Source organism: Phoca vitulina, unplaced genomic scaffold (genome assembly GCF_004348235.1).
Source record: "Phoca vitulina isolate PV1807 unplaced genomic scaffold, GSC_HSeal_1.0 scaffold32, whole genome shotgun sequence".
Classification (NCBI taxonomy): domain Eukaryota; kingdom Metazoa; phylum Chordata; class Mammalia; order Carnivora; family Phocidae; genus Phoca; species Phoca vitulina.
Genome location: NW_022589735.1, coordinates 4,524,698 through 4,594,200, shown reverse-complemented (window position 1 = coordinate 4,594,200; position 69,503 = coordinate 4,524,698). Strand labels below are relative to the sequence as shown.

At 51.4% G+C, this 69,503-nt stretch overlaps 3 protein-coding genes across 7 annotated transcripts; 2 read left to right on the top strand and 1 right to left on the bottom strand.

The window, feature by feature from the left end:
• Positions 1–557: 557 nt before the first annotated feature.
• LOC116645096 lies at positions 558–3,713 on the top strand. The gene is given in 5 exon segments (XM_032425073.1): positions 558–569; positions 2,791–2,994; positions 3,034–3,216; positions 3,416–3,652; positions 3,654–3,713. Coding segments are annotated over 5 exon segments (696 nt in total).
• Positions 3,714–14,017: 10,304 nt separating this feature from the next.
• Positions 14,018–54,836, top strand: SLC25A48 (solute carrier family 25 member 48). Of its 5 annotated transcripts, none has more exons than XM_032425241.1 (8): positions 14,018–14,213; positions 18,821–18,864; positions 23,522–23,593; positions 25,622–25,880; positions 40,980–41,237; positions 43,632–43,765; positions 50,812–50,941; positions 51,881–54,836. In XM_032425241.1, the coding sequence occupies exons 1-7, from the start codon at positions 14,168–14,170 to the stop codon at positions 50,932–50,934; spliced, it is 936 nt and encodes a 311-aa protein (XP_032281132.1). In that variant the 5' UTR covers positions 14,018–14,167; the 3' UTR covers positions 50,935–50,941; positions 51,881–54,836. The 5 variants fall into 5 exon arrangements, with proteins under 5 accessions (XP_032281132.1, XP_032281130.1, XP_032281134.1 ...); XM_032425239.1 differs by having other exon boundaries at positions 18,821–18,909; XM_032425242.1 differs by having other exon boundaries at positions 14,172–14,251.
• Positions 54,837–64,178: 9,342 nt separating this feature from the next.
• On the bottom strand, positions 64,179–66,984 carry IL9 (interleukin 9). The gene is made up of 5 exons (XM_032425072.1): positions 66,868–66,984; positions 66,731–66,769; positions 66,613–66,645; positions 65,297–65,428; positions 64,179–64,289 (listed from the first exon to the last, which is right to left on the bottom strand). Exons 1-5 carry the CDS (start codon positions 66,982–66,984, stop codon positions 64,179–64,181), a joined length of 432 nt encoding a protein of 143 aa, XP_032280963.1.
• Positions 66,985–69,503: the final 2,519 nt, after the last annotated feature.

Sequence of the window (69,503 nt, the reverse complement as noted above, 5' to 3'; positions counted from 1 at the left end):
ACAAGTCCCCGAGCGAGCTCACTGGCCCTGAGAGCTGATCTGATTCCCGAAGCTGTCTGCCTCCCCTTTGTTTCCCCCGAGTCTCTGGGGAGAGCTGGATTAAGTGGAATTAGAGGCAGGTGAGGATCACAGGTGTTTGGCGCTGGGGCAGGAGTCTCCGTGGTAACGGAGCCATCTGGCTTTCTTGCCTGGCACCAGGCCTTGTGACTTCATGGTAGAATCTTCTCTGACAGGCAGAGGGGAATTTGCCAGGGTGAAGAGCAGGCCAGGAGGAAGGGACCTGCCAAGGGCAGCTTTGTCTTTCTCGCCAGAGTTTGAAGATTAGCCTTGATCATGTCACAACTTGGGGCCACTGCTGGCTCCAGGATGGATGCCACAGGCGGTGGCCGAGGGACAGCATACGTGGCGTTGGGCACGTGCCGCTTTGCCTAGCCCCTCTGGAGAGTAGGTGGGGGCACACCTGGCCTCCTTCAATCCAGAACCCACTGGTGAAGCAGAACCAGGGCCCAGGTGGGGAAGACTCAGGTGTGAGAGAGCCTCTGGGCCAGCACGGCGGGATGGCAGGAAGGGTAAGGCCTCGGGGAACCCAGCCCCTGCAGGGACAGTGCAGCCCTAGTGATGGGCTTCTCCCCATAAGCTGCTCAAGAGGTATTGCCAGGAGAGCCCTGCAAACCTTCATGCTTGTGGCAAATCCCCTCACCCATGCAACGGCCCTGTGACCCACCTGTATGTGGTGGTGTCCTGGGGCTGCCCGAACCAATCATCACCAACTGGGTGGCTTAACACAGCACAAATGCATTCTCGAACAGTTCTGAAGGCAGGTTCCTTCTTGCGGGCTCAAGGAGAATGTGTTCCCTGCCTCTCAGAGTTTCTGGCGGCTCCTTGCTCTCCCGGCTTGTGGCAGCACCACTCCAGTCTCTGCCCCAACGTCATATGATGCTCCCTCTGTGTCTGGGTCCAAATTTCTCCCATAAGGACCGCAGTTGTTGGGTTTAGGGCCACCCTAATCCGGTATGACCTCATCTTAACTTGATTGCATCTGCAAAGACTCTATTTCCAAATAAGGTTGCATTCCCAGGGACCCCGGGTACATATCTTGTGCCCCCACACGGTTCAGACCACAATACCACATAGGTCACAGCTTTGGAATAGGGTGGACTTGGCCTCAAACCCTGGCACCGCCTCTAGCCCGTCTTGTTTCCTAGGCCCAGCAAAGCTGGAACGGGGCTCCTGTGGATTGTCTGAGAGAGAGGACTGCAGAGGGCCCATGGGGTGTCTAGGGAGTGGTGGAAACTTAGCACAGGGGGCCCTGAGCTGGGCACCAGGACTCAGGGGAAGGGGGCCTGGTCCCTGCTCTTCTGGAGCTCTCAGTCTCTCGGGCCCTGGGCTCTCACCCAGGGTTAGGACTCCCAGTGGGGACTACGCTGGTGAAGCTGCACACAAGGAGTTAGAACCAACACGACCACATGACATGGGATCAGGGAGGGAAACTCAAGCCCAGAGGCCCCAGCAAGGATCAAGAAGGCTAGGGCCAGACCATAAGTCCTTCCTGTGGGACTCAGAGTCCACAGGGTACCCCCCAGACCTCACATGTACCCATGGGCTCTGGGTCTGATCCTGATTGGCAAAGGTGGACAGAGGTTACTGACAGGTGCTCTGGGCTTCTCTGTCCCCTCTGGGCCTGGGGAGTAATTCCTCATTCCCCTCCCCAACTTCCCCACAAGACATGTCTTCCCCTTCCTATTGACATGGAGTCTGGCAAGGACTTTGTTCCTGGCCAAACCCAGTGTAATATTCTCTTTCTTCCTCCTTCTCTCCCTCCCTCCCACCTTCCTTTCCTTTATTCCAATATTTGGTATCTGCCATGTGCCAGGGCTGTTCTAGGCCCGGAGGATGCAGAAGACAGATGGGCATTGCCTCAGTGGAATTTGTAACTAGTAAGATGAGAGATATTAATAAGTAACCATGCAGATGAATGTTTCATAGCAGAGGAGTGGGTGCTCTGAGTGAGGGGCATCAGGGTGGTGGGAGTCAACAACAGAGTGATGCGGCTAAGTCAGAGAAGTACAGAGAGTGGCCTGGAGCCAAGGGCTGAAGTTGTTAACCAGGGAAAAGGAGAAGGAAGAGATTCTAGGCAGGAGCATTAGCAAAGGCCCTGTGGCGGGAGGCTGCTTGGCGAGTGAGAAGGACCAAGAGGTCTGTGTGGCTGGACTGGACAGTGAAGGGAATTTGAGATGACCTGAGAGCAGATTAGCCCAGTCATTTGCTGGAAAAGTATCAGTTGCATGCCTGCCATGAGCCAGGAGCATCAGACAGACAGGACCACCACACACCAGAACAGGCAGAGCACAGAGCAAGAACATTCCAGTGTGGGAGATGTGAGGGGTGAAGTGATCAGGACTCAAGGCAGGGGTGGGGAGAGGCAGGGGTAGGGAAGGCTCCTCTGAACTGAGAGGCGAAAGGCCGATCTGGGCATAGGCTCTAAAGCTGGGCCAAGCTGGGTGTGACCGAGGAAGGGCAAGGAGACTGGTGTGTACAGAGTGGAGCGAGCAGGGGAGAGGGACGCAAGGCCGGCTGCAGATGCTGGTGGGGCCAGGTCCTCCAGGGCTCTTGGGCAACCTACTCACGGCTGGCCACCACCGCTGGGCTCTAACAAAGGAGAGCTGCACTCAGGTTTATGCTTTGGAAAGAAAGACCCCTCTGGCCTCCAGTGTCGGCAGGAACGGGGACGAAGCTCGGGGGCAGGGAAGCTGGGCTGCCATAACAGGTGGAAACCCTTTCTCTTCCCAGTCATCCCAGAAGAGCTGTGAGTCTGATCCCAGGGTCTCGGTCTCCCAGAGCCTCCTGGAGGACGGCCCAGAGCCCCTGTCCCAGCACCTCCAGGCCAGCAGCCTCGACCTCTCCCATGGGCCCCTGGTGGCCTCGGAGTACCTGCCCTTCTTCCGCACCTACGGGAAGCTCCTGGCTGTGGAGGAGCCAGCCCCACCGCGCGAGGTTGGCAGGGACCGAGGCAGAGACCAGAACATCAGAGAGGTGCCATTCCCTGAGGACCCAGAACCACCCAGCGGGTTCTTCCCTTACTACCGCTCCAAGGAGGAGAGTTTTCCCAGCCTGGTCCTTCCTGGCAGGTCATGTGGGGGCTCCCGAGACCCACGCACAAGGGAAGAGGCCCTGGCTGGCTGCTTCTGCAGCATGACCGTCAGCTGCGGGTGCTCTGTGAGTGGGGGGGTGGGGGGGCAAGAGGAGCAGCCCCAAGCCCCCTGGCATCCTTCAGACCTCTGTCCAGGGACCCTACCCAGCAAGCCAGGCCAGTACCCGTGCCGAGGTCCTGCAGTTGCCAGCGCCAGGCCAGTCCCGGATTTCCGGCCGAACCTGCGAGCCTGGCTCACCATCATCTTGTCTCCTTCCCATACAGGCAGTCTCGGCAAGCCCGGGCACCATCCCCGGGTCCTTACATTCTCCGCCCTGCTGCCCCATCCTGCTGGTCTCGGCAGGCCACTCCCATGACAGCAGGCTGACTGTCCCTCTCTCCAGGGATGCTGCCTTCAGGGGCCACGGCCTTTGTGCCTCGGGACCCGTGCCGCGCTACAGAACCCCTGGGGAGGAGCTGTACACCAGCCCTGGGCCTCCTTCCTCCCCGTCAGGGGGCCGGGAGCCCACGGGGAGCTGCCCAGGCCTGGTGCAGCCACAGTGTGAGCGAGCGGAGCTGGTAGCAGCAGGAGAATGGGCCCCAGTACCTGCTCATCAGCAAGAGGTGAAGGTGGCTGGGGGTGAGGCTCCCAAACTGGCCTGGGACCCTCTGCCTCAGTGCCTATGACCTGCAGAGTGGGCAGGAGGATCCCGAAGGCTGGCAGGCCCTTCCATCCCCTCTCAGTCTACTTCGGCGGGGGGCAAACACGGGGACCCTGTGCCCTGCTGATGTGCAGCTCCACGCCAGGGTCCCGACTCGGCAGGCCTGGGGGCTGCCTTCTCTTCGGGGAATGGAGGGGAGATGCTCAGCCTTGCCCCACGACCCCACAGCCTCAGGAAGTGACCCCACAGCCCTGGGGGCTCCCTTGGCCCTCCTAGCCAGAAAAACTGCCTGATGACAAATGGAGAGCATCAGCCCCAAAAGGGGCTCCACAGAGGGGATGTCAGCCTGGCCCAGCACTCAGACCTCCCCACGGTCCTGGTTCTGCTCTAGCCTGCCCCAAGCTCAGAGGGAGGGAGCAGGGTCCACGGAACAACCGAGGGATACAGACCAGAGACTAAGTCACTTCCCTACAAGGGTTGCAACTGATGCCCTAACGGGATGCTTTGGAGAAATACGTGCATCTTCCATGTATGGAGCATTTGCTATGGGTTAGGGATAGACGCTGTGTCCACTCCATCCTCCCAATGAAGAAACAGGCTCAGAGAGGTAGGCTGCATGCCTGGGCTCACACAGCTCACAAACAGTGGGCTGGGATTCATACCTGGGTCTGTCTGTCCTCGGGGCCTGAATACTTAAAACCCTTTCCTCTACACCCCTCCTCAGTGAGTCTCCACACAGCAAGGAAAGGGCCAGCGACCCCCCGTCAAGCTTCCTGGAGGCCATCCCACCGGCCTTCCCTCCCTGCCCCCTTTCCTTCCCTGGCTTATGGCGCTTGGGAGTAGCAAGCAGAGGAAAGCAACATAACACACGGCTACCGAAGACCTGCCTCCCTGACCTCTGCGGGTAAGATGTCCTGGTGCCCCAGCCTGGCCCCAAACGCCAGGCTCACCCCATGCCACAGCAGATGGCCCCGAGGCTGAAGCACGTGGTTATGATGACAGGACTCCCCCCCCTCCCCCGGGGCAGTGAGCCGTGGCTCCTATTCGAAGCAGTCTCTTGGTACCCACGTTCACCTTCTCTGTCCCGTGGCACTGGTTTCATGCTCCCACCCCTCCCCTGTGATGGCTGGATCCCTGTCCCTCCACCCAGCAGGACACCCTCCCCTGCTCCCCCATCTGCCCGAGGACGGCAAAGTTGAGAGGACGCGCGCGAGGAATCAGGCGGCCGTACTTCGGTTACCTCCAAGAATTGCTTTTTTTTAAAATGCACTTTTAAAAAAATTTCTGAGCCACTCATGATTTCCCTTCGGGCTGGGCTGACAGTAGGGTGAAGACATTCAGTGCCCTTGCTGGAAGACTCCTTGGCTTTGTTCTTGGAGGGGGTGACTGGTCTTTCCCCCTTTCATGTCCCACAGGGCTGGGTCCAGCCAGCGGGTGTCCCTGGGCTCTTGCTGCCCTCAGAGAAATGGACTGGGCTGGGAAGTGTCTGGCTGCCTCTTAGAAACGGGGGCCACTCTCTCCTGGGCCAGTCCAAGCTGGGGTGGCCGTGTGGCTTCCTGTCCCCACGCGAGCGGCCTCCCAAGCATCAGCAGGGCCCCCCACCAGTGCTCCCGAAGGAGCTGGACGAACCTGATTGGCTCGCGCGCCCAAGAAAACCGCCAGTGTTTCGGGACGAAGAGTTTTCTGGAGTGAGCAGTTTGCAGGAAGGATCTGGGGCAAGAGAGGACCAGGGTGAGGGAATGGACTTATCTGGAAGAGCAGTTTGCTTGCTGCTCGTCGGTCCAGCCAGATCGGCTGGGAGTTCTGTGGTGGCACAGACACATGCACGAACACATGTCAGGACACAGAGGCCGTAACAAGGGTAAGCGCCACCTCACTGCCATTGTTTACCGTGTGCCGGCCCGGGGCTGAGCACTTCACGTGCAATGAGGAGGAGTTAAGAATGATTTCGTTTAGGGGCGCCTGGGTGGCTCAGTCATTGAGCGCCTGCCTTCGGCTCAGGCCATGATCCTGGCGTCCTGGGATCGAGCCCCAAGTCAGGCTTCCTGCTCCGCGGGAAGTCTGCCGCTCCCTCTGCCCCTCCCCTGCTCATGCTTTCTCGCTCTCCCTCTCTCAAATAAATAAATTAAAAAATCTTAAAATACAATATATAAAAAAAGAATGATTCTTTTAGGCATGATTGGCGCTCCCATTTCACAGATGAGAAGGTCTAGGCGCAGGTTGATTAAATGGCCAAGTGAAGAACCCAGAGCCAGAAAATAGTAGAGCCAGGCTGTGAATAGATCTCACCTGGACCCGATGCTTTTGACTGTTATGCTTAGACCATAATGAACATTAACATTACGCTTACGTTACTTCTATTAGATCTCAAATTCTCTGTAATAAGTCATCTCAGTGGCTTCAAATAATGACATACACGTATTTTCTCCCAGTTGTGAGGGTCGGGAACCTGGCAGCAGCTTGGCTGGGCGGCTCTGGCTTGGGGTTTCTCGTGAAGTTGCGGTCAGGGTATCGGCCAGGGCTGTGGTCACCCGAAGGCTTGACGGGGGCTGGAGGCTCTGCTTGCTCGCTCTCACAGCTGGACTCTTCCCACCTAGCCTCACGAGTCCCGGATTGTCACCTTCGGCATACTCTGTGGGTCACGCAGATGAGCTGTCATTCAGTGTGGAAAGAGACCTCACAAGGGCATGAATGTCAGCGCTGGGGGTCCTCCTGGACACTGGCCACCGAAATGCTGTCATACAAGATCCAGAGCCCAATCCTGGTGACTCACGGGGGGAGCGAGCTCGTTCACTGAGGCTGGTGTGCAGGAGGGAGAAGGTGGGGCTGTGGCCGGCTGACGTCACAGGGGAGCTGCCGCAGGACCGTGCGGGTGTGGGCCAGTGGGTGGCTTCCCTGCTGCCCCGGCCCCAGGGGCCTTGTAGTGCCTGAGCCTCCTCCCTGGTCACAGGTTTTGTCACTTAGCAAATCTTTCTTTTAGAGAAAATATAATCCATATGGTTTGGGATTTTGTTCTTTTAAAGTTTTCCTTTGTACTTTGTACAGAATTGAGATGTCTTTGGAGTCTTTAAAATCTCTCCTCTCTTAACAACCAGAAGTCTGCTCTTTGCCACGTTCACAGGGACCCTGGAGCAGAGAACAATGGGATTTGGGTGGGTTCAGAGCTGGAGGTCTGGTCACACCCTGTGTCTTTCCTTAAGGTGATGCGCAGCAAGTAAGAAGGCCCGTGCTGTCCCTGGGCATGGAAGGTACTGATGGTTCGAATCCCTGCCCACCTGTCCCCTGGCCCTGTTCCCCAGTCCTGGCCACCACCCTCATGCAGAGGGCATTCGGTTGTGCGTGTCCTGGGGTGACGGTGAACTGCCCAGGCAGGTGTGGAGAGGGGGACCACAGCCCTTCTGAGACGCTTGGCCAGCACAGGCCTCCGCTTTCCCGGGACAAGATGACCAGGTCCTCGCTGAGAGCAAAAGCTGGTTTGCAAGGAGCCCAAGCCCTCCTCAGCGTGGGTCAGGGAGGTTTGTCTCGGTGAGATGCAGATAGCTGCAAGACGGGTCCTCTGTCCACTCACAGGGAGCAGCACAAAGCCTGAGGACCACCTATAGTCACTCTGCTGGCCAAGGTCCTCCACCATCAGACCCCCAGCCTTCAGCCTCCCCTCCCACAGCAAGGAGCCTCTTCAGGGTCTCCTGCCTTCCCTGACTGGCATTGTTCAGGTTCTTGCCTCCGCCCACCTGCCCTTCTCTACTACCTTCATGGGTCAAAACCCAGGTTGTCTCTTTAGGATCCACTCAGATGTCACCTCCTTCCTGCGGCTTCTGAGTCTGCCCTTGAGACTTTCTTCTGTCCCTCCTGGCCTGAATTCTTTACAGGTCATCCAGAGTATGGAGTTTCCTGGCCTCCCCCCAGGACCCTGTAGCTGATGTTTGAAGAATGCATGATAGGGGAGACCCCCCCACATGGCAGAGCTGGGGCAAACGTCTTCAACACAAACTTCTCTCCTGAGTCAGCAGCTCAAGCCTTCTGCATCCCCGGCAGGTTGGTCCCCAATAGGTGTTTAGCAGGGACTTTGGGATGTGGTCTCAACTGCTGTACTGGATCCTTCCACCCCTCCTCCCATGCCCCTTTCCTCTTGCAGAAACCAGTCCATTCTAGATCTACCTGGTCCCCTGACCTGCCTAGCCTCCACCTGTCCTGGGCACTAGCCCACTGATGTCCATCAGTTGAGAAGGAAAGCCCAAGGTGGGCCAGGCTTTCCTTGCTCTCAGATGTGCACAGAACCAGCTCGGCCCATGGGAGTCTGTCAGGGAGGACAGGACAGAGGGTATCCCAGGGCATTCCCCATGATTACTGGGGCATCTGCTCCAGAAGCCCTAAGAATATGAGTGTGGTTGGCAAATGTTCATACCATCTTATTGATGGTGGAGAAACTAAAGCACAGAAGTTAGGACATTTGTGCAGATGGGCCAGGGCAGGGATGGGGGCAAGCAAGGGCTTTGGAGAAAGTCACCTCAACTTTCTGAGTCTTAGCCAAGAGGCAGCACCTTGGTTAAGAGCTGGGCCCTGGAGTCATACAGCAGGTGTGTAATCAATCCTCCATTCACTGGCTGTGTGGCTTTGGGGAAATTGCTTAACATCCCTGAACCTTACTCCTTTCACCTATAAAATGGGGAATTTCCTCACAGAATAAAATGAGATGTTATAGGTGGAGCATATAGCACTGGGCCAGCTTGGAGCCCTGGTTTAAAAAAAAAAAAAAGACCCTGGTATATTCAAGGTCTTGATACCGGGGCATTCTCCCTCCAAGTACAGTCAGCTCGGAAAAGCCTCAGATGGATCCTCCTCAGTCCTCTCAGAAGTCCTCTCTGGCACGTTCAGATTCCTCTGAGCCTCCCAGGTCAGCTCCTCTTTCACTGCCCAAGTGTATGCTCTGCCAGCCCGGGGCCAAGGAATCTGGGCCCAGAAACTCCCCCGGGAGCCGCCAAGCTGGTTTTTTCCTCCCGGGATCCCAAGTGCTGGACGGCAGCGCCCTCTGCTGGCACATCTTGACAAGACACCCAGAGCTGGTGTGGCTGCGGCCCAGAATTTCATACTTTTTGGATACTGCCTAAGACGGAAGTCATCTGTACTCTCCAAAAGACAGAAGGGGAAACTGAGGCCTGGACTTGCCCACGGGGCCCAGGGAGGCAGCAGCAGCACGAGAAGCAGAGCCCAGGCCACCCAGTCTTCCAGTGGCTGCTTTGCCCCCCTGCACAGCCCTGCAACTCTGTTTCTTAACTTGGAGTCAAATTGAATTGCTGCTGGACCAAATACAGTCTGAACATGCTCTGAATAGACTTTCTCAAAGAACTGTCAATAAAGGAGGGAACGTTGCCCCAAATGAGAAGCTCGAACAGCACCTTAAAAGTCACCGTAGGGGCTCTTTTCTCTTTCCATTAGAGTCAGGGAAGGAACCAGAGAGCTCCCACTGTCTGAGGCCAGTACAGGATGGATGCAACAGGTGCAAATGCCCAAAGAAAAAGACAACATACACATGTGTTTCCACTCCATTCATTTGCATTCAGCAGTCAGGAAGTCCTGTTCATCTGCTCCGTGGCTGAGGCTTAGGATGCCGTGGCCGTGGATGAGTCAGAAGAGTCCTACGCTCCCAGGCATCCCAGGCATTGCTCGAGGACTGACCAACATGGTAAGGGGTGGAATGAGAAACAGGGATGCCTCAAGAGGGACAAGGGCTTGACTTTGGCCCAGGGATCTGGGGAGGCCTCTAGGAAGATGACGTTTCACCTTAGGCCTGAAGGAAGTAGAAGCTCTCCTCCAGAAATGCAAGAGGAGGGAGCCACAAGCAGGAGTGGTTAGTGCAAAGGTCCTGAGGTGGAAAAACATCTGGTAGCTTTGAGGGCCTGAAAGGAGCCAGGCTTCTGTGACATGCCAAGAAAGGCCCAGGGCCTCATCTGCTCTGCCTTGTATCTGGACCCCGTCTTAAGCTGTCGGCAGTCAGCAGGCCTTTCTGACTTCTGCTCCACAGCCTTCCCCATTTAAGGCCCACTGAGTGGTGGCTGTCCACCGGGCCTGTGCCAGGTGCTGCAGGTTTACAGGAGAATAAGGCAGCACCCTGTTCTCAGGAAGACAGACTAACCTTTAGAGGGTGGTAGCCGTGATATGGATATGCCCGAGATATTCTGGAAACACACCGGGGAGAGAGCAGATCCAGTGTGGAGTGGGGTGGTGAGTGCTTCATGGAAGGCATGTCAGGAGAAGGTGGGGGCTGAGCTGAGTCTCAAAGGAGTCAGGTACAGGGGTTAGCCAGGGAAGCAGAGGAGAGGGCGTTTGTAATAGGAGAACATGTGTGCACGGTTGCACGCAGAAAGCAGGTGGGGTTTGGAGGGCACACTGCCCAGCTGGGGCTCCAGCCTGAGGGGAGGTGGTAGGTAGTAAGAAGTGGAAAGGCCGCCAGACCCAGGCCCGCAGACCCTTGCATGCCAAGCTGGGGTGTTGGAATTATGCTCGAGGCCATGGGGAGTCATGGGAGGTCCCTCAGCAGAGGAGGGCTGGAGCAGATGGAAGGTTTCAGAATTTCACCGCGGTAGGGTGACGGGGCAGAGCATCTCTGTCACCCTGATGCAGGCAGAGAGTGGTACAGGCCTGAGCTCGGCCACATAGGGAGAGGGCAGAAGGGGCTGGGCGGCAGGGCCATGGAGGAGATGGCTGATGGCATGAGGCCTGGGGCAGACAGAGGAATCAGACCACATCCAGGGTCTGGCTTGGGTGACTGGCTGGGTAGGGAAAGAGGAATACTTTGGGAGTTACAGAGTTCAAGGTACGTGTCACATTAGAGATGATGTGGGGCCTCCCAGGTGGCGGTGTTGAGTAAAGAAAGGTGTGTGAAGTCTGAGTGGGAGATGGGATGTGGCGCTTGTGAGCAGAGAGGCGCGGGCGTGGTTGGGACAGGGGGGCCATGAGGGGCCCAAGAAACCCCGCACGGAGGGCCACACGGGGAAGAAGCACCAAGGAGGGAGAGCGGAACAGCAGAGAAGGGGAGAAGAGCTGAGCGGGGGTGGGCTTCCAGAAGGCAGGGCCACAGCCGCAGGCCATGGGGCAGGAGTCCGCTGATCCAGGACTGCGCTGCTCAGGCAAGGCCCGTGGGGAGGGAGGGCTTGGCTGGGAGAGCCTTGAGGAGATGGAGCGTGAGGCTGGAGAGACGCAGTGCAGGCGCCCAGAGCCTGAGGCCTGGAGGCCGTCCCTGACAGCCACCTGGCACACAGCTCCCTCCCAGGGCTCTCACCGTCACCTCCCTGTGGGCAACCCAAACTGCCTCCTCTCTGTCAACTCCCAAGAGCAGAGACTGGCCCATAGCTGGGGCACAGGGAAGTCGTCCCCTGAAAAGGCGAAGGAGAGGTGGGAAGTGGGCCGCAGGTGGTCAGAGGTTAGCAGCCCATCCCACGTGTGTACCCCACAGCAGCGGGAAATGCTCCCGCGGAGGGTACCTCTCAGGAAGAGTTGAGGGAGAAAGGAAATGGGGATTTTTCTGGCCCTAGCAACCCAGGGAGCTGACCTCTCTGTGCCTCAGTTTCCCTACCCGCTCCCTCCCAAGGGTAGAATATAAATGTGCATGGCAGCATTCCAAATGCTCCCAAGCAGGGAAGCCAAGAGTCAGCCACAGACCAGACCCCCTCCCCAGAGTGAGCATTCGGCCAGGTCCCCCAGCCTAGTGGTCTGGGATGCTCCAGGCCTGCCCCTTGACTGCCACTAGACCTGGGTCCTCCCCCTGCCTGTCGGGTGAGGTGCCTCATGCGCAGATTGGTGGCACACATTTGGGAATGGAGCACAGTGGTGTATTCTGGAAAGGAGCCCACACCTTCCATTCTGTTGCACTCATTAGCAGTTTAAGCAGTAGCTTTCGGGGCCACCCTGCCAACTCAGGACCTTCCAGTTACTGCTGACATGGGACTGAGGAATGACAGTCGGCCTGGGGGTCCTCCAAGAGAGTGGGCCTTCCCACCTGTTGACTTGCTCAGTGGTGAACTCACAGAAAGGCCACTCTTGGGAGACCTTTCATTTCTTAGAACTGTCCCAGCACATACCCCAGACCTGGTAGGCGGGGCATAGCTTGGGGGTCAGTGCTGATGGTGAGCCCTGACTCCTCAGCAGGCTTCTAGGCCCTTCTCAGCAAGCCTCAGTGGTCAGACTTCATCTTGCTTTGGAAGGAGGCGGCCTGGCTGGTGGCAGCATGATGGCCTGGGTGAGGTGATATGGACGTGTCAGCAGGAGAAGAGCAGGCCCAGCAGAGGCCCCTTCTTCTAGACCATACCCTCACAATGTGGGGGTGCCAAGGCTGGTGTCCTGCTGGAAGTTAGCATCAAATCACCTTCCTTCTTGGAAGGAGGTCAGGGAACTCCCATTGCGCCAAAAGCACCTGCATACAGCCAGGCCATGTGCCCCAGTGAGTGTGGACCTCCGGCTGGGTCCTGGCTGGGTGCAGAGCTTCCCTACAGAGAGGATATCTGAGGGACAGAGGACTACCCCTCGGCCTCCCTGGGTGGCCCAGGGCGGACAGTGTAGGCTGAGCCTGGATCTGAGGGGAGCTAGGCCCCTGGAGAGCTGTACCTGAAAATTAGACACGACCCTGAATGTCCAGGTGCTTGCTTGCTTGGGTGCTGAGTGGGACATGACAGGGATGCCAGTTAACATCAGTTCCCGGGGCTGGGAGACGGAAGAGAAAGCCCACAGCTGATTGGAATCAGTGCTGTCAGAGCGGTGTCAGGTGAACGCAGGGTCCCACCGGGGAAACAATCGGTAGGGGACATACATATGTTATGTAAGTGTGGGGTCTAGCTGGGCAAGTCTGAAACCTGGAGTGCAGGCTGCAAGGCTGGAGATATCCAGGCAGGAGTTGGCACTGCATTCCACAGGCAAAATTTCTTTTCCCTGGGGGAAGCCTCCATTTTGCTCTTTTAAAAAGTTTTTTTAATTCTTAAAAAATTTTTTTAATTTTATTTTTTGAGAGAGAGCGCGCATGAGCGAGAGAGAACAAGCAAGGGGGAGCAGCAGAGGGAGAGGGAGAAGCAGACTCCCCACTGAGCAGGGAGCCTGATGTGGGGCTCCATCTCAGGCCCCTGAAATCATGGCCTGAGCCAAAGGCAGCGGCTTAACCGACTGAGCCACCCAGGCACTCCTAATTTTTTTTTTTTTTTTTTAAATTATTTTTAAGGAACCTCTCCACCCAACAGGGGGCTCAAACTCAAGACCCGAGATCAAGAGTCGCATGCTCTTCCCACTGAGCCAGGCAGGTGCCCCTCCGTTTTGCTCTTAAGGCCTTTCAACGGATTGGGTGGGACCCACCCAGGCGATCAAGGATAAGCTCCCATACTTAAAGTCACCTGGTTTGGGCTGCGAACCGTATCTATAGAGATAGCTTCCCAGCAACACCTAGGTTAGTGTTTGATGGAATCACTGGGTACTGTCGCCGCCGAGCGGACACATAGACCTGGCCCGCGGCAGGGCTGATACGAACGCCTGCTCACAGCCGCTGCGAGGAGGAAGTGGAACCCTGCACAGCGCCCCGGGCACAGACTCTGGCCTGAAGACCTCCAGAGAGCGAGTATTTATTTAGAGCTGACTTGGAGCCTACCTTTGGGCTAGGGACTTTCCGCACACTCTTTGAGTTATTCTTGAATAGATAGGGTTCTGCAGCCAGAGAGGCGTGCAGGCTGTGGCCGAGAAAGAGTCCCTAACCTTCAAGAAGGACCTGAAAAACTGTGTGTCCTGTGTCTTCCATGGTGAAACTGTCTCCTAGCTTTCAATCAGCCCCTCGGGAAACGAAGGCCTTGTGGCCACGCTGCTCGCTGCGCCTTCAGTTAGCGTTCCTTCAGCGCTGTTTTACGATCCTATCACAGCGAGCTCTTGGTGCTTGGGATCCCGTTCTTGCCGACTCGGGATAAAGCCGCCCTTTCTACCTCTTGTGATGAACTTTGCAAAACTCTCCCTGACATCCCTTGCCGTGTCCCGGAGGAAGTGTGAACAAGGCAGGGCCGGCATCTTCGCCTCAAGGCCTGGAGAGAGGGTGTGAGGTGGCCAGGCGTGGGCGCCGGGGGGGTGGGGGGGGAATGCAGCGCCCCGGGCCCCAGTGTCCCCGAGCGGCGCGGTGCGGCGCCTTTAAGGTCCGCTGGGGGCGTGCTAGCCGCGGCCGCGGGCGCTCGGAGAGGTGAGAGCGCGGCGACTCGCGGGCCGGGCGGCGCGGAAACCGGGCTCGCGGTAGGAGCTGCGGGGCGCTCGAGGCTCCCAACTCCTCCCCCGACACGCGGGCCGGCGGGCCACGCGCCGCGGACTCGGACGGGGCACCGACCCGGCTCCAGGAGCGCGGGGCGCCGCGGCTCCGACCATGGGCAGCTTCCAGCTGGAAGACTTCGCGGCGGGCTGGATCGGAGGTGAGCCCAGCCCTGGATGGGAGGGAGCCTCCCGGGAGGTGAGTGTACTCGCGGGAGGCGCCCGGGCCCGGGAGAAAAAGAGAGACCGGCCGAGTTTACAGACCGTGCCGTGGTGGGTCTGGGAGCCCCGCACCCGTGCGCCTCCACCACGCGCGCAGCGTGCGCGCCGCCTGCTGCCGGAGTGCCCCGCCGCCCCGCGGCTGCTGGCCTCGCTGCCCCGCGCCCGCTGCCCCACCCGCGTCGCGGGTTCCCCGGGAGCTGCGGCTTTGCCTCCGAGTGAGGACCGGGCCAACTGGCCCCGGTAACTATTAAACCGGCCGTCGAAGCCGACAGCCAATGGAGCGCCCAGGCGCGCACACACCCACCGGAGCCCGGCTGTGCGCCTGAGTGGGGGGACGCGGCTGCAAGAACTTGTGGGTGAGGGTGGCGATTGTCCCGGGCGCGGGATGGGGAGCCCGGCTTCGCGGTCAGGCCAGCCCTAGGGGGCGCCCCGGCTGGAGGGTGCGGGGCGCGCCGAGCTGGGAGCCCAGCGCCTGGCTGCAGGTGCCCATTGCCAGATAGGAGGAACCTCTCCTGTTTTCAGCCTTTATCGACTGTCACTCCTCGCAGCACTCTTGGACCCGCTCCTGGAGCGGCTGTCTGCTGGGCCCGGGATGGGTCGGCTTGGGCAACAGTTGCATCCATTTCCTTGCTTCTCTGATCTTCTCTTTACAGTAGGTTTATTTCTCTACTTTTGTCAGCTACTGACGGGGTGTGGGGAGGGTTTGAGAAGCACTAGCACGTATTGTAAAATATTATCTTTCTTTTGGCCCCATCTAAGAGAATCATCAGAAAAGGGATGTTGGCAAATGCAACCCCTGCCCGAAGTCAAAAGCAAAAACAAAACCAAAAACCTGAGGTGCTGAGACAGAGGCTATAATTAATATGTTTGTGCCCCACCGAGTATTCTGAGAATGAAGACCAGATGATTTATAGGAAAATGAAAATGAAACAAATAAAAAGAGCAACAGACCAGATAGCATTCCAGGATCCCTTTCTGAGGGCTGCTCCCGCCTCTGTCCCCCAGCAGGTGGCTGCAGGGCCCCTGCTTCTTGCTGTCATGAGCAGAGGAGGTCCCTTTCACCATAAGCAGTTATTTTGCACAGGCTTTCTAGACCTTCCTCTCCTAACTTTACCATGGTGGGGGGGGGGGGCTGCTGTACCCAGAGACCCACTAGCTGTGTTCAGGCCCTCTTTGGACAACTATCAGCCATTCTGGGGGAGAGCCTTCCCTACTTAAGGCTATCCCCTTACGTAGCCAGACCAACTTCAGTAGGGCTGTCCTTGGCTGGGTTTGAGGGTAAGGCTGTCCGAGTAGCTGCAGGTTTCTGATGACTCCGGGGCCCTCCCCAAGTCACACAGTAAGTAGTGGATTGTCCTTTATTCTGCGATCGTCCTCACTTTGTTCATGTTAACATTTTGTTGTTGTCTTTTGGTTTGGGGGTTTTCTTGCTTCCATGAAGTGAGGATGAGCATCGTAACTGAATACTCAGTCAGTAGCAGGTGCTGTTGAAGTGCCACAGGTGTTTTTAAAACAACTTCACTGAGGCTATTTTATGCATCATAAGATATACCCATTTCAAGTATACAATTCGGTGATTTTTAGCAACCATACCAGTGTTTCAGCCATTTCCGTAAATTCGTTCTAGCACATTTTCTTCCCCGGTAAGATCCTTCATGCCCATTCACAGTTAAATTCCATCCCCTCCTCCTCCCTCTGGGCAACCATGAATCTACTTTCTGGCTCTATAAATTAGCCTTGGTCTCATGTCTATTGATGTATATTTCTTTGTAGCCCCAGTGAGGTAGCTACAATTATTATATCCTCATGTTACAGACGAGGAAATGGGTACACAGAGACATTCAGTGACTTGCTCAAGGCCATGCATCTAGCTTGAGCCCTGGGATTCCAACCCAGACAGCCTGGTTCCAGGGCCATCTTAACCCCTGTACTCATCTCTAGGTGTTTTCTTTCTTAATAAACTTGCAGAATAAAATTTCACCATGACATCCTTTACATTTTGTTTGAAGTTTTACTGGTCTGTGAGGTCCTCAGGTCTGGAAACCACTGACCTGACTGTCCCATTTCTGATCTTTGCATTCCCTGCTTTCAGATGTGTGGGCTAATGAGTGACCAGGGAGATAAACATCCAAGGTGAGCTCTGAGGCTGCTTCCCTGGACTAAGGGATGCCCACAGTGAAGGAGGCACTCACTAGTGAGCAAGCAACTAGAGTCTGGGGACCAGAAATCCTTTCTTCCCCTGCTGGGAGGGGCTCCTACAGAGTGAATACTCCAGCTTCCCTCTGCTTGTCACCTTTCTGCCTCTGCCCACTTCCATGGGAAGGAGGGGCTGAGAGAGGTCTGGTGGTTCTAGATGGAACACATGTCTGTTCTGGGGTTAGCTGGTTCCTCTGCCCCTCTCTCTACCTGTCTCATATTCCAGGACTGCCTTACCAGGTTAAATCACCCCTGCTAGCAGAGACGCTTCATTCCTCATCATCGTGGCAGGGAATTTATTATAGAGGATTGGTTCCTGTTTCAACCTCACAGTCATCAACTTCGACAACAAGGGCTTCTTCATCTACATGACCTCAGGGCAGTCTTGCTTCCCACCGAAGCTGTTTGGGCCTTATGACTCTGTGTGGATGGGCATTTTTCTGTGAGAAAAAAAAATTCAGAGTATCATCACCATGTCAGAGAGGGCTTCTTTAAAAAAACAAAAACAAAAACAAAAAACAAACAAACAATAAAAAAAACTGGATAGTGACAGCATCTCTTTTTGAACAGCCTATAGGAGCCAGGACTTTGCTGGTACTTGACTTTCATTAGCTCATTTCATTCTTACAATGGAACTGTGAGGTAGGTGCTAATATGACTCCCACCTACACCTGCTAAAAGTGAGGTCTAGAAAAAGTGAAGGTAACCGAAAAGTTTCTGGGTTTTCTCTTCACACCTTCCCCCCTTTTCTTTGAGGTGAAAATCACATAACCTAGAAATAACCATTTTCAAGCATCCAATTCAGTGGCATTCAGTGCATTCACGGTGTTGTTCATCTGTCAGCTCTGTCTAGTTCCAAATTTTCCTCATGCCCAAAGAAGTCCCTGGATCCATCAAGCAGTCACTCCCGTTTCTCCTCCCCCCAAGCCCTGACAACCCTTAACCAGGTTTCTGTCTCCGTGGATTTGCCTCTTCTGGATAATTTGAGTAGATGGAATCAGACACAATGGGACCCTTCTGTGTCTAGCCTCTTGCACCTAGTGTACCATTCTCAACCTTCATCCACACTGCGGTATGCTTCGTTCATCCCCACTGATGTCCAACAAGATTCATCAGAGGGATTTACCACATGGCATTTACCCTCTCACGCACTGATGGACGTTTGGGCTGTTTCCACCTTTTGGCCGTTGCGAATAGTCCTGCCGTGAACATACGTGTTCATGTACTTGTTCCAATGCCTGTGGTCTGTTCTTTTAGGTCTCTAGCTAGGAGTGGAATTGCTGGGTTGTATGGTGATTCTTTGTTTCACTTCTTGAGGAAATGACAAGCCGTTGCCACAGTGGTTGCAACATTATACATTCCCACCAGCAACATGCAAGAGTTCCAGTCTCTCCATATCGTTGCCAACACTTACTGTTTTCCTTTAAAACAGAACAACAACAACAAACAAACAATGATAGTCATCCTAGTGGGTATGAAGGGAATCTCCCTGTGATGTTGATTTGCCTTTCCCTCATGACTAATGGCGTTAGGCATGTTTTCATGTACACATTGGCCATGGGTATATTTTCTTTGGAGAAATGTCTCTTCATGTCCTTTTCTCATTAAAAAAAAATTTGGGGGGGGTCACCTGCGTGGCTCAGTCGGTGGAATGTGTGACTCTTGATCTCAGGGTTGTGAGTTCAAGCCTCCTGTTGGGTGTGGAGCCTACTTTAAAAAAAAAACTTTTTTAGTTTTAAGTATTTCTTATAAATTCTGGATACTAGACCCTTATCACCTATATGATTTGTAGATATTTCTCCCCCATTCCATAGGTTGTCTTCACCTTCTTGATAGTGTCCTTTGCTGCACACAGGTTTTTAATTGGTATGACACACAGTTTATTTTTTCTTTTGTGACTTGTGCTTTTGGTTTCATATCTAAGGATCTCTTGCCATTCTAGGATCAAGAAGTTTTCCCCTGTGTTTTAGTAAATGATTTTTATAGTTTCAGTGTTTCCATTAAGGTCTTTGGTCAATTTTGAGTTCATTTTTGTATATGATATGAGGTAGGGGATCTAACTTCATTCTTAGGCATGCGGATACCCAGTTATCCCAGCACCTTCACTGTCCTTTTTTGGGGGTGCTTGTTTCTAGAGGCAGAGCCCAGGTTTTACTTCATTTTCTATGCCTTCCCCAGTGCCTGGGCTGGTGCCTAGCACATTGCCGGGGGGTGGGAGGGCTCTGGGAACTGGGCATTGACTGAACGAGGGGATATGAGTGCCCGAGCCGTCTGTCTGATCCCAGGACCCAGCTGGTGCACGTGAGGAGTCCAGGGGCTCAGTGACCAGGTCTTCTTCTTTGATCAACAGGTGCAGCGAGCGTCATCGTCGGCCACCCTCTAGACACGGTCAAGGTACTGCGGCCATGTTTGCCAGTATTTCTTGGAAAGCGGCCTGGAGTGAGTCTGCCTCCAGCAATATGTCTGCTGTTTCTGATCCCAAGACAGTCTCCAGCCCAGGGCCGAGGCTCTGTGCCAACCCCGGAGGGTGCGGGGCCCGGAGGACTGGTTTGGAATCATCCCTCTCCTCTCGTTACTTGGCAGCGATTTTGTTTTTGTGAATGCTGCATTTCTGCCTCCAGGTTCTCAGGGGCTGTGGGGGAGGGCCAGGCAATGGAACGGATCCCCTGCCAGTCTCGGCAACTGAGGAACCGGGAAAGGCTTCCGGCGTGAGGTGGCATCTGAGTCCAGAATTTAAGGTTGGGTTTCAGGTGATGAGAAAAGATGTTCCAGGCTCAGAGAGCAGCAAGAGCTAAGGCACCAAGGTGGGGACGCTGTGTGGGGGTCATGCTTGGGAAAAGCCAGCATGGCCGGTTTGGCTGATGCATCAGGTTTCTGAAAGCAGCTATAGAGCAGAATCCAGGAAAGGTGGGTCAGCACTCAACCCTGGGAGGCCTTCACTATCAGATTAGGACTGCGGACTTGGGTTGGGAATGGGAAGCCATTACAATTCTGGGAAGCGCAGGAGGTATGAGGACTCAACAGGGCCATCTGGCGGGGGGATCATCCACGCCCCTTGTTCTACAGATGGAGAAACTGGCCCAGGAAGGGGAAAGGGCTTGCCTGAGGTCATGCCAGGTGTTAAAGCATTGAGGAGTGAGGGAGTGAGGAGCTCTACAAAAGGACATTCTTTGACCCCACGCCCATCCCCGCCCCCTGTCCCCAGGAGTGAGCAGGACTACAGAGCCATACCCTGGGAGCACAGCTGGTCCCAAATAGTGCCTTCTCACCCCTGACTTGCACATTTCTATCTAAAGCTTTGCCTGGATCGTGCACTAAGAGGAACCGCTCGGGCTTTTCCCAAGTGGCTGCCCCAGTCACTTTTCCCCCGTCTTCTTCCCTGTATGACAGTGGGCCCCTCCTAGGGCAGAGCCGAGGCCTGCTTTCTTCTTGATGGGGGATCAGCCTATTTGTCTTAAATAGCTTAAGATCTTTCCTGGCTCTTTGTGTCCCCCATATGGGCCCTGCCTTTTGCTCATACATCAAATGCATACCGGACACTTTCTGTGTGTAGACGGTACGGGGATAGCAAGGCATCAGTAGTAGACAAAGCAAATCCAATCCCTGCCCCTGTGGGCCTTCCAGCTATATTCCTGGCACAGGCAACCTCTGTGTATCCCTGGTTAGAACATCCTTCCCTTACCCCCAGCTTGGCCAGGGGCTGGTGGGGCTTGTTGGACGTGCCCCCTCCCTGCACAGGCAAGTCTGGCCGCCTGAAAAGGCTGGAGTGCTCCTCCTTCTGTCCACTCTGCCCCTTGAGCCTCTGAGAGAGCCCTTCCTGATGCATCAAATCCAGTGTCTGCCCAGCCTGAGAAACTCCTCGCACAGGGTACCAGCCTGGTGATGCCAGCCTTCATGGCTGGCCTGGGCGCAGCCCAGGGATGTGGCTCAGGGCCCTTGTTACTCCCCAAAACATGCTCCTTCCTTCCTTTCTTCTGGCTGACATTTTGTCTGGAGTCCCTACCTGAGAAAGGTCCGGGCAAGAGCTTTAGAGTCGGAATAATCTGGAGTGCGGTCTCAGCCTGCCTACCTACTCTCCTGTGACCAGGGTGCAGCACTTTACCTCCCCAAGCCTTGCTCTCCTCATCTGAAAAATGGGTAAAGAGCACCTCCCGGCAGGGCTGCTGTGAAGATCGTCCCTGTGGCACTGAGCATAGAGTCATGAGTGAGCCATTCCTACCCTGATGAACACACATGCTTGTGTGTTGTGAGTGACTTGTGACTTGTCCAAGGTCCCAGGCCTTGCCTTGGGAAGAGCCGAGCTAAAAGCACCTGGGCTGCTAACCCAGGTCAGAGGCTCCTTCCCTGCTCGTGGATGTCCCATCACTGGTGGGAGAGCCAGCCCCTGGCTGCTTGGTGGCCGTGAAGCTGGGATCTGGATTCTCACCTGACTCTCTGCCCAGATGGTGCATTTCAGGTGTATGCCTGATGCAGTATGACGAGGGTTTCCTGATCAGGGCTCAGCCGCCTTTAGACCAGCTAGCGAACTGTAAGAGAACAGATACGCGTTGTGGTAAGCCGCTAAATTTGTCGTAATTTGTTACAGCAGCTATAGGACAACTAATACAAGAAGTCAGCTTTCTCCATCTGTAAAACGGGGACAGTACCCAGGCCGAGCGGTATTTGTGGGATTCTGTGAGATAAGTTCTGGAAGAGGCCCAGTACTTCCCCAAGAATGCAATTGTCGCACACTGAATTCCAGCCCCTATTGTAAGGAGGCCCTGGAGGCGTGTGCTATGTGGCTGGCCTCCGTGGCAGCCTCCTCAAGTGTTCGGCATGGCTGGGGGGCTGTTGCTCCATGGTTTTGAAACTCTTCTGTGATCTGGGATTGACTCCTGGGTTGAGTTTCCTCATGTACGGTTTGCTTGAGTGACTCAGGCATTGGAGTTTTTCAGTGGAACTTGATCCTTCTTGGGGCCTCAACCTGTGGATTCAGTCCCCAGAGGCAGCCCTGTCAGCACTGGGGCCAGTGGAGAGAGCATTCACCCCCACGCCAGCCTTAAATGGGGGAAGAGAGGGAGGGCTGTGCCCATATCCCCTCGCCTATAATCTTGTCCAGGTTGGGGATACCCCACCCCAAGGTAGAGCTCCGTGGGTCTGCTCCACCGTGAAAGCCTGCTTCTCATCTCGCTGCGCCTTCCCCCGTGTCTTCACCTCCAGACAATTAAATACTGCATTTTCCCTCAAGCAGCCCACACTTCTGACCCCCGGGTCTGTTTTTCCCCATGGTACTTGTCATCATCAGACATAAATATTTGCTTGGGAATTGCCTTTTATTGACTCTTTTTTTTCCCCATCCCCACTTGGTTCTAAGTTCCACGAGGCCAGGAAGTTGATTTCCTCTACTGCTGAATCTCCTGAGTGGAACAGTGGCTGTTGGAAAACAGGCCTTCAATCATACAGGTTGAATGAGTCAACCGCTACATTTCTTTGATTATGAAAGTAACACTTACAAAAACATACGATACCATTTACCTATCGTGCCTGTGAGAGTGCTGCAGATTTCCCATGGCTATCTGGGTCTCTAACCCTGTTGAGATGAATGCCAATGAAGCCCTCAGCCATGCTATTAGCCAAGGTGGTTAGCTTGGGGTCGGGGGTCAGGGAGGGAGAATGTGGAATTTTTTTATTCAGAAAATTTATTCTCATATTAGTTGTGTACTTAAAATTATTTTTAAATTACGTAAATTGAAAATAATGAAAGTAACCCCTGTCATAGGAAAGTTGGAAATGAAACACCATTCAGTGTAGAAAAACATCGCCCGTGATTTTCACCTCAGAGACCAACACTTTTATGATGTGTGTTCTGCCAGAGTCTTCGCTCCTTGTCTACACACTGAGCTCAGGCTGTTGGCGTGACGTGTTAGTCTGCACCCTGGGTCTTAGTCCTCACGGGACCCTGGGTTCGGGGGGGTAGGGTCCGGTCACCCCTTCTGTGGTTCTCAGAGTTCCTTCTTACCAGTTCAGGAGGGGTGCCCTGGCACTTTTGTGAGGCTCCTCAGACCCTCTGTGGCTGTCTGCCGTCTGTTACCAGAGCCAGCCTCCATTAGGGGACACATGTCTTCCCCTCCAGCCCCTCATTTAGCCAGTGCAAAGGGGACATATGCCAGGGCCATGCTCAGCGTGGGGACAAGAAGGAAATATGAGACAGCCCTGCCATAGAGAGGGGGCCCAAATAAACCCAAAGTAAACAGACAGAGAGATAATGCCATTGCAACATTGAAGCTCAGCCCCCAGAGATAAGCAGGACCTGGAGGAAGAGCCTTCTGGGGGAAGGAAGAAGCGGTGGAGAGCTCAGGCAGGGAGGGGGAGGGGGAAGGCGAGGCCAGGGACTGGGGGATGTGCCACATGGTAGGCACAGAGGGCAGGGCCATGGAGGAAGGGGCACGCAGGGGTGAGAGGCAGGCTCGGTGTCTACCCAGGCCTCTTTGACACTGGTAGAGAGTGAGGGGTTTACTCTGAGTCTGATGGGAAGCCGCCAGTGAGCTGTAAATAGCGATTCGCTGTTGTCAGAAATGATCAGTGTGACTGTTGTGTAGACGCAGGCCAGGGACTGAGAGGGAAGCAGGAGGCCAGTGGCGAAACCAGCCCACCATCCAGGTGAGAGATGAAGGGGCTCTGGAGCCACGAAGGGAATTCTTAGGATGGCAGAGTGATGGGCAGCAGATGGGGCAGAGCCCCGGAGTAGTGCTTGTACTCAAGAGGCAGGGATCACATGTCCCCCAACAAGCATCATTTTTGAACAACAAATGGACTTTTGTTCTTCTCTCAGACCAAGAAGACTTCTGCTGCACTCAGCAAGGCCGGAATGGGACATTGAAGGAGGCAGTGTGGGCAGAGGACAGAGCACCAGCCTGGAGGGGACAGAAACCCAGCCCTCCTTACTGGCTGGGTCCCTTTGGGCAGGGCCTTCCCCTCTCTGGGCCTCAGTGCCACAAGCCGAGCATCTCTGGGGCAGTGAGGGTGTGAATCATCTCGGCCTGGGCCCTCACCTCCTTGCATCTCTCCGCAGACTCGCCTGCAGGCCGGCGCCAACTATGGGAACACCCTCAGCTGCATACGCACGGTGTATAGGAGGGAGAGTGTAAGTGCCTCTGGGGTGGGGGCTGGAGCAGTACCCCCCGGGGCTCCTGCAGACGGCTCGAAGCCTGCCCGGGGCCTGGGCGCCGTGGCCGTAGCCCCAACCCCAGCGCGTCAGGCCGGAGGCCTGTTCATTCCTGCTCATCACATTGGGCTCCGTTTTGCCTCCTGTCTCCTCATCTCACACCACACCTCAAATACTGTGTCACCTAAACTTAACCCTGCCATCTTGTGCACTGTTATTGGGGGGAAAAACTGATTTTGTGGAACCTCTCTGGAGAAATTCTGAGGAATTTAGAATCACAGAGTGGAAAATTCCTGCAGAAACAAGGGGACCTGTCAGTTTTCACAGCCAGAGTCGAGGCCGGTAAACCGTGTGCTCACAGGCTTCCCTTCATCCGGGGCGGCTTTGAGCCAGGCACTTGGGATTCCAGATGCCCAGAGCTGGCTTGTCCCTCAGGTTGCTGAAAACCAGGGGACCCGAGGTTTTCCTTTCCAAAGAGGAAAATCTGAATAATATTTTGTGGAAGATGTATCAGGTGCCCTTCTTAAGAATGAGGATGTGCTTTCGGAAGCCTTTCTAAGGCCCTGCCTTGGGGAATTTAAAATACATTTTCTAATTAATGATGAAATGACTTGACAATTTAAAGAAATGGTCAATAGCAGCCCTGGGCTTTCCCTTGAGTCCCTGGAAATGTGGCCCCGTTGTCGACCACCGTCTCCACAGCCTCCATCCTAGCGACTGCCCTGGGGTTCAGGAGCCTCCTGCCTGCTCCTGGACTTTTTCCTCAGAGGTGTGTTTTGTGTCAGGGCGTTGCTCGAACTCTCTTGCTGGGCTGCTTTACAATGGACTGCAAACTTGGTTCAAGCTGTTCAGGGTGATGTGTGATTCCCCAGTTCTCTGAGAGGTGGCCATTGATTCTCCTTTTTGGCACGCACTGTCCACAGTGCCTGCCAGCCACAGTTCCAACCCCGGGGCGTTTTGTGGGGACTGTGGACATTCCTTGGAGCCACGGCCCCTCAGGGCTAAGTGATGTCCCCACGTTATCTGAGGGAGCTTGTTTTGGAAGAAGAACCTGAGGTGGGGTGTGTGTGTGTGTGCATGTGTGGTATGCATGCACGTGTGTGTGTGTGTGTTTGCGAGGTGTCCTAGCTCTGGCAAATAGGGTGCACACACCCAGGTTTGTGTGCAGCCTGGAGTTGGGACCACAGCTTCCTGGTACTTTTTCATTTTTGGCACAGGGCTGAAAGTGAATGCTGCCCTGACTCCTCCAAGGGCCTGTGGAATATTCCAGATCTCAGAGGAGTGTCTGTGATGTTCCCCCGAGAGTGCAGTGTGGAAAGGACCCTCTCCTCTCAGCCTCCAGCACCCTCTGCTGTGGTCTCTGCTTATGTGTAGAAGAAGCCTCTTGGTGCTGTCCTTCTGGGAGCTCCCCTTCCCTTAGACCCTCACCACACACTTAGCACGTTGAATTTTAATCACCTGTCAGTTTATCTGCCCCCTCTCCCCCGAGTGTGGGTTCAGTGAGGGCAGCGAGTATTTCGTTCTTACAGTTGTCCCCCAGGGCCTGGCACTGGCAAGTGCCTTAGAGAATGCTTTTGGCTGAGTGGCAAATGAGGAGGGTATGGGGTGCCCAGCAAGTCCACTACCCACGAGGCCTCCATGCAGCCTGATATCTTTCCAGCCCAACAACACTGCCACTCTGCTGGCAAAAATGGGTTCCAGGCCCAGGGCACCCTGACTCAGGAAACAAAACTGCCTACAGAAGCGGGTTCTGCCCCGGGCCAGAATATGCCCTGCCCGGGAGTGGAGAGCGACTCCTCACCCACCTGGTCCCTGCCGTCAATCACCTCAGCATCCTTTTTTTATTCTTGTCGCCGACATAATGATTTATTTTTCCTGTGGTGTCACCTCACCAGCCTGCAGGCTCCAAGAGGGCAGGGTCTGTGCCCAGGACCATGCGGGGAGCCTGGCGCCTGGCCTGCAGACAGCCCTGGGCCCTCATGCTCCTGCCCCCTGGTTTTCCCACAGGTGTTTGGCTTCTTCAAGGGCATGTCTTTTCCCCTTGCCAGCATCGCTGTCTACAACTCGGTGGTGTTTGGGGTCTTCAGTAACACGCAGAGGTTCCTCAGCGAGCACCACGCCAGGGAGTCCGAGGCCAGCCGGTCCCGCACCCTGTCGGACCTTCTCCTGGCCAGCATGGTGGCCGGTGTGGTCTCTGTCAGCCTGGGGACGCCCGTGGACCTCATCAAGATCCGGCTGCAGATGCAAACACAGCCATTTCAGGAAGGTAAGAGTAGGGGAGGGGGCCTGGCGTCTGGGCACCTGTGGCCCTTTCCTGGTCCGCCAGATCTGGGATGTGGTTGCTAATCTCCTTTTCATTGAGCAGAGCATCTGCATTGTCATGTAAGAGTCTGCAGTTAGTAGACACTGTCATTAATTATCAGTTCCGTGCCAGGCACCTGCTTAGAGCTCTGGGCACGTTCTCTTAATTTGTCTTCCTAACAGTTCTGTCAGGTAGGTGCTGTTACAGTTTCCGTCTTACAGAGGAGACAGCTGAGGCTCCCAGAGGTGAAGACACTTAGACAGGGCCACACAGGCACTGAATGACTGGTGGGTGAGGACCAGCGACATCATTAGCAGTGCCCAGCACAGAAGGAAAACGGGGGATTCCTTGTTCAAAATTTAAGAATTTTAGAAGAGCAACCCAGAACATTAAATCAGGCCCGGGGCCCTGAGGGACTCAGAGGTCTCAAAGCCACACCTGTCCCCATCCCCAACACCAGGGAGTGCCGCCACGAGGCCTCACCCCTGCACCACCCGCGGCAGGGGGAAGGGGTCGCTCCTCTTCCCCTCCTCGACGTTCTGGTTTGAGCTTCATTTCTCGCTGTGCTAGACAGCCCTCCTGCCCCATTGCTGAGTCTGTTACTTCCTCCCGCCCGAGAAAGGAGTGTGTGTATCTTTGCTGTGCTTTGGATAAAGGAGGATGGAAAGAATGGGAAGGCACTTGCTGTGCGGAGTAGAAAGTACCAGCTCTCGAGGAAAGATGAGCTCGGGTCTTAGACAGATTTCAGTATCTCCAGGTTTGGTTCTTGGCTCTGATGCCACTCTGTCTCCTCAGGCAAGATTCTGCTCCTGCCCGGGCCACTGTCTCCTTCCTGCATAATGGAAGGGCTGGATTTGTGGTCCTTCCTGACACCCCAGATATCTGATCTGGGCTGACAGCTCTCCTGGATAAGACCCCTCTCCCTGGCAGCCTTCTGAATGGCCTGCATGTGAGCCCTCTGCCACAGAGGCTGGGCTCAGCCGGGCTCCACAGCCAAAGCCCCGATAGTGCGCTTGGGAGCGTTCCAGCCCAGCCGCTGTCCTGCACCCAGTCCCGGCGCCTTGGTTCAGTCTGCACATCTTGCCCAGCCCAGGAGGTACCCAGGACAAGACTGCACATCCCCTGAGCATGATGCTGGTATCCTCACTGGGGCCCATGGAGAGCCTGGGACCGGCTGTCCTAAGAAGTTGGGTCATGCCTGGGGGAGGCTCAGTGCCCGCAGGCCCCTGGTCACTGTCGGCATGTGGGGTAATACAGGACCACAGCAGCCTGCCTCATCCTGAGGGTTGCAGCCTACCCTCCTTGGGGCCATTCAGAGAGATACAGGGCAAGGGGAGCCCACCTCCATCTACTTGACATACTGAGCCATGCCTTGGTACAGTTTAATTTCAGCAAAGGGTGGCGCCTCACAGAAGCGTTTGAAGCTCGCTGATCTGGTCCTGTCCCAGAGACAAAAGCAAACGTGTTGAGGAATGAAGGGCATCGTGAGCAGATTGAGAACCAGGAGGCCTGGCCCCCAGGTTGGCGTTGGGCTCTCTCAGAACAGCTTGTGTCAGTCACAGGGGCAGAGGAAACCTCTCTCCCTAAGTCTTCAAACTCGTTGGGTCCAGATGTTGGCAGAATTACCAGTGATGGGTCTCCTCTGCTCCTGGGGGCAGACCTGCCTCCTTCACAACTTGGGCACTTTGACCCGGGAAGGGGAGGAGGAAGGGAAGGAGGAGGGGTGAAGCGTGCATTTCTCTATTGGGCGAGGGAAGGCACAGCCAGCCTGGACACCAGGGAGCTGTTTCTGGAAAAATGCCTTCCTTAGAAACACCTGGGACACTTGGAAGCAAATGAATTGATTCCATCCTCTGTCCTGTCCTCCTCCACCCCTCCCTTCCCTGCAGAGGGTGCTAGAATGGTAACTAACTCGGCAAGCCAAGGCCTGAACTACAAGGGATCCTGAGGCTAGGCGAGAAGCGTCTAGAGCTTGGAGGAAGGACGGGAGGCAGTCAAGGAATGGGCAGACCCAAGAAGGTTCCCAAAGCTGGGTGTGCAGGGGCAGCCAGTTTTAGGGACGGGAGCAGCCCCCATCAGCAGCTGCTAAAGCTGCCAAGACACTCACCGAATGCGTGATACCATGTGTGCCTCATTCACTTAACACCCACCGTAGTACTGTGAGGGCCACATGGCTGCTAGCCCTGTTCATTTACCCAACATGCTATGTATGCACCTGCTATGTTCCAGACGCAGAGCTAGGAGCTAGGGACGTAGCACTGAACAAGAGTCTACATCCTACTCCTCCTGTCATGTTCTTTCCAGCAGACAGGAATTGGGCCACTCCAAATGTGGTGGGGAGGGAGCAGGACAGGCTGGGGGTCGGGAAGGGCTTTGAGGCAGGTAGTAGGAGGGTAGAGGGATCGGTGCAGATCAGGGCTGTGCACCTGGTCAGGGACGCATTGAGGGTTATCCCCGCCTGCTCGCCAGGGCCGCGAGAGCCCGAGGTGTAGCTCTCCGCGGCTTGACGTTGTCAGCTCATTGTTGCACCAGAAGGAAACCTGTTCTCTTTAGTCGATCCCTTGAGGCAGCGACAGAAAGTGAGCATGTGTTTACTCTGTCCTTTTCAGTGTGCCAGGAAACTGGCCTTGTGTGAACCCCAAGAAGGCTCTCAATGAGAAGCCAGGGGAGGTTCCTGCAGGCCAATGTTTCTGAGCCCTGCAGAGTTCCAGGTCATTAGCACCTGGGCCTGGGGGCTTAGCAGGCAGCGCAGAGACGAAGGAGACAGGCAGCTTACCTGAGCAAGTGCAGGCAGGGTAGAAACCGAGATTGGAGGGTCTGTCTGAGCCGTGCTCCTCAAGCCTCTGATCTGGGCGAAGCCAGGTCCCAGCAGGGGGGGGCGGGGGCAGAGTAACCAGTATTTACTGAGCCCTTCTCCTGCGCCGGGCCCTAGGCTAAGAGCTCTGCAAGTGTTTTATCTTTCCATCAACCCAATTCCTAGAGGTTAACAAAGGAGCCTGAGGCCTCAGCAGCTTCTGTAGCTGGCCTTGGGTCACTCTCCTAGTAGGAGGTGGAGCTAGGATGCAGCCCCAGGCATTCTGACTCAGGGCCCACTGATGCTCTGTTGCTGTTTCTGCCCTGGGATTTTGTGGAAGCTGAGAAGACAGCAGCTTTGATAACACCTGGGCCTTTGCACAGACTCATCACAAATCCAGTTTCAAACTTGAAGGAGGAAGCGGGCTGGGAGCATGTCTCCAAAATAACATTGCTCAAGTAATGGGCACAGCTCATGGATTCCCAGGGATGGGTCTGAATTCCGTGGCTTTGGGCAGCCCCTCTCTGCCTGGCCCGCCGTTCCTCACCTCCCACCCCAGCTGCTTGCAGGAAGGTCTTTGGTGGCTGGGCAGGATCACTACTGGGGCTGGAGCAGGGCAGGCAGGCAGTGCTTTCTGCCAGGAATCTCCCCAGGAAGGGAGGAGGATGCGGTTTCCTTCTACTTGTCCCTCAGAGACCCTCTAGGCCAGAGACGGAATCTCAAAGATTCACTGGGACCAGGGAGGTAACATAAGCGAGCAGAGGTGCCTGGAAAAGGTACCCTCTTCCATTTATCTTGACACCCACAGCCTTGCTAACCCACATTTCATTTTTCCTCTTTTGATCGAAACGTGGACACAGAACGTATTTCACTTTCCCTATCACTCTGCTGTTACAAAAGCAGCGGCTCCGGCCCGTGTCCACTCTGGTGCTGGGGAGTAGTAGGGAGTGGTGGGGACTGTGGCAAGCCCACATCCTGTCCGAGGGGTGCCTTCGACTCCGTTCCAGCTCACGTTTGCCACGTGGCCGGGATTGGAAATTGTCAGATAATTTAATTAAGAACAAAAGCAGATGCAAACACCACACCGTGAAGCCCAAAGCAGTGCGTGGGCGGGTAGTGTGGGGCTGGTCCTGGCTGCGAGCTTGTGGTCTCGGTCCTGGGTCAGGCCTGCTCTGCAGGGTGACTGTGCTGAGATGGGCATTTCCAGGCAGCCTCGGGCCAGGCATGTGGGATTGTCCATGGTTTGTGGCCTTACCCCAGAACGACCCGACCACTTCCTGGGTGGAGGTGATGGGCTGTGAGGGACTGCCCCCATATACTGTGCTGGGGGCTGGAGGCCTCTGGCATCTTCCTTTGGGACGTGTGACAGGGAGAATGGAGGCCGCATTGAGGTAAGAGGTGCGCTTACCTGAAGGCTCGCAAATATAAAGCCACTGAGCTCATCCTGACGATCTATTAGTGGTGACCAGTCGTTGAAAATGTACACAAGCTAGAACATTCAATGTGGAGGGAGAAAATGTCCATCCACCCAAATCCAGTCACTGTTAATACATTAATGTGTTTCCTTTTCCTTTTCTAAATACATAGATTAAATATGTTAAGAAGTTGTACTCAGACAGTTTCATATCCTCTTTTTAACTCAGTTTTATAACACACATCTTCCATGATGTTATGGCATTATGAAAATGGCATTTAAAATTATTAGCAATAGACGACTAATATTTAAAATAGACGTGCAGTATTCCATCACCATGCCTGTGTGCGCACACACGTATTGAGAGGGATGATACAGTGTGGCAAAAATTCAGTTTCTGGAGTTAGGCTACCTGCTTCTAGTCCTCCCTCCACCACAACCCGGGAACTCTAGATAATTCCCGTCACGTCACCAAGCCTCCGTTGACTCATCTGCAAACCTGCCGTCGTCACAGTAGCTCCCTGTAACTGGGAGAGAACAGGATGACAGACTGCACGTGACGATCCGAGCATCGTGCCTGGCACCCCGAACACCTAAAATAAATGTTCGCTGTACTACTACACTTAGGTCGCCACCTTCCTAGTGAGGGACATTGACGTTATTGCTGGTTCGTCCTCTTTTAAACATAGTGATGTGATCGGGAAATCTGTCCATACGGAGTTGCCTTCCTTGTAGGATTATTTCCCTAAATGTGTGGGCTCTTTGCTTCATGAATGAGTCAAAGGGTCTGATCATTTTTAAGATTCTTGGCACATACTGTGAAATTGTTATACAGAAGGGTTTTTTTTTTTTTTTACCACATTCCATCAGCAGTTGCTGAAGTTGGGAGGGAAGTTCCATGTGGCCCCCACTGGGGTTGCATACTAAACAGCAGTTAGCCCTCATGAAAACTGTTGCAACTTCACGGAGGTTGCTCCTGGCGCCCCTGCTTGGCAGCAAAGAGAGGCTGGCCTGGGTTCAGTTGGCTGTGGCCTGCACTATAAGGCACCGGTGGAAAAACCCTCCCTCTGGAAGTCATCCTCGCCCTTTGTGTGGGCATGAGCCTCCCTGGGTGCCCCGCTGGGCCCGAACTGGAATTCAGGGCTGTGGTCCCAGAGGCGGGCAGTCCCTCCACTGCCCGGGCCAAGTCACATCCCGGAGGCCGATGGCCAGTGACACTCACTTCTCCCCAGTCTGGGAGCTTTCTGGTCTGTGTTTTCATGGAGAGCCTCATTAATGTGCAAATCACAAAGGCCTCAACGCCCTGGGAGGGCAGAGTTTGGGAACTGGAGGAGAACTCAGCATTAACTCTGTGCCGACCGACCGTCCTATGACTGCACCAGGCCCCGTTGGAGACAGAGCGCTGAGTGTGACACCTGGTGGGACTCACTCTCTGGCTCCTTCATTCACAAGCCTTTCCCGAGCTCTTGCTCGGAGCCAAGCACAGTAGATAAATCAGAGGTATCAGGCACACAGCCCCTGCCTTCAGGGAGCGCACAGTCTGGTGGGGAATCAAATGTGTAGCAGAATGAGAAGGGCCTGTGGAAGGCTCTGGAACCTCCGAGTCTGGCTCTGCAGGTCAGGAAGGCTCCAGAGAGGAAGCGGCCATTGGTGGGGTGTCGGAATACTGGCTGGGCTTTGGAGATGGGCACATGGGAATGGAGCGATGTTTCGGACTGAGGAGCACTGTAGGCACAGGGTCGGAGTTCTGACTACAGTGCGGGGAGGGGAAGGTGAAGGGGGAGTTGTGAAGAGCTTGGATTTCTTAGCTGAGGGTGGGCTTAGGTGGCCCTTCAGCAGACAGTGAAGCATCTTGGGCAGCAGAATGACCCGAGCAGAGCTATGTGGGAGGAAGGTGGTTCCTTCAGGAGAGGTAGAAGGGGTGGGGAAAGTAGAGGTGGCGGGTTGATTTTGGGGGTGCTGCCGCAGACCAGGTGAGAAACGGGAGCAGGGGCCCCAGGGCCTTGGGCTTTGGGAATGGAGGGGGGGTGGCTGATTGGAGGTATCGGTGGTGGAGAATCAGTGGGGCCAAGCAGGAGAGAGGGCAGTGTCTGAAATGGCCCAGGACTGCACAGTTGGGTGACTGTGAGGGAGGAGCCCCTCCCCCCCCCCCCCCCCCCAGGGAATGAAATGACAGGCGAAGTGTGTGAGGCAACACTTGGTGTGGGGCACGTGATCCATACACACTTGTTGTCAGTGCGGCTGTTTTGGAGCCTGGCAGGAGGGCAGGCTTGAGTGAGAACATGCCGAGTCTGGCTTGGTTCGTGTGCCAGGTGTCGCCGCTGGAATGTCAGGGCTGGAAGAGGAGTGTGGGCTGTGACAGAGAAGGGACAGCTGAGGCCATGAATGAGGTGCACATGCAGGTGAGCTGCAGAAAGGAAGAGGTGGAGATGAAGGGGAAGACTCAGGAAGGACTCAGGGAGGAGCTCCCGCAGCACCAGCGGCCGTGGTCCTGGCTGAGCCCGTGCCATGTGCGCTGTGCTAACGCACGCCTGCCATTGCTGGGTAAAAGAGGTGCTGTCATTCTCTTTCTCTTCCAGATGGGGAACCTGAAGCTCAGGTTGGGTGACGGGTCCGTGCTCCCTCAGGTGTGACTCACTGCAACCGGCCATGGCCCCGGGCCGTCCACCTCCACCTGCCTGCCCCCGCAGGCAGAGTCCTGGGAAACTCTTGTCACCAAAGTAGGCTAAAGGGAATCAAGAGGGGAGAATGAATGGCTGAATTGGGAGGTGACACTAGGGACAGAGAGCAAGGGCTGGGGCAGGAAAAACCTTTCGTTTCTGGGCTGGGAGAGGAGAACAAAACAGACAATTCAGAGAGAATGTTGAGGGCAAGAGGAAGGAGGTTGGGAGAGCCCTTATCACAAGGCCTGGCACTACCGTGTTCAAGATGACCTGAACAGAATGAAGGGGACAGAGTGTGGCCAGGATTTGAGGAGAAGGTCCTAATTTCTGAGCATGCCTAGGCGAGATAAATAGGGCTGGAATGGTAACATCAGAGAGGGCCACATGAGGTGTGGACCTGGCTGGACGAGATCATCAGCCACACACCAGAACACAAAGGCCGTCTGAGCCCAAGGATCTACATGATGACAAAATGGGGTGAAACCATTTCTCTGATTTTTCTGAATCTTCAGCAGTGTCTGGCTGGGAAGGTCGCCAACTGTGCCTCAGAGGCCCTGACCACATCAGTTTGTCTCTTTGGCAACATAGTTTTATTGCTACCATAAAGATATGTGGCTGCCAAGAAAAACACTCTTCTTCAGGCAGGTTGGCCTTGGGGAGGAGCAGACTTCTGATACAGCAGATTTTTCAAGACTTTCCCATTGCAGGACAAAAATAACTGATGCTAAGCTCCCTGAATATTGCTCCATTTAACTCCTGAAGAAGAGAGTCTGTGTGGGAGGACAGGAGGAATCCTTGGAGCATGACAAGGGACTGGAGACAAGCCAGGACCATACAGCCTGAACCTTCTTGTCAAGTAGGCTGTGGGCTGCCAATAGGAAGTGAGGGCTGGAGCCATAGCAGCCCAAAAGTGAAGGGAGGAAATTTGTGAAGAGGCCAGGCATTGAGCCATGTAGTTCAAGAGGAGTCCCTGAATTCTGGATGGTTTGGCTGAAACTTTCCCTAACTGTGGTCCCACACAGCTAGCAGAAATGAATGACGGTGCATACAGTGTAACACACCATTGTGAGGTTATGTACGTGGGTGACACATCCATTTGGTCTTTCCATCAACTGATGAGGGCAGGTATTGTCCTGATTTGGGGACTCAGCACTAGTGTTGGTAATTGTTGGCCCTGTGTGGGCATCCACAGCCTTCCACAGTAGGCTTGGCTGCAGGTAGTTCCAGCACTTCCGGAATCTGGAGTCATATCAGGATAGGGGTAATAAAAATAGGAATGACTGTTTGCCTCAAGTAAAGTACATTTGCCAACATTGTCACTCAATTTTCACAAAAGCCAAAAGAGGTGGCAGGCTATTTATTCTTCCCCTTTTGTAAGTGGTGGAGGAAACCGAGGGCCAGCGTGGTGGAGTCTCTTGTACCAGGTTGAACAGTAAATAGCAAATGAGCAGCAAAGTGAACCCCAGCTGCTTCTAATCCAGGGCTCTTTCTGCTAAACCATTTGCCTATGATGATTCCTTCAGATCATAAGGAAACTGCTGGATTCTTTGGAAATAGGAACTGGGCAAGAGCTTCCTGGTTGGTAATTTTCTGAGGAAGCTCCACTTAGAGGGAACTGAGAGCAGTTTGACCAGCCTGCTCAAACCCAAATCGCAGAGCTTCCATGGCATTTTGGAATAGCGCGGTAGCTGGGACCATGATTTAGGAGTTGCTTTTAGTATCTGCAGCCTCTGGCACAGATAGGACCAAGCCTGGAAGAATGCCAGGCATGGGAGGGAAGCTTTGGGAGGCCCAAGTCCTGAGAGCTGCCCAGTCAGATGCTCCAGTATTTATTGGATGGATGTTGAGGCACATACGGGACATGGTGTGAGGCACAGGGTCCCAGTACTCTGGGAAAAGCCACAGTGTGTTACTCATGTCATCAGGAAACTCCCTGCATGGGTTAGGGTAAAACAGCATGCTCAGAAAACAATAGCATCCAGAACAGACCTTATAAAAGGGGTAGACCCTCTGGCATGGGCTGGTGGGGGGGGGGTCCCAGCTTTTCCTAAGAAAACCTTTTAAATACATTAAATGGGGTCCAACCCATATAATAGCAGCTGTACATTAAGTGTCTATGGATTAAGAAACCTCATACGGTAAGAAGTTACTATGGATAATTAGTATATTTAAGTAAATTTTTGTTGTGTTCCCCACAATAGCACCTACACATAGGAGAAAAATGGTCACATGTGTATGTGAGTTACTTTAGGAGTCCTGTGAATCTGTAATGCCTACCAGTTTGTGGGTCCCTTGAAATAAGTCCATGCTCCCAACTTCGATTTGAGAGTCCACTGGCCTAGAAGTATTTGAGCACAGAAAACATGGTAACCCTGCACATCACTGACTGGGGACCTGCAGGACCTCATCTGTGGATGGCTTAGTTATTAAGGATTTTCTGTAGAAAGTGACCTGTTGAGAAGTAATGCTGTGTTTTCATTCCACGTCTGACTATACATACACAGGAGAAGTCTCGTGACACTTTCCCTTCTAAAAAGTGGCCAGGCCTTTGTGTTTCTGAGGGCCGGCCCCCTCTCAGTGCAGTGGATCAGTGACCAGCCATTGTGTTTCGGCTGACTTTCCTGTTTCCACAGTTATGGCCCATTGAAGAAATTGAACAGCAATATCTGAGAAAGGAAAGAGATGAGACTTCTCCATGCTTGTATCTGGGAAGGGCCCAGCAGTATGCTGTGGTTATACCCCTGGCTTCTGAGAGGCAAATCTGTGGGGACCCAGCCTGCATCTAGGCTGGTTCAGCCCCTCTGAAGTGGAAGAACTCCCAAGACGTGGCTGTGTGGGTACCTATTAGGATTGGCCAAACCTGGAAACTCCTATGCCCTGCAGAGGCACCTGCCTCCAGAGGGACCTCCTGGTCCAGGCAGGGGCCAGTGAGCAAGATACCTTCCCCTGGTGCAGAGCAGTGAAGTCAAACAGCCACACCATGTAGTCTAAGGAATGATGGTCCCCAGCTCCTGTGCCTCCTGCCTCCCAGCAGCATGGACCAGGTAGGCCAGCTGGTCGAGGTAAGGGAGCTTGGAGGAGAGGGGTTTTTTAGAACTGTATAGGCTCTCTTCTGCTCCTGGATGAAGATTAGGAGCTGGGTAGGGGCCAATTTCATTGACTCTGAGCATCCTGCCTGTCTTGATATAGGGGGCTTGAATTGGTCCTAGCTGAATTTGGGAAAACAAACAAAACCACATGCATCTTGAGTGTTTCAGGTTTTTAATCCATACGTATCATAGGAAAAGGTATAGGGTCTTCATTTAGAGTACAGAAAAAAGTGGTGTCAATAGCAAAGCCTCATGATGAAAAATGATCAAAATTTGATTCATAATTTAATCCTCATTTTAGAACAAAAAATTCTAATTAGAGAAACTAAATTCATTTTGTGCCAGAAGAAAATATGCCCTATATGAATCCCTTTACATGCACGTGTATACTTCCAAGCCAAGCCCTGAAGGTTCAGGAACAACAGGCTGAGAGCTGGTGGTTCAGTATGAGCAGAGTACTCACCCAGCACCTCACCACCTTACTTGGGTTCCTTGCACAAACAACATGCAGATCCATGGATTTCAGTTGGATGGGAGCTGTGCCTATTTCAAAAGGTGCTTGCCGGCAACCTCCCAAGTCCATTTTTAAAGGTCACCAAAGTTTGTTTTAAACAGAGTTACCAAGAACTCTGATTCAGCCCTTCTCTAAGTGGAGCTGCCAAGCCACGCCTCCCCAGGCTCTGTCTCCCATATCCCGCCTCTTCCCACCCCACGTTTCCCAAGCCGTATCTCCCTGGGCCACGCCTCCTAAGCCGTGCCTCCCCCGGGCCACGCCTCTCAAGCCACGCCTCCCCAGGCCCTGTTTCCCAAGCCATGTTCCCCGGGCCACGCCTCCCCCCCCTCCAGCCCAGCTCTCTGGGCCACGCCTCCTGGGCTACGCCTCCCAAACCGCACCTCCCGCCTCCGGGGCCCAGCCTCGGAGCATCTCTTGGTTGGAGCAACTGATAAGAGTTGCCGCTGTTGTCTGCTTTGTGGTCCCATTTGAATCGCCCGGGGCCACTGTTGCTAATGCAGATGGGCCCGTAACAACCATCGACCAGTTGAAAGATTTGCTTCTCATTGAGTGACACATCATTGATGTCACAGAGTTCTTATACCTTGAAAGGCAAGCAGGAGAGGGTAGGTAGGCTTGGAATCTTCACTGTGTCTTAGTGGGCTGTGACCAAAACAGGTTGCTTCAAGAATAAGACGTCATTTTCTCAGTAGGGTGTGGTGACCCAGGTGCGTGCAGTTGTCAGAATTCATCAACTGTACACCTACAAGCTACACCTCTTATTGAACGTAAATTATATCTAAATTAAAAAGAAAACTAATAAAAACTAGGATAGGAGGCCAGAGAAGACCAGGGGCTCCTGAGAGTCATTAGTCCTCATGGGAGGAGAGGTGAGAACAGGGAGGAAGTCCGGCCAAGAATGCATCATCTCAATGTGATAACAAGGAAACATCAAACAAACCCCAAATGAGAAAGGTTTTATTCATAAGAAGGGAGGCAGCATACTCATAAAAAATGTTGGTGTCATTAAAAACAAACAAAAAAGCTGTAGAAATGCTCTAGATTAAAGGAAGCTAGGGGCACCTGGCTGGTTCAGTCGTTGGAGTGTGTGACTCTTGATCTTGGGGTCGTGAGTTCTAGCCCCACATCGGGTATAGAGCTTACTAAAAACAAAAATAAATAAAGGAAGCTGAAGAATTGTGACAACTAAATGCAGAAACTGGCTAGACTAGATCCTGCACTCCTGAGGGAAGGAATGCCATACAGGTCAGTATGAGATCAAGTGATAATTTGAGTATAGAGAGTACATTAGGTAAAGTTATTGTTAATGTAGATTATGAAACTGGTAACTACTCTGACAGGTAAGGCAATATCCCTATTCTTAGGCAACATTTACTGAAGCATTTAGGAGTAAAGGACCATTTGGTATCTAACCCTGAAATGGTTCAGAGAATAATAATATGTATGTACATGTGAAAAAAAATATGCATGTGTGTACAGAAGAATTTTCTTATTGCTTACCTTGGGAAAAAAGGTAAAAAAAAAAAAAACAAAAGCACAAGTTTGGGTCTTGTTGACATGGCCGGTTCAAAGTTTGTCCAATATTTTTCCAACATTGGCACCTCCAAACAAGGAAGATTTTTATCAGATACTTTCCTATCAGTAACTCCTGAAAGCTACATCATACCCATAGCTGATTCATGAAACCCTTGATTCCGGGTCAGGTCACTGTAACCTGGAGATGAACATAGCCCAGGCAAAGTTTATGCATTCAGACAGGGGCATCTGTTCAGTGAGAAGGGAGGGGGGAGAGAGAGAGAGTGCACACAAACCATAAAGCAAATGAGGTAAAATGTTAACAATAGGTGAATCTGGGGAAAGGTATATAAAGGTGTTGTTTGTATAATTTTTCTTTCTTGCCCTTTTTTTGCAAATCGGAAATTATTTCCAAATAAGTGTGTATGTGTCTGCGTGCTTTAACACTGGGGATGAGGGAGCTAGAAGGAGTTCCAGGGGCTTTGTGTCCAGAAGGAACTGGCTGCCAGTTAGATTCATGTCAGTATTCCGGAGGATGCCAGTCCCCATGACAATTATATTGCTCTAACAGCCATAAATGGATAATTCTCAAGCAATAAAAACTAGATTGCTTATGTAACAAACCTGGTAGAATATGAGAGAAGTTCCTTATTGCTTATCCTGGGAAGAAAAGGAAAAAAAAAAAAAAGTACAGGTTTTTTGTTGACAGGGCATCTTGAAGATTGGGCAAGTATTTTTTTCAACATCTATACCTCTACCCAAGCAGAATATTATCAGGACACTCTCCTTCAATCAGTAACTTCTGAGCTATATCATACCCGTAGTTGATTCATGAAAACCTTGACTCCTGGGTCAGGTCACTGTTATTTGGACATGAGCATGACCCAGGTAAAGTTCAGATGCTGACACAATTATATCTATTCTGTCTCATCCCAGAATTTCCCAGGGTGACCCTGGCAGCATCATAGTGGATTTGGGAAAGGAAGGGGTGTGCAGTGCTATCTCAGTGGGCTTTCAAAGACCATAGGGTCTGATCTTACTCCGAGCTCAGAGGGCCCTTTGCCCACAGAAGTGGCCACCGCCCTTACTCCCTTCCTGGGGGATCTGCTGTGGAAGTGAATGGGACTCAGCCTCCCCACACTGTAGTTGGCTGAATGCACATGGCCGTGATTAGTCTCTTCCCCCTACACAAAAAGAAAATACAGGATTCATTTGTTCAAGCACACTTCCCCAGGCAAATAGAAAGCTCCCCTTCTATCTCACCTCCTTCTGGGATAAGCGAAAGGACAGGTTGCACTTGGCTCTCAAACCTTCAGTTTGGACTATGGAATCATGAAGCTGAATCTTTGCTCCTAACCTTTCATCTTAAGGATGTTACTATTTGGGGAACTTGGAAATTCAGCTGTTCGGTAATGAAAGTTACTGCCTCTTTGTCAGCAAAGTGCAAAACCAAAGTGAGATGCCACATACAGGGAACGAAACCCAGGTGGTAAAATAGGTGTGTGTCACAGGCAAGCTTCGTTCTATTTCTTTCCTAGTCATATGACGTTAGTTCTTCAAGAACGGAATGTTGAGAATAAGAGCCCACTATATCCGCACTGGGACTGGGAGGCCTCTCTGGTCATGAGTCAGAGCTGAGCTAAAGGGTCTGTAGCAGGGGAGATGAGCATCAGAGAAGCAGACAGGGGAGCCTGGAGGAAGGATTAAAAGGAAGAGACAGGGCCATTGCTTGCTGGCCAAGGCTGGAGGGACAGAACAGATGGCTCTCCAGCCCATGTATCCTCCTGATTCATGCTGGTCACCTCAGTCTCAGTAATAACCTGTGGATAACTTATTCTCCCCCTACAGCATTTCCAGTACCGTGCGGAGTAATTTATAGGTATTACTTTATGTATACTCACCTGTTCTCTTCTTTTTCCTTTAAAATTTTTTCAGCTTTATTAAGATATGATTGACATAAGTTTAAGGTATACAACTTGATTATTTAATATGCATGTGTATTGTGAAGTGGTTACCAAGGTAAGGTTAGTTAACACATTTGTCATAGCCTATAGTTACTGTGTGTGTGTGTGTGTGTAGAGAACTTTTGAGATCTACTTTCTTTTTTTTTTTTTTAAGATTTTGTTTATTTATTTGACAGATAGAGACACAGCGAGAGAAGGAACACAAGCAGGGGGAGTGGGAGAGGGAGAAGCAGGCTTCCCGCCAAGCAGAGAGCCCGATGCGGGGCTTGATCCCAGGACCTTGGGATCATGACCTGAGCCGAAGGCAGACGCTGAACGACTGAGCCACCCAGGCGCCCCTAAGATCTACTTTCTTAGCAACTTTGTATACAATAAATTGTTGGCCTATTCTCTTATTTTTTTTTAATAATTTTTTTAAGGATTTTTATTTATTTATTGAGAGAGAGAATGATAGAAAGCATGAGAGGGAGGAGGGTCAGAGGGAGAAGCAGGCGGGAACCCGATGCAGGACTCGATCCCAGGACTCCAGGATCATGACCCGAGCCGAAGGCAGTCGCTTAACCAACTGAGCCACCCAGGTGCCCAAGTTAAGGGACCAAAGGCCGAAAAAGGTGGCCTACCAAGGTCGAAGAGTTTTTAAGTAGAGGATTCTAGATTTGGAACCAGAGCAGTCCAGGTCCAAACCTCATAGGCTTTTTTACCACACTGTGCACAAGTACCCACACATACACACGCACACGGAGTACATTGAATTTGCAACCTCTGCTTCAGGAAAGAGTTGAGTACAGCTTGCTCATCTTTGATCTTGGACATCAGCAGTCGGCGCTGCTCACAAAGACATAGTGCTGGTTGACCAGAAACCATCAGGCACCTGGTGCTTTCTCCCGGCAGACATTGTCTCCAGCCTGGCTGCACAGCTGGCTGCATGTGTTGGCCTTCCTCTTGGGACTCGAGAATCTTGGTTTGAGCTGCTAAGGTCAGCAGTTCTGGTAAAAACCAGCAGGCCATGTGAGTGGAAGTTGTCAATGGGCCGGGCTGGCTCCAGTGCTGGAGATTGGCCTGTCTTTTGTCCCCTGTGTCACTTGCCATTTCTCCTCCCTGTCTTTGCAGGCAACCTTGGTTTGAAACCCAGGGCAGTGGCTCTTGGGGTGCAGCCAGTCTACCAGGGACCTGTGCATTGCATCGCAACCATCGTGCGGACTGAGGGCCTGGCAGGGATGTACCGGGGTGTTGGCGCCATGCTGCTGAGGGATGTCCCGGGCTACTGTCTCTACTTCATCCCCTATGTGTTCCTGAACGACTGGATCACACCCCAGGCCTGCGCAGGCCCCAGCCCCTGGGCCGTGTGGCTGGCCGGCGGCCTGGCAGGTAAGGACAGCCATACTGACCCCTGTCCCTGGGCTGACGCCTGTAGTGGGATGCCTGGGGAGCCTATCATGCCCTTCTCAGCCCAGGCAAGGGCACGATTCATCCAGTCACTCATCCAGCAGTTCTGTGTTCAGCACCCACTATATGCCAGACCTGGCCAGACACAGGAAAGCCTGGGTGTGGGGAATGGTCTCCCTCTTTTTTGCCTCTCCTTCCCTCTGGACCTGTGGGAATGGCAAGTCCCTCTTCAGGGTTGTTGGACTTTCAGTCAGAAGATGTATTCTGACCATTTCTTGTGTGTCAGGTATTACTGAGCTTTGAAGAGGAAATCTGTTATTGGGGTTCACCTTTTTTTGAATGTTGACACAGCAAGCCTTTCTAATGTGAGAATTTCATTAACTCTGTAAGGGAGGAGTCAGTCTCCCCATTTTTCAGATGAGAAAACCGAGGTTCAGAGGGATTAAGTGACCGACCCAAGGACACACAGCTAATGAAGACAGTATAGCAGGGACTCGCCAGTCAGCAAGATCCCAATTCAAATCCTCATCTACTCATTCGGTGACCATGGACTGGTTACCTACTCTCCCTACTCAGAAATCGCACAGCATCCCCACTTCATGTAGGGTAAAAATCAGTGTTCTCACAGTAGATTTCAGTCCCTTTATGAACCAGCTGCCTGTTACCCTTCTGCACTCCTTTTCTGCTCCCCTCCCTTTGCTTGTTCTGCTCCAGCCACACAGGTCTCCTTGCTGCACCCTGATCATGCCTGGCTTCTCCCCACCACGGGGCCTTTGTACTCGCTATGCCTGCTGCCTGGATTTAGCAATATGTAGGTCACCAGGGACTGTGACAGGACCCATTTTGGCAAAGAGAAGGGTGTGAACACCCAACTGAAGTGGGATCAGGAGAGAATGGGATGGAAGAAATTGGACAGTCCAAGGACACACGGCATGTCTGGGGTTTGGCTGGGCTGTGATGGGGAAGAGAGGTATGCAGCTGTAGCTAGAGCGGGGTAGGGAAGTCAAGAGAGCGTTGCTTTTTAAGAAGGCTGATAACACGGTGTGTGTGATGTTGATGGGAAGGATCTTCTGGAGAGAAGAAAATGATCATTCCTCCTCCACTTCCTCCCCCCCGCCCCCATCATCATTAGCTAGGCTCGAAACTCCACAAGCATATAACGAAGCCCTTGTCTTAGCCACCAAACACCACTGTCCGCCGTCTGCCCCCATGCATCTGAGGCCTGGCCTGTGCCAGATCCTAGTAAGTGATTAGTAAGCACTTGCTGGCTGAGAAGACACACGAGGCCCCATTCGTTCTTGATTCTGCTGAGAGCAGGTTTGAGTGGCCTGGTAGGCGGACCACATTGTATAAAACCCTGGCCCGTGGGCTGAGGAACAGGGGAGTATGCCAGGGCAGCACCTGGACAGTCTCCAGGGGAAGCAGCCCCATTATCCCGGCAGGGGGCAAGAGGGAAGGGAGGTGCAGAGGGTTCCCAGAGGATCATGGGCAGGAGGCCACGGGGGCTGGAGGCTGGGATGGGCAGAGGGTCCAGGACAGACTAAGGCCTCATTTGGGAGTCTCTGGGCAGCAATCAGTAAACCTTGCAAACCAGCTGCCTTGGACTTTGGCCTCAGTTTGTTTTTCTCTTCCTGTCTAAGGATGTGCCAATTTTAGTGTTTCTACAGTAACCTGGCATTGTTTTCTGAGAGTCCTTTAAAGTCAGCAAAGTGCTCAAACTAGGGCACCTGAGCTTCTCCAATGAAGATGACCTAGTGTTACATCGTCCCAAGGCTTCAATTTCAGATGTCCGGAAAAGGGGCAAGATTTGTAAAGACCTTCCTGCTCTTTTCAGGCCTTAGTTGGCCCTCCGTTGGCGAGTAGCCTGTCTGCAAGTCTTTGCTTAGCTTCTCTGTATTCAGAGTCCCTTCTGTCTCTGGGGAGCTGCAAGCCTTCTGCCCCAGCCTTCATTCTGGGCTCTCGCCCCTGGTGCCCCGGAAAGGCACTGTGAAGTATTGGTGGGGCCTGTTCCTGTGTCTCCAGTAAAAGCTGCTAATAAAGGTGTCCACTGACAAAGCCCTGGCTGTGGGCCTGTCACTGTGCTAAATGCTTCACGTGCATCCATTTATTTGGCCTAACAGGAACCCCATGAAGGTAGGTACTGTTGCCCCATTTTACAGATGGCAGACCCAAGGCCTAGAGGAGGAGACTTCTACAAAGTTCCACAGTGAGTGGTGAGGGAAGTTCAGGGATGGCCTTCACAGGTCCTGCCTGAGCTCTGCCCGCTTCCCCCAGCAGCTTGTTAAGCCTGTCAGTGGTAGAGAGGGGCAGGGAGCCACGTCCCCTCCAGACCCCAACCAGCCAGTCCCTGACACCTGTTTGTCTCTCTCTTTACAGGAGCAATTTCTTGGGGGACAGCGACTCCTATGGATGTCGTGAAAAGTCGACTCCAAGCTGACGGGGTTTATTTAAACAAATACAAAGGCGTCCTGGATTGTATCTCCCAGAGTTACCAGAAGGAAGGTCTTAAAGTAAGCCCCACAGCAGTGATGTGGGGTCGGTGTCAGTCCCTGGAAGGTGGGCCAGACATTTGGGGGATGTGAGATTACAGAGGGGAATCAGGAAACCGAAGTACTGGAGGTTACCATATCAAGCCCTACTTTGGTCCTTGTCTCGTCTGGTCCATGCCCCAGGCTGGTGGAGGAGACAGGCTCAGAGAGGACTGGTAACCTACCTGAGGTCACACAGCTGGTGCATGGCAGAGCTAGGACCTGGGCCCGCATCTGTGTGTCACCAAAGCTTACCTTCTCATCAGGAAAGGCTGGGGGCACAGCTTCCTCACTCACTGCTCAGTGCCTCGCCCTCCTCCAAGTAGGGGGTCCCAGAGCCACGTCAGTCATCGCATCTCACAACATCCAGTCCCCCGGTCTGTCTTCCGTTCCCTCACCCCACTTGAGTCCACACCCTGTCACCTCTGGTTTTGGCTATGAGGCAGCCTGCAACCTGGCCTTGTCTACCTTCTCTCTCCTCCTCCCTGCACCCAAAGGGCTCATCTAAATCCAAGCCCCTTCCTGTCTCTGAACTGTCCTAGGATGACGAACAGCATTCCAAGTTTGGCATCCAAGGCTATAAACAAAATCATCCCTGTCTGGGTTGCCTCCTGTGACACCCTCTAGTGCCCTTCAGAGAAACCATCATGCATGTTCTGCCTCCTGTGGGCCCCCAGCTTTCGTGGCTTGCCCCTTCAAGTCAGCAGACTTGAGTTGAAGCCAGCCTGGCTACTCATGAGCTGGGTGGGGGAAATCCAGGCAAGTTGTTTCCCCTCTGGGCCTCAATTTCTCCAAGGATAATCATCCTCACCAGGAACAACAGGGATATTTGTTAGTGGGATTAAATTAGGCATATACAAAGTGCTTAGCTTCATGCATAACACACAGTATATTTACAAAGAGCTGCTTGTCATTGGCTTTAGTATTAGTATTAGTAGTTTTACTAGTATTAATCTTATTACTGAACACTGGACCTTTCCTCACATGGCTGCCTCATCCCCCGCTCTCCCTGCTCCAGTGCATCCAAACTCACACACAAACTCTCTCTCTCTCTCTCTCTCTCTCTCACACACACACACACACACACACATACACACATATGTATATACTGGCCAAGTCCTTGTTCTCCAAGTGCTCCCAGACTGCAGCTGAGAGGGGCTGGAGCCAGTTCATAGGCTCTCTGCCTAGTACCTGATACACAGGTGGGCAGGACTTTTGGGTCCCTTAGCATGTGGTGCTGGATCCCACAACTCCCACAGAGGCACCTGTATGGGTGGATGGATGCCCAACTTTTGTTGTTGAGGTGGGGACAAGATAGGGACATTTTGTACTTCCACGATGCTGATGTCACTCTCTTCGTGTATTAACCTTTATTGAGATTTTTATTTCTTCATACAGATTCAAGTGCTGTTTCATTTCACCCTCCAGAGCTCCTTTGAACATTTCTTGCAGGGTAGATCAAGTGGCAGTGAACTCCCTCAGCTTTTGTTTATCTGGGAATGTCTTCATTCCTCCCTCAGTCTTGAAGGATAGTTTTCCTGGATACGGGATTCTTGACTGACAATTTTTTCTTTAACACTTTGAATATGTTGGCCTATTGACTTCTGGTCTCTAAAGTGTCTGATAAGTAATTTGCTGTTAGACTTACTGAGGATCCTTTGTATGTAATGTGTTCCTTCTATCTTGCTGCTTTCAAAAGTTTGATTGTAATGTGTCTTGGTGTGGGTCTTTTTGAGTTTATTTTACTTAGAGTCATTAAGCTTCTTTGATGTTTATAGTCAGGTCTTTCACCGAATTTAGGAAGTTTTTGACCATTATTACTACAAATATTCTCTGCCCCATCTCTCTTCTCCTTTGGGACTCCCACAATGCATATATTGATTTGCTTGATAGTTTCCCACAGATCCCTTAGGCTTGTTTCTTTTTCTCAACTGCAATAATTTCCATTGTCTTATTCTTTTTTTTTTTTTTAAGATTTTATTTATTTATTTGACAGAGAGAGCGAGAGCAGGAACACAAGCAGGGGGAGTGGGAGAGGGAGAAGCAGGCTTCCTGCCGAGCAGGGAGCCCGATGTGGGACTCGATCCCAGGACCCTGGGATCATGACCTGAGCTGAAGGCAGACGCTTAACGACTGAGTCACCCAGGTGCCCTCCATTGTCTTATTCTTAAGTTTGCTCTTCTTTTTTTTTTCTTTCTGCCTGTTCAAATATACCTTTGAATTCTTGTAGTGAATATTTCACTCGAGTTATTGTACCTTTCAGTGGCAGAATTTTTGTTTGGTTTCTTTTTGGATTTTCTATTTCATATTCATGTTTTCATTTTGTTCATGTATCATTTTCTTGACTTTCTCCATATCTTCCTTTAGTTCTTCAAGCATCTTTAAGGCAGTTCTAATGTCTTTGTTAGGTAGATCTGCTATCAGGTCTTTTTCAGGGATAGTTTCTCTTGATTTATTTTTTCTTTGAATGGACCATACTTTCTTGTTTCTTTTCATGCCTTGTTATTTTTTATTGAAAATTAGACTTTTAAATTGAATTATGTGGTAACTCTGGAAATCAGATTTCTCCCCTCCTTCCCCAGTGTCTAGTGTCTTTTGTTACTGTTTATTGCTTCACTTTTTTGATTGTTGTAGGCTGTCTCTATGCCAAAGATCAGCCTGAAGTGTAAACTTAAGGTCTTCTCAGGTCTTTTCTGAGCCTTTCTCTGCGCATGCACGGTTACTTTCCAACTTTCCCCATACACGCAGTTGCTTTTGAATGTCCTAGTCTTTAACATCTAGCTCCCAAGACGGGAAAAAGAGAAAAAGAGAAAAATGAAGGGGGAAAGGGGCATTGGCCAGAGGAGGGACTTGCATCAGTGGGGTAGAGGAAGAAGCAGAGCCTAACTTCCTCTTTGCACCTCTGTGATCAGAAACAGCAATCAGTGATCAAAACACAGATCTCCAATATTTGCAAGACAGGGTCCTCATTGCCAACTCTGGCTTCCACAAGCTGTGTGTGCAGGTTGCTCCCAGAGCGTCTCTGCACCTACCTGCCTGCCACAGGTCTGGGGATGGAGGATGGGTAGCTGCTACCTTGCTAAGAGCTAAAATGGATTGAAATTAACCAGATTTACTGTCCAAACCTTCTCCTTGAAGTTGTAAGCATTCAATAAACCCCAGAATTCCAAAATAGTTACATCAGACAGATTCCGTCAGCGCAGTTTTTATCTAGGTAAGGAAACAGATTGCTGGCATTTCCCATTCTGTCACATTTCTAGAATCCTCACCTCACTTGTCTTTTTTATTGTTTTAGCAGAAGCACTGTGATTCAACCAACAAGCACAGAGGGACACGTAAGAAAGATTCAAAAAAGATGCTGTTTTATTTGAGATATTCTTGTCTACTATTAATTAAAATACTAATGTGTCAAGTTATTCAAATTAATGTCAAAATATTAATGTGTCCTAATTCTATAAAGTCTATAGGGGCTAAATATTTTGCTGATATTATTTCCTCCAAAAATTACTGTGCTCTGTTAAAAACAAAGTCCTGTAAGGCAACTGAGGTCAGAGGATTGATTTTTTAATCTCAGTAGCGTTGGTCCATAGTTTATATTCAGAGACAGGTTTTAAATAGCGGCAGCAGTATTCAGCTTGGATTAACCACTCACTGACTGAAAGTCATTTTTAATTTTTTTATTAGTTGGTTTTAAAAATAGATAATACATGAACATAGGAAGTTTCAAAAGATATAAGAGGATATACTGTCTAATTGTCCCTCCTTGGTCTTCAGTCTTCTCTCAAAGGCAATCACTGTTATGAGTTTCTTATAACGTATTCCAAAAATATTCACGGACTGTGCTGTATGTTTGTATATGTGTTTGCATGTAAACATAAACGGTAGCATGAAGAAAACATCCCACATAGCCCTGAACAACTGGCTTGTCTCACAGCCCTTCCCAGCGGCAGGAGGAATGGGTTTTCCGGGGGCCCAGTGGATGGCTCCCGTCCCAGCTGACTGTGCGGCCGGCTCTGTGGAGCATCATTCCCAAACAGTTTGTACTGTGGCTCATTGAGGCAGGGTAAGCCCACCTGTCCCCGCTGCACTATGGACGGAGAACTCAGTGGGAATGAAGACTTGGGAAAGAGTAGAATAATGGTGCTGGTACCCAAGTTTGGCAGTTCCTTGTAACCCGCTTAATGATTACTGGGAAAGCAGCCTTTTTGATAAAGGGAATTAGAAGTCTAGGACTTTGGGGGCATCCCCGAATCCAAAAAGAAGTCCATTCTCTCCCTGCTGTGAGTCCGTTCTCTGCCTGCTGTGACATTCGTCATGGGCCACTTGGGCGATTGCGCACACTGGGAGGGTTACTGTCTGAGATGAGGAGGCCAGAGGAGGGACTTGGTATCCTTCAGCTGCATGGAGGTGGCTGTTGGGAGGGGGTTTGTGACAGTGGCTTGAGATTGAATGACTGTAAGGAGAGGTGGAGAGGCAGCAGAGTTGGTTGCCCTTTGGTTCTGCCATCTGGGGACTGGAGCCATCCCTCCACTCCCGGAATCCCCCACTACCACTAACACCAGCAGGACTCTTTCAGCTCAGAGACTGTTCCCTTTTCACAACAAGGAATTTGTTCATTCCATCCATCCATTCATCCATCCACTGATTCATTTAGTAAGACTTACAAAGGGCCCCCTGGGCCAAGAAAAGCATTAGATGCTGGGGGTTCTGAGGTGTAAATGTTGGGGATTCAGAGGTGTAGATGCTGGGGGTTCCAAGGTAAACCACACACAGCCCTGCTCTCACTGCCCTGAGATTATTAATGGGGGTACAGACAAATGATGGGAGGGTAGAGACAGTGTGAGAAGTGCTGTGATGGCAGAGATCCTGAGTGCACAGAAGACAGCGGGTCACAGTCCAGCTTGGGGTGGCCCTGGGAAGACTGCTGGAGAGTGCAGCCAGGCCGGGGAACATTCCAGCCAATGGAATAGAAGAGACCCAGTGGTGGAAGAGAGCTGTCTCCCTGGAGGAACGACAGGTTGTTAACATGCCCAGAATGTCAGGTGTAAGAGGCTGCCCAGAGAAAGTGCAGGGCCCGAGCAAAAGTGTCTTGGCAGGCCAGGGAAGGGTGTAGACTTCCCTGGGCAGTGGGGAGCCATCGAGGCTTCATGAGGAGAGACTAGGTCTGGTGGTTTTGTGTTCCAAAAGCTCAGGGTAAGGGCCAGCAGGTCTGCACTTTGCCATCTTTGGACCTCACAGCAGATCAGGCCAGGGCTGCTGGAGGGAGGTCATGTCTGTATGTCTGGAGTGTTCCATGGTTCCCGCAGGGCCCAGCACTGTGGGAGAGGCGGCCCACACTCCAAGCTGGGCCCTGCCTGGCGTGACCTCATAGAGCAGAGCCAAGCCCAGGCCCACAGGGGAGTGTTTATGGGCACCCAGTGTGGAATTTTCCTTTTGGAGCTTGGGCCAGTTCCTTGCTGTTATTCAGTCACTCTGGGTGAGCCTGGGGAATTCCAGAAAGGTTAGACATTAGATGTTACAAATGTCCTGCTTGCCCCTTGCCTGAGTCACTCCAGCGTTTGGCTGAACCTCTTGCTCCCCTCTGGGGTCCTTGTCCATCAGCTCCCTTCCCTGTAAGGGGTAGGGCTTCCCCCAAACCCACAGAGGCCATTCTCCCCCCACCACAACCAGGCTGTGTCTTGCAGGCTGCCATGGAGTGCTAAGGTGCAGGTGCCCCTCCTGAAGACCCCGTGACATCCTGGCCGACGACAGTGGCCTCTTCCTGCCCTGACACCACAGTGCCTCACAAACAAGGAAACTGGGGAAATGTAAAAGGGCTGGATTTCTACTTCCTCAAAATTACACTACCAGTTCTATTTATTACACTTAGTAAACCTACAGGAGTCAGCTAACAGGTGTACGTCGAATTCCTGGCAGTTGTTGGGTCGTTTATGCTTGGGTAGGGTTTCCTTTAGATGTGTTGTCTCTTCCCAGGGAAGACATGTAAGGACAGGTCCCCGCTCCCCCAAAGCCCTGATCTGTTCTCATCACATTCTAGATTGTATTGTAATTATTCCCACATGGGGCTTATCTCCTCCAAGGAGGTTTTAAACTGGGCAAGGGCTGGAACCACATTACACTGACCAGCTTCTACCCAGCACTAGGCAGGACGACTCAGAGAGGAAGTGAAGCATCTTGTCATATGCCCTAGTGATGGGAGGGATGGAAGACAAATACAGGGTTCTCGTATGAATGGCTGAGTTAAGCAGCTCATTGATATAGGCCAGTCCCCTCGGCACTCATACTAATGACCGAAGGTTGAGTGTCACTCGGCGTAAGGATGGCTTCTGCTAACAATGAGGGTGATGGGACCGTCAGCAGTTCATGAACGCTGGCTGCATGGCAGGCCCGGTGTAAGAGCTTTGAAAGCATCATCTCGTTTCCTTCAGCAGTCATATCAGCTCAATAGTATCGTTACCCCATTTTGCAGTTGGGAAGTTGAGTTTCAGAGACTTTGCCACTTGCCCAAGTAACACAGCTATCAAATGCCAAAGCTGTGTCTTCACTTCATGCCTAAAAGTATGGCCTGAGTTCTTCCCCGCTCTGCCCCTTGGGGGACATCCTATGAAGCAGCTGGTTGCTCTGTCCACCATTGCAGAGTGAGTGCAGTGGAGAGCTCGGATGTCCAGGTTCCAGAGAATCTTGTGCGTGCGTGCGTGTGCATGTGCGTGCATGTACGTGTGGGTACGTACATGAGAAAGAGCAGCAATTAAGCAAGTGTATGTGGGTGTTCATGGTCAACAGTTTGCCCCCAGTATTTAGTGCATGTGCACCAGGCCTGGGAGGAAAAGCCCAGTCCCAGGGGATGTGGGTCGAGGCAGGGGCATGACTGGGCCATCGGGGTGGTTTAGGCTCGCAAGGGTCCTTTGAGCTCTATAGAGTCCAGCCTGGGACAAGTGGCCAACATCCCCAGTCCGTCCTCTGCGCCTCAGTGGTGGCACTGCAAAGGGTCTGGGTCAGTCCTCTGATAACGCTGCCTCCTGCCACAGGTGTTTTTCAGAGGCATCATGGTGAACACTGTACGCGGCTTCCCCATGAGCGCCGCCATGTTCCTTGGGTATGAGCTCTCGCTGCAGGCGCTCCGCAGGGACCACACCGTGACCAGCCCCTGAGCGTCAGGTCAGTGTGCTTCCTTCCCAGCCCGCTGCACCTCCCTGGGGCTTGACACCCTCTTCTTTGCCATGGACACGTCGTGACTTTCTGAAACGTCCCTGTCATTCATTTCCTATCTAATCTGTGTCACTTCTGGGGCTACAGCGGCCACCCTTCTTGTCATCAGAAGGCCCTTCTGAAATGCCCACCTGTGACTGGTGGTGAGCCGGGTACTCAGTAACTGAGATCGGCACAGAATATGCGTGTAGATAGTGAGCTCACCGATCTGTTTTCCCATCCAGCAGCTTCAACAGCCCTTGGAGAGAAGTGTATTTCACTTTACTCTACAAATTCAGTGGCTGAGGCCCAGAAATGAGGACTTAAAGCACACTGCCCACCCTCTGTTACAGGGCACCATCTCCCCACCTCCCTAGTGGACTCAGAGCATGAGTCTTAGGGCCATCAATGGGCTCTCAAAGCCCTGAAGGGACAGCCTTTGCCCTCGTTCCCTGCCTCCCATACCCTTTCTCTCTCCCTCTCTCATTGCAAAAGATCACTGCGGCCCCAGCGTTCTAAGAAAAGCAATCTGAGCAAGTGACTCCCTTAGTTAAATGCCCTCAGTGATTCCCCATTGCCCTTTAGGTAAAGCTTTAGTCATCAACCCCAACATCACCAGCATCCTGAAAATAACATTCTTGCTCTTGCCTCTGGATCTTCGCACATGCTGTCCCTGCCTGACACCATCTTTTAACTGCCCCCCCTCCTCCCCCCGCTTGTCCTTGGCTTCACCAACTCCTCTTTGTCATCCAGGCTTTAGTCTAGAAGTCTCTTCCTCCAGGAAGCCTGCCCTTCTGCCTCAGCCAAGATGAGCTGTGCCTGCTGGAGGCTCTCCCCCACGGCCCCTGCTCAGCCCCTACCACATCCCCTTTGCGTCATAACTGCCTGGTGACTTTCCTCACTCCCCAGCCGGCGTGAAGGTCCCGGGAGAGCTACGACTGTTTCTTCACTTCTTTATCACTGGTGCCTCACACGGAGATGGCCACTCAGAAACATTGTTGAGAAGATGGACGATCAACTTCCAGTATCCTCTCAGCTCCTTCTCTTCTTTCCCCCACTGTTTCTCCTTCTCTGGCTCCACACTGGTAACCTGCAGAGCTGAGAAGATCAAGGGGGATGAGTCACTGAATTTTCTAGGTAAAAAGAAACCATTTCGCTTCAGTCTTGGTGACCTCAAATTCTCTCAAGAAGGATGGTCTTCGTCAGAAAGGTCTAGCAAACCACCCTGCTGCCTCCCCTGGGGCAGCAGGGGCCTGCTGGCATGTGTGGATGGGGCCAGACCCTAGACCCCAGGAAGGGCGTGATGGATCAGGCCGACAAGACTGAGCCCAGGGCAAGCCCTGGAACGCTGGCTTTTACGTCAAATGCTGCAGCTCTTCACTAAAGCACCCACCTTCACGGCTCGCCTGGCTCTTGGCCCTCTCTTACAAAAGGGAAACAGGAGTAACACATTTTGCATACTTAAACATCTTGAGTGAAGCACGACTGTCCTTGGGTTTTGTCCGGGGCAAGGCAGAGGAATGGTCTGGTTCTCAAAGCTGTGCTCAGATACCAACCACTCCCCCCTGTGACCAGATGAAAGTGGCTTTCCAGAAAATCCTGTAATAAAATCAGTGCCTCTTTACTGTGGGGGAAAAAAACCGAACATAAACAGAGAGAACAGGATATAATACCTGTTTTATGCAGTATCTTATTACTCATTCTTCCCATTTAAGAGTTCAGGAGCATCTGTCTATGTGATTAAATACTCAGCAGCAAGGTGGCTGGAGGGCCAAGCAAGACCTGGCGGCACCCGGAGTGGCTGGATGCTTGCCTGAGATGTCGCACCAGGCACTTGTCACCAGCCTGCTGATTGGCTACTTCGGGAGGAAGGAAGAAGTTTCTAGCAAGCCAAATTCTGATGGTCCTGGATTGGGCCATTCAGAGCAGTGAGCACCCCAGTCGGAAGCTCCTCTTTCTGAAAGTCCTGTCACGGGCCATGAGGCACAGATGGGTGCTGGCCTTGGCTCTGCAGGCGTGGGCCTGGAGGCTGTGGCTCTCTGGTGGAAGAGGAGGGTCCCCGATGACTTTTCTGGAGCCTCATCCTGCACAAGTCTCATGCAAGGAGTTACAACTTCTGAGGCCCTTTATCAAGTCCTGGATTTGGATTTACCAAGTAGCTCTGAGTTCATGGGCAGGTCATGCTCTAGGCAGCAGGAGCACCCAGTCTCTGAAGACGTGGACACCTGTGCCTCCCTTGGGAGTCCAGACTGGGCGCGGGGTGAGACATGATGTATGTCAGAGAGCCACAGAGCCCCGCGGTCCCCGCGAGGGGGTGGGAGGGTGACTCTCTCTCGTCCCTGGGCGTAGGTGGTGGGAAGGCACGGGATTGTTCCCGGTGTCTGCAGCGAGCAGAGTCCAACCCCCGGCTCCTCCAGCCTCCTTCCAGCAAGCAGGGGCAGAGTCCTCCCTCACCCCCACCAGCTCCGTGGAGGAAGAACGCTGACTTTTCATTCATCCTCTCAGTTATTTCTCCCCCAGGATCACACATATGAGTGACCCAAGGGCTGTGTGAAACCCAGTGAATGCCACATGAGGCGGTAGTTTGGGATGTGGTTAGTTTTATCTGTTCACAGGGAGGTACCAGACTCAGCATGAGAAAGATGACCCTTGTTGGTAGAATTGGGGTCCCGGCCTTGTCAGGTGTCAGCTGTTCGACTTGTTGGAAGCCCCTGATTCCAGCTGGGCCATCTCTACCCACGGACCAGGATCCGCTGTCCCAGAAGCTTCCCGGAGTAATGCTGGCCTGCCTCCTGCTGTGACCTTCTTGCTCCAAACCTCACTGATCCACTTTCAATTCCTGAGAAATCCAATTTCAAGGAAAGCAGATACATTCTTCCTGGAATACCTTTTTTTGAACATTTAGGAATAAACCCAGACAACCTCTTCGCGCTTCACATCTGTTCTCCTGGTGATCCTCTGTCAACGGTTGCTTCACAGAAACGATTTTCTCAATGGGTTGTTTGCCCCTTAGATCTTGCTGACTGATAACCCCGGTTAGATGAAAGCCTTATTTTTTTCATCCTTTTCCCCCAGAGCCAGCGTCACCTGGCCAGAGCTGGTGTCGCCTGCCCACAGCCTCATTTGGCTACCGCAGAAGGCAGCCATCCAGAGAAGCCATGGGAGTGGATTTACGGAAGAGAAAGAGGGCCTCCCCTCCACCCGTGCTCTGGGCCGGGTGGGCACTCGGCCATCGGCGCTGACCGCAGAATCCCTTCTTTCCCCGATCTGAGGACTCTGTTCCTTACCTCCTGGCTGGGGCCACTCAGCAGCTGCCTGCGGAGGGAGCGGTGGACCACCGACTGGCACCAGCTAATTCTGACCCGTACTGGCTCCTGGTGCAAAGCTGGGTAACATCGACCTTGCCCCCCACGCCTGCTGTGGGCTCGCTGGGAGTTCGTAGAGGAGTGCCGTTGTCTCCATGTTTCCAAATAAAAACATTGAAAACCTCTTTGGGTCATTTCTGAATCAGATGTTTCTGCCTGGCTTCCAGGGGACACTGACCACCCTCATTCTTTAGATCTCTACAGCGATCTCTGCAGAGATCTGCACCCTCCTCTCGGTCTAGATCTCTGTGGGTGGCGCCGGCCCACAGAACCCCTCCCCGCAGGTGAGGAGGAAAGCAAGGATGGCAGTCAGGCTTCTCTTTGCCCAGCTGCGACAGGTGGGCAGAGCGGGCGCGGCGGAAGGAGAGGAAGCCTGGTAAGGGCCTCCGCATCTGAGCAGTGGCAAGGGCTGATGAGGCACTTGGGAGGCGGTGGCACTGAGTGTGCTGGGATGGGCCTTCTCTGGGCCTTGTGGTCACATGGAGAACAAAACCCAATAAAATATTTTGTCGACAGTCTGGTTTCCAGAATGGTTTCATTATTCTGAATTTTCTCTCTCACTAGAACCACATGGGAAGGCCACTGCTCTTTGGCTGTGCTGTGGCATGTGTCCATGATGCCACTCTCCCTTCTGTGCCAACGACAGGCGTCCCTAATCAGTCATAGAGCCTTTTCCTGACGCGCTGAATGCCACTTGAGAATCCCCAGCGGAGGGCCCTGGGCAGCCACCAGCAGCCAGCAGAACTGGCATAGATTAATTGCCATTCTTAGCTTAAATCCCAGTGGGGAAAATATCCTTAGATTCTTTTCCTTTCCCCTTTGAGACTGTTTTCCTTGATTTCTCTGTTCCCTCCTGCTGCAGTACAAAAAAAAAAAAAAAAAAATCAGTCACTAGAGGCCTCCCTCAGCTCATGAACTGCAGAATCACCACTTGGTGGCAGCAGAGGTCAACGGAACCATCCAGAGATGTGAGCTGGTAGCTCGTGACCAGGGTCCTCCGTGGTGAGAGTATCTGAGCCCCATGACACTTCTCTTCCTGTTTTCAGGATCTCACCATCTACCTTATTGTTGTCCTTATACTTCTCTGTGGTGGAACGAACCTCAGACGAGAGAGAATTCCGCCTTGCGTTCCAGTCCAGGCTATCCTCAGCTACCTTCGTGAGCTTGGCAAACTTTGGCCCACTCTGGGCCTCAGTTTTCTCATCTGTAAAATGGGGTATTTAACAATGGGTCTCCATTATTTACCTATTAGGGCTTTAGTAAGAATCAAATGCAAACATGGTTTTGTAAACTATAAAGTAAAAAAGCAGGAGTTTGAGAAGGCAGGGGAGGGGATCACTTATGTGATTTTTCTGGTTTCTTGTTTTGACCTCCTTTCCTCTCTGTGAGTCTGGGTTGTTTGCAACACAGGGTGGCTGCTGTGGTGTTCCTTGGACCTTGTCTTTACAGGTGAAACCCCAAGAACTACAGGTGCCTGGGCCCTAGGCCTGTGGACCTCCAAATGGACATGCAGTGAACACGCTCGGGGTAGGGTGGATACGGATACTGATGTGGTTCTTCTGATGCCTGGGATGTCTGATGAATCACGGATGCAAGCCCTTCAGGATGCTGACTTCCAGTGCCCCTTGCTGCCAGGCTGACATCAAAGAAAGGCTTTCCAGTAAACATTTGATCCAGCAGAGAAGTCCAGCCCATGAGTACCTGGGAGCTAGAAGAACCATCCAGAGAATCGCTGCTTCTCTCCCATGGCTAAGAGTGGGGAGGGGCCAGCATGCTCTGAGACCAGTCACCCCTGCCGGGCGTAGGACCCATCCCCAGTTCCTGTGCCCCCTGCGTCCCAGCAGCACGGACCAGCTAGGCCTGTGGGTCCACACCCATACATCCTGGACACACCCCTGCATCCTACCTGTGTGTTGAGCCCAGCACCTGGCATCACCACATGCTTCACTGGTGTCTGCTGAATGAGTCCACCACACCCTCAGGGGTACAACAAAGAAATAAAGCCTTTTAAATTTTTTCTTTAAGTTTAGTTTTTTTCAGGCCTCCATTCCGTCTGATGGCAGTAAAAAGTAATTTTGCCGCTTCGTGGTAAAACTCCAGAAACTTCAAGTCAGGCAGTTCAGGATTTTCTCCTTCTCCTCCCTCTCCTGGGGATGACTTTGGGGGGCTTGGGGTACAGGGAGAGGCTCCTGGCTCTTGGGAGGTGCTCCATCCTATGCTGGCATCCTTCCCGTCTCGTCCTGGGGCACAGCCTTCCCTCCGTGGGGACTCCTGTGGAAGCATCTTTATTCCTGTCTGGTCGTGGCCACGCGGTCCATGCACAGCCATATCTGCCCAGCCCCGGGCCCCGCTCTGTCCTCTGGGAAAGCCTTGGCTTCTCCATCAGAACTACTCAGGGGCCTCCATCAAGCGCATCTTTGGGACTCCCTATGCCACACCATGTGCTAATGGCAGGAGGTGTTATCGTGTCAGACTGCTGTCTCCCAGGACAAGCAATCCAGAAGCCCTCCATTCTCAGGTCCTCACCCCTGCCCGGAGTCCTGCCAGGACCGTCCCACGGCTCCCCTACGGGCAGAGTCCTCACCAGTGTCTGCTGTCATCCTCTCCTCTCCGACGTCCGTCTGATACTCGTGGGTGATAAAAGCATTCAACAAACAGAAGAGAAGGGAATTTTCTCAACCTGATACAGGGCATCTATGAAAAGTCCACAGCCACCATCACACTCAGGGGTGAAAGGCTAGATACTTTCCCACGAAGATCGTGAACAAGACAAGGAAGGCTGCTCTCACTTCCATTCCACATCGCATGGAGGTTCTAGCCAGGGCCACTAGGCAATAAAATGAAATAAAAGACATCCAGGTTGGAAAGAAGAACTAAACCACCTCATGTGCAGATGGTATGATCTTGTCCATAGAAAATCCTAAGGACCCCATTGAAAAAATATTAGAACCGATAAACACATTCAGCAAGATTTCAGGATACAAGATCAACAACAGAAATCAATTATATTTCTATACCCTAGCAATGAACATTCCAAAAATGAAATTAAGAAAACAATTCCATTTACAATACCATTTGAAAAATGAAATATCTAGGCATATTTTAACAGAAGAAGTACAAGACTTGTACACTGAAAACTACAAAGCCTCGTTGAGAGAAACTTTTAAAGATCTAAATAGATGGAAAAGTATTCTATGTCATGGGTCAGAAGACTAAATATTGTTAAGGTGGCAAGACTCTCCAAATTGATCTATAGATTTAATCCAACCCCTCTCAAAATCCCAGTTGGCTTTTTCTTTGGGGAGAGGGGTGCAGAAATTGACAAGCTAATCCTAAAATTCATATGGAAATGCAAAGGATCCGGAATAGCTGAAATCTTGATAAAGAAAAATAAAATTGGAAGACCCACACTTCCCTACTACAGGGCTACAGTAATCAAGACAATGTAGTTCTGGCATTAGGAGAGATACGTAGATCAATGGGATATAAGTGAGAGTCCAGAAATAATACCGAAAGAATGAAGTTGGGACCTTACTGCACACGATATATGAAAATTAACTCAAGATGGGTCATAGACCTAGAGGTAAGAGGTAAAGCTATAAAACTCACAGAAGGAAATATAGGAATAAATCTTTATGAACTGGCATTTGGCAGAGGTTTCTTAGAATACCAATAGCGCAAGTGACAAAAAAAAAGCGCAAGAGACAAAATGAAATATAGACCATTTGGACCACAGTTAAAAACTTTTGTGCTGCAAATGATCCCATCGATAAAATAAAATGAAAACCCACAAAATGGGAGAAAATATTTGCAGATCGTAAATCAGATAAGGGACTTTTTTTTTTTTTTTAAAGATTTTATTTATTTATTTGAGAGAGAGAGAATGAGAGAGAGCACATGAGAGGGGGAGGGTCAGAGGGAGAAGCAGACTCCCCGCCGAGCAGGGAGCCTGATGCGGGACTCGATCCAGGGACTCCAGGATCATGACCTGAGCCGAAGGCAGTTGCTTAACCAACTGAGCCACCCAGGCGCCCTCAGATAAGGGACTTCTATCCAGGATATATAAAGGACTCTTACAGTTTAACAATAAAAAGATAAGTGACCCAATAAAAAAATAGGCAAAGTATTTGAATAGACATTTCTCCAAAGAAGATATACAAATGGCCAATGAGCACAAGAAAAGATGCATCACTAGTTATTAGGGAAATACAAATTAAAGCTACAATGAGATACCACCACATAACCGCTAGGATGGCTATAATTGAAAAGACAGAAAATATCAATTACTGACAAGAATGTGGAGAAATTGGAACCGTCATACACTGCTGGCGGAAATGTAAAATGGTGCAGCCACTTTGGAAAACAGTTTGGCAGTTCCTCAAAAAGTTAAAAAGAGTTAGCATATGACCTAGCGGCACCTGGGTGGCTCAGTCAGTTAAGCATCTCTTGATTTCAGCTTAGGGCATGACCTCAGGGTCTTGAGATCGAGCCCCACATTGGGCTCTGCACTGGACATGGAGCCTGCTTAAGATCCTCTCTCTCCCTCTGCCCCTCTCCACTCCCCTCCCTCTCTCTCTTCCTCTCTAACAACAACAAAAATTACCATATGACCCAGCAATTCTACTCCTAGGTGTATACCCAAGAGAAATGAAAATATATGTTCTCATAAAACCCTGTACGTGAATGTTCATGGCAGCATTATTCATAATGGCCAAAAAGTAGAATCAACCCAAATGTCTATCAACTGATAGGTGGATAAATAAAAAGCAGTATATCCACACAACAGAATATTATTTAGCAATAAAGGAATGAGGTGTTGATACATGCTACAACATGAATGAAAGCATCATACTAAGTAAAAGAAGCCAGTTACAGAAAAAGACATAATGTATGATTCCATTTATAGGAAAAATCCAGAAGAGGCAAATTTATAGAGAAGAAAGTAGATTATTGGTTGATAAGCCTGGGGGAAGTGAGAATAGGGAATGACCGCTCATGAGTACAGGGTTTCTTTTGGGGGTGAAGAAAGTGTTCTGGAATTTAGACCACAGTGATGGTCACACAGCCCTATAATGACACTAAAAACCACTGAACTGTACACTTGAAGTGGGTGGGTGGTCTTTACATTTCTTCTGAGGGCTCCCTTTGCAGCAGAAGAGAGGTCTTGGTCTACACTAGGTGAGGGGAGCAGGCTCGGAAAGGAATGGTAGGCTTGAGCCTTCACCATATCTTCCTGCTTCAAATTGGATGGATGGGCAAATAGACAGACAGACAGACAGATGGGGACTGGTCACAGCCACTAACCTGTGGGCTTGGCTTTGGTCAGCATCAGTGTACCCTGGACTGGGGCTGGGTAACCTGGACAAGGCAGATGGCTGTGTTGAGAGCTTCCACCCCCCTGTTGGTTAGATGTAAGATGTGGCTCTAGAGCCAATTACCTGAGTCCGAACCTTGGCTTCACTTCCTGTGAGTCGTGTGCCCTGGCCAAGTTATACTAACCCCTCTGGGCCTCAGTTTCCCCATCTGCGCACCAGGAATAATTATATACAAGAATTATATTTCTACCTCATGAGGTTCTTGTAAAGATCCAACTAGATATTCTATAAAACATGCTTAGTAGAGTGCTTGGTACACAGTAAACACTCAATACATGTTCCTTCTTCTCCTTTCTCCGAGGTGCTTTTTAGATAAATCTCAACTCTCCTGACCGAGGCAGGAGAGTAATTACTGCGCACCTCATCACAGACCCTGAGAACTCTACGCTGAGCTGGCCTGCAGGGGTGTATCCTGTGGGTTGTGTGACTTTTGCAGAACAGCTGAGGGAAACCACCAGGCCACAGCGGTGACTCATCTGTGACAGTGGATTGCAGCTCATCTCCCAGCCCATCTTCTCGGGCAGCTGGTTGTACCCCCAGGCTGTGTTCAGAAATCATCACCAGCCACCAGCATCTGTCCTTGCTCTGATCCCCGCGCGGGGGGAGTCCTGCTGAGGTGGCAGCTCCCATTGTTGCAGGCTGTAAACTGCACTGGGAAACGTGTGTGGGGGGCGCCATTCAGAAAACCCAAGTGGAGGAGACGAGAGAAGGCCCTGTGGCCAAGACCCTGGAGGCCCTGTGGCGGCCATCCAGGGGGCTACAGAAGCCTCTGTCCCTTCTGGAGATGCCCAGCCCGGCCCCCGATAAGCCCTTGGGAGGGAGTGCCCCCCACCTTCTGTCAGTGGGGCCAGGAGTAGGGAATTATCACAATTCTGAAATCCAAACAGTCTTGAAAGCCCAAGATTTCTTGAGACTCATTTGGCTGCAAAACCTGACTACTTTTTGTGACTGCTCATGTGGGTTTTTTTTTTTTTGCAGAATATTAATGTATTTCATTACAGAATCCTGCCCCAGGCCCTGCTCTGGGGTTTACGTAACTTAAGGCATCTGAGCTATGTGTTCCCTTTCTAGAAGGCCAGTTTCAATTCTGAAAACTATCTGGTCCTCGGGTTTTGGAATCAGGGAGTATGGACCCATATTATTACGAATCTGTTTTACCCTCAGACTGTAGTCAGAGGAAACACACCTGATAATATACAAAATAAGAACAGAGTGGAGAGAGCAATAGGGCTGGGATGAGACATTGGGGCAGGGGTCGTGCTCTAGGTCTCACTAGGTATAGGGCCTTGGGAAGGTCTTTAACATTCAGAGCCTCGATTTCCTTACTTATAAAACGGAAATAATAATCCCTACCTCCTGTGCTTATTAGGGGATTAAATGAGATAATACATGCTTAGGGCATACAGAGTAAGTGCTTAGTAATTACATGGTTAATATGAATAGATAATAATGTATGTATTAGCCAGATAGACCTTTTTCCTCAGTGCCCTGTGCACTGGGACCCCCAGACCAGCTAGGGAGCCAGGCAAGACAGCCACCCCTGGATTCTGTGCTCAGGGTGCCTCACAGGAGCAAGACCCAGCTTGGGGAGCCCTGTGCAGAAAGAGGGAGGGCGCGGGGGACACTTAGTGCTCAGAACTTCCAGTGTCGGGGAATAAATCATGTGGGAGATGCTGGGATATACTACTATAAACAGTAATAGTGGAACATGGAGTCTGGTACCCACTCTTACGGGAGATGCTCAGAAATCCTCCTTGGCAGAACTTATGCCCCCGGCCTGCCCACCCACCACTGCCACATGATGCTTCTCGCTTCTCCTGGGAAGCAGGTGGGTCAACAGGCTGTGACGACTATCTATTTGTCTTAAGGTCTGCGTCCACTACAAAATGCTTACAGCCTTTGGCACTGAGAGAGGACAGAGGCTAAACCATGGGTCCCCTTCTGAAAGCCTCTTGACTGAGAAAATCTGACTTTGCCCTTTCATATTTGCATCACTGTAAATAAATCACTGAGAAACTTGTTTCTTTCTGTGAAAACTAAGATTAAAACAATTATGATCGGATGTCCCCCATGGACCCACAATTTCTGCACCCCAGAAGTTAACCCGGGCTCCCCTGGCCGAGGCACTCCTCGCTAAAACTCCTTCTCCATCTCCGCCAGGCAGGAGGGGCTTGGCTGCCGTGCAGCACCGAGCTTGTGCTCACCCCATCCCTAAAGGGTCTGCACAACTCCGGGGATCAGGGCTACTTAGACTATCAGAGAATCTTACTTTTGGCCAAGAGCTGTTTAAAGGACAGGTCACTTCTGGGGCACCTGCGTGGTGCAGGTGGTTAAGCATCTGACTCTTGGTCCTTAAGAGTCTGCTTGAGAGTCTCTCTCCTTTTCCCTCTGTCCTTACCCCTCACCGTTCCCCCCCCCCGCCCCCACTCTCTCTCTCTAAAATAAATAAATAAATCTTTTTCAAAAAAATGAAATAAAGTTCAGGTCAGTTCTGATACTGCTTGACATCATAACTGATAAAAAGAAAAGCTGAGCAAAGCTCCTTGAGGAATTCTTGATGCTCTGAACTTTATTATTATGATCAAAAGTACCCAAGGCTGGTCCAGCTCAGTAGGGAGGGGAAGCAATCCTAATTTTGATGGCACCTGGAAAAATGCTCCCCACAGTAGATTCCTGTAAGCTCTTCCCAAGCCTCTAAGCCTTTAGGTCGTGGGGGAGGGTGATTATGATTGTCAGACCAGCCCAACCCCAAGACCCTCGCCTTGACCCTGCCTCCACCCTGCCAATCCCACAGAGCCAGACGGGCCCGGCAGGAAGTTGCTGGCGGGCGGCCCCCTCCCACGCGGCCAGGCCGTTTGAACCCCCGCCTGGGGCCAGCCTGGAGCTCTGTGAAGGGCCCTCGCCTCTCTGAGCGCCTGTAGGTGTTGCCCTCTCTTCTCCAGGTGAGCACATTCCTGAGCTTCATACTCTGCTTCTGCCTCTCGAGGGTCTTTCATTCCGTCGTCGTATTTATGGAGTTTCTGCTCCGGTACAGGAGGGGTACAGACTCAGGACGGGCATCTGGGCTACACCGGTGAGCTAAGGAAGTTCTCTGCCCTCAGCAGGCTGGCATCTGGGCAGGGAGAGAAAGACAGTAGTAAGCAATAGACGTGGTAAAGTCAGAAATGCCAGAGCATCTTAGAAGGTAGTAAGTACTGTGGAACAGAAGACAGGATCTGGGGTCCTGGGGGAAGTGGCAGGTTGAGTATTAAAGTCAGATGGATAGTTTATTACTTCGGGTTCTCCAGAGAAATCGAACCCATGGGCTGGAGCGATAGATACACAGATAATAAGGAATTGGCTCAGGCGATTAAGGAGGCTGAGAAGTCCCATGCTCTGCTGTCTGCAAGCTCCAGGCCCAGGAAAGCAGCTGGTGTGGTAATAATACGAGTCCAGAGAGCCAGGGAGCTGATGGTGTAAGTCCCAGTCCAAGTGTAGAAGAATGTCCCAGCTCACGCTGTCAGAGAGCCAATTCTTCCTTTGCCTTTTCGGGCCCTCAGTGGATTTGCAGGAGGCCCACACACACTGGGCAGAGCTTCGCAGTCTACCCATTCAGATGCTAATTCGTCCAGAAACACCCTCACAGACACACCCAGAAGCAATGTTTAGTTAAATATCTGGGCCCCCTGTGGCCTGGTCAAGCTGAATATAAAATGTGCCATCAGAGACAGCCACAGTATGCCAGGCCAACAACCTAGTCCAAGGATCCCTGCGGGAGAGTCCCCACTAGGCTCTGCGCCCCAGCCGGGCACTCTGCCTGACATGGGGTAGGTACTAGCGGAAGGTCTTTGCGGGTGAATAGGTGACTATTGATCCCAAGGTGGCTCTAACTCAGAGGGTCCCCCCTGTGGGTCTTCCCCCGGCTTAACTTCAAGTACTTTGCTGTCTTCTGTGTGTAGGTGCCCACATTCCTGGGGAGGCTCCCACCTCCTGGGCTTACCACACTGCCTTCTCCCGTTTCAGGTGCATACGTGGTTTCTCAGTTCCCTGCACTCCTTGATGGTGCCCTGAGTATCCCTCCCCCAGCACCCACAAGTAGGGTGCCCTGAGCCTCCTTAAGAGCAGCCCTCAGACTGTCCCCACACACCCTTCCTAACTGTGCCCTCTGTGTCCCCAGGCACAGCCAGTGGGACTCCCAGTCTGTTCAGGATCAGGAATCTTGTTATTACAGGAGTCCGTGATCTATTCAGTCCCTTAACAGTGTTTGTAGCTTTCTTTTTTCTGAGCAGCAAGGAGCGAATAAGCACCCAGAGACCAGATTGTATTCTTTTCCTTCATATATATTTATTCCAAAATAAAGACATACAATTTTAAACAAGGTAATTATAACTGATTTTGATTTAGCATGGCTCTACTTGATTTTTTAATGGCCCCAACTTAAACAGGAGGCTTTCTCATTCAATAAATAGCATAAATAATATTTCATCTTCATACTTTGCCCATCACCCCTTGTTTCTGGAAAGTTTCCTGGAGACTCTTCAGAAACGTCAGCGTGTTGCCTTTTGTAGTTTGGTCACATGGCTGTTCACAGGAAAAAAACTGTGGGGAGAAAAGTTAGCAAAGACAGAGTGACGAAAACAGTGTGAACCAGGAACCACCCTGCTTGCGGCCCTAGGTGGGGTAGGGGTGCGGTGGGGCGGGGTGTGCAGGCAGCAGGGGCTTGAAACAGCGAATGCACAGGAAGGTCCAGGGCTAGCATGTTGTGTAGACAGCGTAAGCGGCTTTGTATTGCCATTTCAGGGGTACGACACACAGACACACACACGGACACACACACACACACACACACACGGACACCTATCAAGTGGTCCTAATTCTCCTCATTAGAGGAAAACTTTTCTTGGGATTCTTCGAGTCCTAACATTTCATTATCCTTTTGAGGTCTTTGAATATGGCTAAGAGTGGGACTTTGGGGTCAGATAGACCAGACTTCCAATCTCAATTCTGCCACTTAGGGAGTTTGGTGAACCTCACTGAGCATGTTCCCTCCTTCCATAAAGTGAGGGTGATAAATGATCACTGAAACAGTTGTTATTGTAATGAAGCAATAAATATTAAGCATTTAGAACTACACGCTGTTGACTGTAAGTAGCTCAGTTAAGTAGCTGAGGGAAGGGCTCTCAGCCTTCTGGGGACACCTGGGGGGATGCTAATTCCCAAAGGGTTCACGCCCTCCTTTCCCTCCAGGGACCAGGGCATATGCTGAAGAAGAGAAGGTGCCCTCGTATAATTTAGCATCATTTGAGGCACAGCTCTGATCCTCTAGATTTCAGCTTCTTTTTACAATCAGGACAGCTGCTTTCCTTATTCAATAGGGTGGAAAGAAGAAAATGGCAACATGGGTGTGAGTATTTTTTAAAACTGGAGGGAATAATGAGCTATCCGGGGCAGATCTCACTTTAATTTTGTCATTCTGAATAAATTTCTTAGAGGTCTCTTATTGACCTTGAACTACCAGTTCCAACTTTACCATCCTTTTTCATTTCGATAGAATTGTCACATGAAAATAACTAAGTAGAGTGTATCACAGATAAAAACAAATTCACCTGGCCCTTGTTGTTCTTTAGGACTTGGACTGTTTTTTTTACTCGATTGAAAATCACGGGGTATCTTGTTTCCACTATGGAGTTGGTCATCTGGGACAGACCTTCCTGGAAGCATGCTGTGGTACAGTTGTCCTGGTAAATAAAAAGAATTTATTAAAAGAAACCTTCTGAGGACCACTTTGAGAAGAATCGCAAAGAGAATGCTTTCAGACACTATTTTAATTTAACCAATGTAACCTAAACTGGTATTATATTTAGACAGGTCCCTTCCCAGTCTAGGAGATGATCTTTAGCATTTCAAGGCAAGACCATTTTTCCTCAGTGACACTCCTTGGAGATTTCCAGATGCTCCATCCAAGGACACAAAGCCTATGGATGGTGGAAAACAACTAGTTCTAGTCTCCTTTGCACCTGATGTTCCTCCGTTCTATGTCTTGTGACAGTAAGTTCCAAAGTAGAGAGATCACACCAGTCTGATGGGATGTGTCAATTGAATAGAGCTGGTGTTTCAGCAGTAGCTAAAATCATGGAATGTAAACTGAGGGGCTGGCCTGGGCTTTAGATGCATGGTTTGTCCTCAGAAGGCACCCCACACTCGTCTCATCTAAGGGATGTACCCTGATGGGATGTGATATCTGACCCCAGCTAGGGTGAGCAGTTCAGATTCTCCCAGGCTTTGCTTGGGGGGAGAATAATGCAGGAGGCACCTCCCTCCTCACCTAAACCAGAAAGTTCCTGCCACACTTCCTCTTTGCCTATGTGGGGAATGAATGACCCTCTGGAAGCCCTTTCCACTTTCCCTCTGCCTTAGACATCCTAAAATCCCCCCATTCAAACTGTACAACCTAAATCAGCCAAAAAGACAGATAGGAAGGGAGGGAAGGAGAGAGAAGGTATAGCACCTGGAGAGTTTATGCAAGAGGAAAGAAAAAGAGTTACTTTTACTTACTTGTTTTGCAACCCTAGAGTTTTAGGAAATAAATCAGTAAGCAATATGATATAAGCTATATTCTGATATTCTCAGCTCCGGCGTGATTTAATTGTGCACCTGGCCACTAATCTAAAAAGACATACAAGATTCGTTTGAAAGTATTGAATAGTGTTCAAACCTCTGAGAGGGCATAAAGCTGACTAAATACAAAGTGATGTATATGGTATAGAATTTCAGGAGCCTGCTTTTAAAAGGAAACACTGAGCAGTAACAATTACAATCGAGTAACATTTTCTTACTTAAAGTATCAAATAGAGCAATTCATTTTTACTTGAAAACTTTTAAAGAACACAACGTCAAGATTATACTGTTTCACTATACTTACAGAAGGGATGGGCAGACACAAACAATTGGTCACCTGCAAAAGAAAAATTCCAGAGTGAAGATGCCGGATGCAAACGTGGAAATAAGTTTGGAAAGGTCTTAAAAGAGCATTGACTCACACTGGCGCTGCTGCAGGTGCATTTTGAAGCTGGATGTTCCTAAAGTAAGTAGAAAAGCAAGAACCCATAATGGGTGGTGAGTTTTTCATTCTTACGTTATGTCACCTTCCCTACTGGCACCCCCCTCTGCAGCTTACCTGCAGTTTGTCAATGAGGTATGTGACATCCTTGATCCCCATAAGGGTCAAATACCTCTGGCTCATCACGGGGCAGAGGAGCAGGGCAGAGGCAAGCACCACTGAGGGCAGGAGCATCTTGACACGGAGGTGCAAGTTGGCTTGCTGATGCCTTGAAATAGAGTCGTATTTAAAGCTCCCTTGCAAACCTGGGAAAACCCTGACATCAAACTGATACCAGGTGCCCACCTTTTCTATGTAAGATTGGGTCACTTGACATTGAAAGAAAAAATATGTATACATCGAACTGAGTCACTTGGCAAAGACTATGTGACATTGTGCTAGGAAATGTCATTCCCCAGAAAAGATGCTTTTCAAAAAGTTGGGTACAGAGATGCTGAAGGAAAAGTTAAAGATCTTAAAACCATAATTTTTTTTTTTAAGGCAGATACTCTAGTTGTGAGAGTTAGAATATTTTCCATGACGGCCCAGGTCTGTATTTTCCCCTTTTTACTTTATTGGAAATGCTGATATACTAGCCAGTCATGGGTATTCTATTGAAGGGCCAGGAGGGGGTGGGAGAATGAGAAATCATGCCTGTGAGCTGCTCTGTCAGGGTTTTGCAAGGTCATGCTGGTGAAGTCATTGCAACCTTAATCTTACTATACTTTATTCTCAAATCTTAACAGTGTTCTTCATATCTGGGGCCAGATCCTCCACCTCATACAAATGCATCTTTGTGCGAGTATTCCTTTAAACGGGTGTCTGAAAGAGGAACTCTTCAACTGTACCAGCAAGAATGTAGCAACAGTGGCTATTAGAATTGGCCTCGAGGATTCCTTAGTGTCTTTCGGGAAATTATGTAGGACTGCACAGCATCCAGTCAACACTAGGTGCTTGAAATAGGATAACAGCTAACATTTATTGAGCACTTACTACCTACTAAGCACCATTTTAAGCACTTGATGGGAATTAAGCCATGTACTACATGAAGCCACCAAATGAGGTAGATACTAATTTGTCATCCCCATTTTTTATCTTTTATTTTTTTTAAGATTTATTTATTTATTTGAGAGAGAGAGAGTTAGGGGAGGCACAGAGGGAGAGAGAATCTCCAGTAAACTCCCTGCTGAGTGCAGGGCCTGACACGGGGTCAATCTCACTACCTCGAGATCATGACCTGAGCCCATTTTCTATCTTTTAAAACATTGTATCTTAGCTTCCTGGCCCTTTGATGTGGCTGTTTTTATCACTTTGAGCCAGAAAGTTGTCTCACTGTCGCCCTATGAGATAAATACTATGATTGCCCCCATTATTTTATAGATGGGGAAGCTGAGGCACAGAGACGCAAGTAGTTTTCCCAAAGCCACACAGCCAGGTAGCAACAAATTTCATACTGAAGCCCAGAAGTCTGGCTCCCAGGTTCAGCTCATAATCCTGCTCTCCTGCTTCTCTGTGTGTTTTTTATCTTTCTCTCCCACCGGGATATATGCCCCCTATGTGTCCGGTTCACCCTTATATCCTCAGCCTCTGAGCAGGCCCCTGAGGAACAGTGGGCTATCACTAAATGCTTGTTGAATCAAAACATTAATGTGAAAAGCAGTTTTTGAAATAGTAAGAAAGGTACACAAAAGCTATGATTTTATAAGGTTTCCCATCTAGTTTCTGGGGCATGTATTTGGAGGTGTGTGGGCTTAAGAAAATGTATCTTCCACACACTGGAGACTGAAAAAGTGGGGACCCTTTGGCTTAGCCCTTTGAGCCATACTAGCGAGTGGGACAAACTTGTACGATTTTCTGACCAGCGCTGTCAGAGTGTGTGGTATTACTGCTGTTCCCGTTCATGCCATTCCTTAGGAGGGGTGACGGACGATGGGCAAGGGAGGTCTCTTGGTAGCAAACAAGGGAAATTGGCTTTTTGCTAACTTCCCCAAACCCTCCTGCAGCTCCATGCCTGTCCCCTGCAGGCAGTAAAGAGAAGTTACAGAGGCCCGCCAGCCTATGGCAAACACTTTTATTACAGAGTCTGGTAGCGATGCCCTTTTCTTGCTGATAGAACCCTCACTAGCTCGGGGTGGCAACGGACCCAGCCGAACACCCACTTTTTCAGTGTCTCTGCCGCGGTGCTGCGGGGGGCAGGTGACGTGTTCTGATCAATGCGATGTCCCTAGAATTCATTAGCTTTTCTGGTTAACAGGAGGCAAAAGTAGCTGAGACCTGCCCTTTACCCCCTTATTGCAATTTGAGTGTGGATGTGACGGCAAGAGCTTCTGAGGCCATCTCATAACTGTGCAGGAATGGACAAGAGAATTGTAGCAATTGCAACACAAACACTTTACAGAAAGAAATGGTCCTTAAAAAAACAAGAAAAATAAGATCATGAGAGCAACAGTAGAAGGTAACAATGGAACTACAATAGAGCTACTAAATTCTAGCTAGGTATCATTGCCTACGGAAGCCCCTGCGGCTTGAAGCTCAGTAAAAATGGAAATCTCTTCTAAAAACAGAAATCGGCACGAGCTAGAGAAATGTCAAAGATGTGCCAGCATGAGATTGAACCTTTTTTTCCTCACATGATTAGAAGACCTAAAAGAGACTTGAAAAGGCAATCACCTTCCCATTGTGTAGATCAGTATTATTTAACGCCGTGCACTTGA

What these genes read in the sequence shown, in the direction of transcription:
- IL9 (XM_032425072.1), bottom strand. Translation starts at nt 66,984, where the DNA reads ATGCTCCTGCCCTCAGTGGTGCTTGCCTCTGCCCTGCTCCTCTGCCCC. An exon ending in GCACCTGCAGCAGCGCCAGT is followed by an intron (nt 66,646 to 66,730) that starts GTGAGTCAATGC and finishes TTTCTTTTGCAG; the next exon opens with GTGACCAATTGTTTGTGTCT. An exon ending in TGTGTCTGCCCATCCCTTCT is followed by an intron (nt 65,429 to 66,612) that starts GTAAGTATAGTG and finishes TTTATTTACCAG; the next exon opens with GACAACTGTACCACAGCATG.
- SLC25A48 (XM_032425239.1), top strand. Translation starts at nt 14,168, where the DNA reads ATGGGCAGCTTCCAGCTGGAAGACTTCGCGGCGGGCTGGATCGGAG. An exon ending in TTCTTGGAAAGCGGCCTGGA is followed by an intron (nt 18,910 to 23,521) that starts GTGAGTCTGCCT and finishes ATCTCTCCGCAG; the next exon opens with ACTCGCCTGCAGGCCGGCGC. An exon ending in CGGTGTATAGGAGGGAGAGT is followed by an intron (nt 23,594 to 25,621) that starts GTAAGTGCCTCT and finishes GTTTTCCCACAG; the next exon opens with GTGTTTGGCTTCTTCAAGGG.